The 72,089-nt window shown below is 38.7% G+C and overlaps 1 protein-coding gene and 2 non-coding genes across 3 annotated transcripts; all 3 read right to left on the bottom strand.

Annotated features, from left to right (window-relative positions):
- Window positions 1-44,383: 44,383 nt before the first annotated feature.
- On the bottom strand, window positions 44,384-44,489 carry LOC111897664 (small nucleolar RNA R71). Its single transcript, XR_002852350.1, has one exon. It is a non-coding gene; the product is annotated as a small nucleolar RNA R71 (small nucleolar RNA).
- Window positions 44,490-44,676: 187 nt separating this feature from the next.
- Window positions 44,677-44,782, bottom strand: LOC111897662 (small nucleolar RNA R71). The gene has a single exon (XR_002852348.1). It is a non-coding gene; the product is annotated as a small nucleolar RNA R71 (small nucleolar RNA).
- A 6,175-nt stretch (window positions 44,783-50,957) lies between these two features.
- Window positions 50,958-69,651, bottom strand: LOC111897659 (probable sphingolipid transporter spinster homolog 2). The gene is made up of 10 exons (XM_052767886.1): window positions 69,610-69,651; window positions 67,543-67,645; window positions 67,385-67,448; window positions 67,213-67,304; window positions 67,056-67,132; window positions 66,842-66,955; window positions 54,670-54,789; window positions 51,547-51,675; window positions 51,384-51,462; window positions 50,958-51,303 (listed from the first exon to the last, which is right to left on the bottom strand). Exons 1-10 carry the CDS (start codon window positions 69,649-69,651, stop codon window positions 51,170-51,172), a joined length of 954 nt encoding a protein of 317 aa, XP_052623846.1. The 3' UTR covers window positions 50,958-51,169.
- Between the last annotated feature and the right edge of the window lie 2,438 nt (window positions 69,652-72,089).

Genomic DNA, 72,089 nt, shown 5'->3' with positions numbered 1-72,089 from the left:
CCAATGTGTGCCTAAGACCATCATTAGCCTTAGATAATTGTTTAGAACCTATCCTACTTGAGCTTGGGACTTGAAAGCATAAAAATATCCATTTCCATATGAGTTTACGATAGTAAACTCAAAAGGAAATGGCCTTGGGGCCTAAAACTCCTAAAAGGAGTGTCTTAATGCCCTAAACCGTTCCAAGAATTAATCCACCAAGTAGGAATGCTTTTAGGGATCATTTAGAACTTCAAAACACAAAAATGACACTAAGCTTAGGAGTTCACGGCCATAAAACCAAGGGTTTACGACCGTAAACCCCTTGTGTGAGGTTTATTAAAGAGTAAACTCATGCATAGGGTCCTTTGGAACCCTAAACCCCTTTAGCCTTGTCCCACAACAACTTAGATGCAACCCTTAGGACTTATAACACTTACACAAAGTGTTTTCATGTTCTAGAATGTCCTAACTTAATTTATTAGTTATAATTTGACTAATTAGTTATATATATGTTCATTATATGATAACTAGGCTCGTGCATGTGTACAAGTCTCCATTTGCCACCTAGCACCGTATCCGACACTTCAATCCAATCCACTCACCACAAGTGAGTTCATACCCCTTTAACTAACCTTTGAAATACTTTTAGATGTTTTAAATGCTTTAATAGGGGGGGAATACAAGTTGAATACTTTTACTTATTACATCAATCACATGTGATTAATAACTACAATACCAATGATTTTACTACTGTTCAAAACGGTTTTACTTCAAACTGTTTTTACGAACTCTTTTACTTATCAATTACTTTTACTTAAACTCTTTTATACTTATTATAAATTGCATGCCCGTATATGTATAGTTATATAAGAAATGTTTAAAAGACTTAGGAAGGTCGTCCGCCCTATTTCCTTTTTACGCCTGAGATGTGGTTTGGTGGGATATCGAGTAGCCGTCCGAAGGTCGTTTCAATATTAATTATATATCATGTGTACATATATAGTCATAAAAGTTCTTCCAGATTCATTCGTACTAGTTACTTCATTAGTGTGTTACCATATGGGTAACACGGGTTAACACTTATACAATTGCTAGATCAATGAGATATTCAATGAGTCAGTTCATTCATGAGTCAGTACTTATTACTATGAGAACATATACATTACACTACTATGAGAACATATACAACTATACTAGAAGAAGAACATATACAACTATACTAGAAAGAGAACATATACAACGATACTAGAACGAGTAACAATACATTACATATACATGAATACATTAACAAATTGTGATCCACTGTATTGGAGCATGCCTTCAATGTCATGGCCCGAGTTGTAGCCAGAGTCTCTTGGATGGAGAGCGTGAGTTTGCGTATAGAACTATACTGGATTGACTTGTTGGAATAGTGTCTAAGCCCGTAACTATATTTGGTATGTATTTGACCCGGTTGTGCATGGTCCTTTTGGGTTGCCTTCTCCAAAGCAACTTGACAAGGTAATTTAAGGAGAAAGAGAGAGTATTATTATTTATTAATGTATTATAAGAATAATATATTAAAGGGGAAATCATATTTATTTAATTAGTATTGGTCATAAATTAATTAGGAATTAATTTGGTGGTCAAAAGAGATTAATTGAATAAAGGGGCATAAACTGTCAAATGTATGATAGTTGAGTTTTAGGTTAAGGAAACCTAATGGGCTTAAGGGGGAACGAAATTATGATGGGTAACCATCATATTTTCGTCCAAGGGCCTTATTCCAGAAGGTTCCATGGGCTACTTGGTGGCTAAGCTGTGCATTAGGGTTTAGACTGAAACCCTAGTAACCTGTAAGTATAAATATGACCCCTAGGGCTTTGAATTCGGCTACCACTTGATTCTAAGAGTACCATAGGCTGATTTCTAGCATCTCTCTCTCTCTCTCTCTCTCATATTGTCTTCTTGCTTGTGGGGTTTCTGAACCATTAGAGGAGTTGCATTTGTGACTCTAGGCTCAAAAGAAGAAGAAGAGAAGATCTAAACCAACAATTGAAGAGGTAAACATCTAGATCTGATTCTATATGTTATTTTTGTTGTTTATATGCTAGATTAGGGTTTGTAAGTCTGGGAATCAAAGCATGTTCAATAGTGAAACCTAGATCCAAGCATTAGGGTTTGTATGAGCACATAGGAATGTTTCTTATGCATAAAACCCATTAGTGGTATCAGAGCCTTGATTGGTTTCAGTTGTATGTGATGCTTAACTACTTTATTTGCTGAAAATCGATTTTTTGGTCCCTGCCCGACTCAACTCGGCGAGTCAGTATCTGGACTCGGCGAGTTGACCCCTACTCGGCGAGTCCAGGTCTGACTCGGCGAGTCAGTTCGTCAGAAAGAGGGATTTTCGGGTTTTGGCTGCTGTTTTGACTTGGACTTGATGCTTAATTTGTTTTATGAAGTTAAAATCCGAATTTTATCTAAATTAAGTGTTTATCCTTGCCAAAAGAGTAGATAATTTCAAATCTTATAAATATTGGTTATTTATGTGATAAATATGGATTATTTAAAAATTATTTGGTAATTATCTAATGACTAAAATGAACATTAGGTCAAATATAGATACTTATGAAATTAATTGGTTAATTTGAATTATTTGTTATTTGATCCCTTATGTTTTGAAACGTTCAAAACTTGCCCTCAAGTTTTGAAATTTGAATTTATGATTAAAAGTTTAATTTTGAATAATTTAAATTTCAAAGCCTTAGAATTTTACAAATTTAAAATTCAACCCTATACTATTATATATTATTACAAGCTTAATTAATATATATATATATATATACATATATATATATATATATATATATATGTATAACTTAAAATGCTAGTCTTACCGTTAGTAGGCCTCATTCACGAAGCCGGTCTATAAGGTGGGTATAGGGTTGTTGCCTATAAAATGGCGCTTAATGGGTGTACACTCACACCTACCGCTTGCTTGACTGGTGGAGGGTCGTTAGCCGGACGGGTAGGATAGGGCAACCCTCTCCTCATTAAAAGTATAATGTTAATTATAAATTAACTACATGTTTTACAAATTCCCATTCCTAGTTACTTTAGGGTAAAATGTGAAAATGATGCTAATCCATGGAATTACACTTCGTACCCTTGTCAAACGTTGATGGAGCGCGTGTGGTTAACCGGCATATCAATTTGGGGATGACATTAGTAGCGAAGGGTGACTCGATGTTTGTCATAGATCAATAGAGCGTGTGTGGTTTACCGACACATTGATTAGGTGATAAAGACATTGAGTGCACCACATTGATTCGCATGGTTATTCACAAATTTGTTTGCGATCCTCGGCATCCCAGTCGCAAATTTGAAATGCATATCGAGATTTAAACATGCCATTGAAAATTTCAATGAATCTCAAAGATCTAGGAGTTTTCAATACATTTAAAACCTAAATAGCTTTTTCGTTTTTCATGGTGAGAATTAGTGAATCGTCATTCACTTACCTTCAAATTATCTACTTTTAGAGTACGGCATCCCTTTCTAAGTTGTAAATAATGTTGTTGGATCCTAGCCCTAATTTCTCATTTGGGTGTTTAATTAGGGATTCATTTCTAATCAACCTTTGTTCCTTTCCTTTTCAGATGTCTGCAAACAACAACAACAACAACGCTTCTGGGTCATTCTCGTTGATGAACTTGTGTCAGAAAGTGACATTTGATGGTTCAAACTTCAACGAGTGGATGAGGTATATTTGCATGATCACACGCTACAAGGACAAGGAATATGTCCTCGATGAAAAGCTTGAGAAGATCATCCCAGATGTTGCTATTCCTGAGGAATTGACCGCCTTTGAGGCCCACAAGCGTGATGCCACGAAAGTTCACTGCATCATGCTGGCCACCATGAACCTCGAACTCCAAAAGTCCTATGAGGACATGTATCCATATGAAATGCATCAGGATTTGATGGACAGGTATCACCAGAGCGCGAGGCAAGAGCGCTATGAGATCATTACTAACATGATCACCGCTAAGATGGGGAGTGGAGAATCCCTAACCTCTCATTTGTAGAAAATGCAAAGGTATGTTGATCGTCTTCTCAAACTTAATGTTAAGTTTGATGAGGATTTGGCTATCGACATAATCCTTCACTCCTTGCCCTCCTGCTACAATCAGTTTAGGATGACCTACCATATGAACAAAGAGGAGGTCTCCTTGAGCAAGCTCCAAGGACTCTTGAGGACTGCTGAGAGCAACCTTAAAGACAAATCCGTTGCACCGTCCCTTGCTGTGGCCGCTCCTGTGATGGCGATAGGTCAAGGAAAGCGCAAAAAGAGGAAGGCTCCATGTAAGAGCCACCATAAGGGGAAACCCCGTGATGGTTTGTCCTCAAGTGGGACCAAAGCTGGCCCTGCTAAACCCTCTTCCAATCCAAAAGAAGTAGAGTGCTTCTATTGCCACCAAAAGGGCCACCGGAAGCGAAGCTACCCTCAATATCTGCAGGACATAAGAGATGGGAAGATCAAGCCCACATTTGCAGGTATGTATTCTATTAAATCTAATAACTCATCATTTGCTACTTCATGGGGTCTTGATACAGGGTGTGGTTACCACATTTGTTCTGATATGGAGGGCCTAAAAAGAAGTAGGGAGATGGAACATGGGAAGATGAACCTGATTATGGGAAACAGAAGATCGTCGCCTATGACCAAAGTCGGTGTTTATTCTTTAGTGTTGAGTAATGGGTTAGGAATAGATTTAGAGAATTGCTGTTATTCGCCAGATATGGCAAGAAACATTATTTCTTTTCATGGGTTGTTTAGACAAGGTTTCAGATATTCTTTTGATAATAGTAATGGTTCTATTAACGTTTATTTGAATGGTGTCTTTTATTTCAATGCATTACCTTGTAATGGGATTTATGAATCTGTGGTGATTGTTGATAATTTTGGAAATAATGTTTTGAATATTGATTCGTCTACTAGTCTAGACAAAGCATGCTTGTGGCATTGTCGCCTTGGCCATGTCAACAAGAAACGCATAGCCTAACTCCAAAAGGATGGAGTGTTGGAGTCATTCGACCTTATGGACTATGACACGTGTGAGTCTTGTTTACGTGGGATGATAACCAAGTCACCCTTCACTGGCACTTGTGAAAGGGGTGAGGGTTTATTGGATCTCATACACATCGATGTATGCGGGCCCTTTAGATCCACCACAAGGGATGTTTGCCGCTTCTACGTGACTTTACAGATGATTATAGCAGATATGGATATATCTACTTGATCAAGCAAAAGTCGGAAACCTTTGAAAAGTTCAAAGAGTTTAAGAATGAAGTGGAGAATCAGTTGGGCAGGAAAATCAAGATGCTTTGGTCAGACCGAGGAGGAGAGTACCTAAGTCTTGAGTTTCACGACTATCTAAAAGAATGCGGAATTGTTTCGCAATTGATGCCTCCGAGGACGCCACAATTGAATGGTGTGGCTGAGAGACGTAATCGGACGTTGTTGGACATGGTTCGTTCTATGATGAGTCGGACTTCATTACCAATAGCTTTCTGGGGGTATGCCTTAGAGACTGCCGCCCACATACTTAACTTAGTTCCCACCAAGAAGGTTTCCAAGACTCCTCACGAGATGTGGACAGGGAAGGCTCCCACGTTGGCACATATCAAGATTTGGGGTTGCGAGGCTTTCGTAAGACGAGAGACTCACAACAAACTAGAACCTCATAGTGAGAAGTGTTATTTCATCGGCTATCCACAGAAGTCTTTTGGTTACCTTTTCTATAGACCGAGTGACAATGTTGTCTTCGTTGCTAGAATAGGAGTTTTCCGAGAAAGGGAATTGATAGGCCAAGAAGACAGTGGGAGGCAAATTGAACTTGAAGAAATTCAAGATCAAAGCGATGAAGGAACCTCTGACACTAGCACTCAACTTGAGGAGGAAACTCCTGTTGAACCTGTTGACGAGTCCTTACCTCTTTGACGTTCCACTAGGTCTAGTGTTCCACCCCAGTTTTATGGTTTTCATATTACTACCGAAGGGGATACATTTATTAGTGATAGTACACTAGTAAATTTGGATGAACCTAGCAGCTATAACGAATCCATGGCAGGCCCAAAGTCTGCAAAATGGAAAGAGGCGATGGACAGCGAGATTCAGTCCATGTACGACAACCAAGTTTGGAATTTGGTTGATAATGTACCGGGTCGTAAGACAGTCGGGTGCAAGTGGATCTTCAAGAAGAAGACGGACATGGATGGGAAAGTGCATACTTATAAAGCGTGATTGGTTGCGAAGGGCTTTACTCAAACTCCCGGAGTTGACTATGATGAGACCTTCTCACCAGTTGCAAAGATAAAGTCTATTAGGGTGATGCTTGCCATAGCTGCATTTCATGATTATGAAAAATGGCAGATGGACGTGAAAACTGCTTTCCTTAATGGAAAGTTGGCTGAGGATGTCTACATGAATCAGCCAGAGGGTTTTGTCGATGCGAAGCATCCGAATAGAGTATGCAAGCTTGAGAAATCCATTTATGGATTGAAACAAGCATCTCGCAGATGGAATCTTTGTTTTGACAAGAAGGTTAAAGAGTTTGGCTTTCTTCGAAGCGAAGATGAATCTTGTGTGTATGTCAAAGCCAGTGGGAGTATAGTAACCTTCCTCGTATTGTATGTTGATGACAAACTACTCATAGGAAACGATGTCCCAACTTTGCAGGAGGTCAAGTCCTGGCTTGGGAAATGTTTCTCTATGAAGGACCTCGGAGAGGCTGCTTATATTCTAGGAATAAGAATAGTAAGAAACAGGGAAAAGAGATTGATAGGACTCAGTCAGGATACATACTTGGAAAAGGTACTAAAGCGTTTTAGTATGGAAAATTCCAAGAAAGGGGAGTTGCCAATCCAAAGCAATACCAAGCTGAGTAAGACTCAGAGCCCGAGTACAGAGACAGAGATAGCTGAGCCGAGTACCTTACAATTCCGCAGTAGGCTCTATCATGTACGCTATGACCTGCACTCGCCCTGATGTGGCCTTCGCTTTGAGCATGGTCAGCAGATATCAAGGGAACCTTGGTAGCGCACATTGGATTGCAGTTAAAAATATTCTTAAGTACCTTCGGAGGACCAAGGAATGGTTTCTAGTCCTCGGTGGGAGTGATGACTTAAGGGTACGAGGGTACAGTGACGCTAGTTTTCAGATGGATCGGGATAACTTCCGATCGCAGTCAGGCTGGGTCTTTACCCTAGATGGAGGAGCAGTGACTTGGAAAAGTTCCAAGCAAGAGACCGTAGCTGATTCAACGTGCGAATCAGAGTATATTGCGGCAAGCGAAGTGTCAAAGGAGGCTATATGGTTGAAGAACTTCATTGGAGACCTTGGAGTTGTGCCATCCATAAAAGAGCCAATGGAAATTTTCTGTGATAATGAAGGAGCGGTTGCCTTGACCAAGGAACCGATAGATCATGGCAGATCTCGACATATTGACAGAAAATACCATTTCATCAGACATTGGGTAGAAGAGGGACTCCTCGTTGTGAAGAGGGTATCATGAGAAGAGAACCCAGAAGATCCCCTTACGAACAGACTGAGTAGGGTCAAACACTTGCAGCACGCTAGGAGCATTGGGCTGAAGGATGATATAAGTTTGGATTAGATAGGAAATATGTAATAGATAGTTTGTACTTGACATTCGATGAATAAATAAAATTGTGTTATTTATGAGTAAAGTTACTATCTTATGTTGGTTATTTATCTATTGTTTCCATTTTGCATGTTTTGACTTCCTGAATGATATGATTATTCAAAAGGTCCACAGTCGGTCATATTTTGGAAGTAGGTATGAATCAAGACTGTCATGAATTTTTTGTAGATTGTCTAAAAGGTTTTGGACATAGAAAAGGTTTGCTGCAAAGTTCATGAGTGCTTATGAATATGAGTTGAGCATTGGAATAAACCTGAGTTTGTTGTATCACTTAGTGGTGTTTCATCTTAAGTGATCGAAAAGCGATAACATCATATAGTCTTAAAACTTAGAGATATGGTTGTTGTTTGCTGTTTGGTTGTACATTGATAATGTGTAAACGCATCAGTAACTTGATGTTATAAAACACATTATTGTGTGTGATTCGTTAGTAAATAATAGATGCATATGAGTCAAAGTTGATCTGTTCCTTTTATTCTATGAGAATAAAAGTGATATATTGGCCACTTGATGATTTTGTTTGACTTATGTGTCGGGCCCAGTCAGAATAAAGTTGATGTGTTCAACTAAATTCTATGTCGAACAAATTGGAAATCAAGGAACTACTGTTGGACAATAAGCATTGTCAGCATGATTTCCAGAACAGAGGATTATACGATCCCTTATCTAAAGGACAAGTTGATCAGAGTTGACAGCGAAGTATAAGAGCTACGATTGCTAATCGGATTCTGAAGTCATATGTGAGATATAGTTACTAGACTTATCCAAGTGGGAGACTGTTGGAATAGTGTCTAAGCCCGTAACTATATTTGGTATGTACTTGGCCCGGTTGTGCATGGTCCTTTTGGGTTGCCTTCTCCAAAGCAACTTGACAAGGTAATTTAAGGAGAAAGAGAGAGTATTATGATTTATTAATGTATTATAAGAATAATATATTAAAGGAGAAATCATATTTATTTAATTAGTATTGGTCATAAATTAATTAGGAATTAATTTGGTGGTCAAAAGAGATTAATTGAATAAAGGGGCATAAACTGTCAAATGTATGATAGTTGAGTTTGAGGTTAAGGAAACCTAATGGGCTTAAGGGGGAACGAAATTATGATGGGTAACCATCATATTTTCGTCCAAGGGCCTTATTCCAGAAGGTTCCATGGGCTGCTTGGTGGCTAAGCTGTCCATTAGGGTTTAGACTGAAACCCTAGTAACCTGTAAGTATAAATATGACTCCTAGGGCTTTGAATTCGGCTACCACTTGATTCTAAAAGTACCATAGGCCGATTTCTAGCCTCTCTCTCCCTCTCTCATATTGCCTTCTTGCTTGTGGGGTTTGTGAACCATTAGAGGAGTTGCATTTGTGACTCTAGGCTCAAAAGAAGAAGAAAGAGAAGATCTAAACCAACAATTGAAGAGGTAAAAATCTAGATCTAATTCTATATGTTATTTTTGTTGTTTATATGCTACATTAAGGTCTGTAATTCTTGGAATCAAAGCATGTTCAATAGTGAAACCTAGATCCAAGCATTAGGGTTTGTATGAGCACATAGGAATGTTTCTTATGCATAAAACCCATCATGACTAACCTACACCTTGCTGCTAGCTACAGCCGGACCTACAGGTCTGCGAGTGCCAAACGTCATATCTTTTTACGACCTACATTTGTCGTTGTTACCTAGTTGATAGTATGGTACAATTAATCACATGATACCTTAATATAAATCCAGTTTAAGGTAGTTAGTACATCAGTAGTTCCTATAAAACAACATTACAGTACTAAAATAATTTACCCTTTACATACATTTAGTGATCATTTCACTTAAACATTAATGTACAAACTATATTTTGTTAATGATAGTTACACTTGGGAAAATTACACACGTTTACGATAAACGAACATACAAAACAGTTACGCCTTGGTAGAAGGCTACTTTTAATAGAAAATATAGGTTTTTCTAAGAGATTCAAACTTTTACAAACGTTTACAAACATATACACACTTTTATCACTAATGTTTACAAACTCATGCTTAAAACCACGTTCAACATTTTGATACAAACACCGACACTAAAATACTTATGAACTCACCAGCTTAATGCTGATAAACTTTTTCAAAATAACTTGTATTCTCAGGTTATCAGTAGACAGGTACCGAGGCCAGCTTCTGAGAAGATGGAGCGCATTCAAGACTCATCTTATTATTTTGATTTAGTTTTTGGTGTCTATAACTGTACAGAACACGCTTGTATTAAAATTATATATTTAATGCAATGGATGATGTTGTTTGCTTATGTACTGTTATATTGTGTTGTAATACTTTACATGACGTCCTCCGCCCCAGAACGTTTCCGCCGATCTCAGTTTTGGGGTGTGACAGATGGCCGCAACCCGAGCTGAAGTACAAGAACTCCAAGAACACCGAGCTGCTCTATAAGGACATCTGACAGATGCAGAACGCCAGGCGGCTGAATCCAGAGCCGAAATGAGGAACTTCGTGTCTTCATATCGTGATCAGTAGAGCTTGAACCACCGCAAGTAGTACTTGCACTGCTCGTTTCAGCTTAATCTAGTTTTGCGGATAAATATTACTATTATTTTCTAGTATGTTATGTCCGATCCCGCAATTTAAGTGTTTACACTTCTGGGATCCGATAGGCGGTCAAATTTTTTCCATACATTGATGTAACATAGACCCATATAGGGTCAAATTTTCCTAATATTGTATACTAAGTTATATCAATGAAATTGACATGCTAATTACTCTATCACATCAAGTTCATGATAAGGATTGTTTTCATACTAAATTTACAGGTGCCCGATTTATGATTGTTTGATTTATAAGTCAAATTATATATAATTAAGACCATGTCGACCTAGAAATGGTGGTTCCGCCTTGGATCCTATTCCTTGTTTGGTTGTGGGCCCAGGGCAGACCCATTAGATTCGAAAGTTTATTAAATCTTAATCATATATAAGTATTATACATCAGACGATTAATGGATGGGCCCGGTATGGATTCTATCTCAAATATTTCACGTAAATCAAATCCATCAGCATTCATAAAGTCTATATTTTATTATCAGTAGACCTCTAGTATGAATGGATTCATACAATAACCTTACAAGTCGAAATCATTATGTACATAAAGAACTAATAATGTTTAGTTTCACTCTCGACTTTTGGAGCGATATTAAAGACTTATTATCTTTTCATTCTTGTTATGGTAGAAAATGCCACCTTGTAGAAATCCTAGACGTGGCGGCACCGCATGAGCTCCACCACCGCCACCACCACCTCCACCACCCCCTCAGTTCGACCCGGTAATGGTCCAAGCTGCCATAACAGCCGCAGTAGCAGCTGCAATGTCCCAAATCAGCACCAATAATGTGGCTGGTGCGAGTAATGGTCCCACAAATTCTAACAACGGGGACAGTCAGGGACGCTTGAGAGAGTGTACCTACAAAGCCTTTACTAATGCCGAACCCAAAACATCCAATGGGAGCGGAGGTGTCATAGCATTGTTGCATTGGTTCGAGAAAACTTAATCCATCTTTGAAATATGTGCATGCCCTAAAGTAAACAAGGTCATCTTTGCAGCATGCACACTCTCTGAAAGGGCACTCACCTGGTGCAATGGCCACGTTAAGACATTGACACTTCCGGTGGTTAATTCGATAACATGGGAAGACCTGAAAACCATGTTGATCAAGGAGTACTGTCCAAGGGGCAAGATACAAAAGTTGGAAGAGGAACTTTGGGGTCTCAAAATGACAGGCTCCTACATCTTGTCTTATACCTCAAGATTTAATGATCTAGCCATACTGTGTCCAGGAATGGTTCCGTCGGAAAGCAAGAAGGTCGAAAGATGCATTTGGGGACTATCTTCCCAACTGCAAGGAAGTGTATTGGCCTCAAGGCCAACTACCTATGATAGTGCCAAAGAACTGGCACAGCAACTCATCGACCATAAAGCCAGTCATGGCACTGTGACAACCACCTCCGAGCAAGCTAAAGGAGGAAACAATAAGTGGAAGTTCTGGAATAAGAAGAAGGGTCATCCTACTCAAGACCCTGTCAAGAAACAACAAGTGGTTGCTGAAAATGCCGCCACAACTACTGCCAACCCAACTCCGATAAGGCAATACGTCGGGAACCTGCCAAACTGCAACAAATGCAACTTTCACCATAATGGCGCTTGCCGTGAAATGCGTTGCACCAACTGTAACAAAAGGGGCACACCTCTCGATTTTGTAAAGCTCCAGTCCAAGAAAATGCACAAGCTGCCAATGCCGGAGCAAGTCAAACCTGCTATGGGTGTGGAGAGGTAGGACACTTCAAGCGGAATTGCCCAAAGTCAAGAAACCCCAACCCTGGTGGAGTGGGCACATTTCTGGTGATAGGCCATCAGGAAGTAGTTGTAGACCCAACTGTGGTCACCGGTACGTTTCTCCTCAACAATACATACGCTTGCATTCTTTTCTATAGTGGAGCGGAGAAAAGCTTCGAGAGCCATCAATTTAAACGCTTGCTTAAACAAAAACCACAAACGCTAAAAGACACGTTCACCATAAAAATGGCTAATGGAAAAACAGAGAACACGAACGACATTTACATTGGGTGTACCCTCACCCTAAACAATCACTCTTTCCAAATTGACCTTATGTCGGTCACCATAAAAAGTTTTGATGTCATTATTGGCATGGATTGGTTATGCCCTCACCATGCCAAAATCTTATGTCACGAAAAGGCCGTTCGCCTTAATCTACCAAATGGCAAAACCCTCGTCGTCTATGGCGACAAACCCAGTTCAAACTTTCAGATCATCTGGTGTGTTGAGGGCCAAAAGTACCTCCGCAAGGAGTACCACGCCTTCCTATGCAATGTCGTAGACAAGAATCAAGAGCTAAAAACATAAAGGACATTCCGGAGGTCTGTAATTTCCCTGACGTATTCCTGGAATACCTTCCAGGAGTGCCCCCTGCTAGACAAGTCAAATTCCGAATCGACCTAATTCCTGGAGCTACTCTTGTAGCCAAATCACCATACTGTCTAGCCCCAGGTGAGATGCAAGAACTGTCCAGTCAACTAAACGAACAAATGAGCAAAGGCTTCATTAGACCAAGCTTCTTGCCTTGGGAAGCACCGGTTTTGTTCATTAGGAAGAAGGACAGATCGTTCCGTATGTGCATTGACTACCGCGAATTAAACAAACTCACCATAAAAAACTGGTACCCTTTGCCTCGAATCGATGACCTGTTCGACCAGCTACAAGGAGCAAGTTTCTTCTCAAAGATTGACCTTAGATCCGGATACCATCAATTACGAGTTCAAGAGGAGGATATTCCCAAGACAACCTTCAGAACACGCTATGGTCACTACGAGTTTGTAGTGACGACCTTCGGCTTAACAAATGCACCCGCGGTGTTTATGGACCTGATGAAGAGGGTGTGTTGACCTTACTTAGACAAGCTTGTGATTGTTTTCATCGACGATATGCTACTCTACTCTCGAAGTGAGGAAGAACACAGCCGGCATCTACGTCAAGTCCTGGAAACACTGAGGGCAGAGAAATTGTACGCAAAATTCTCAAAGTGTGAGTTCTAGATTCGAGAAGTGGATTTCCTCGGATATGTAGTCAGCAAGGAAGGAATACATGTGGACCCTTCAAAGATCAAGGAAATCAAAAGTTGGGCATCACCAAGAACACCCACTAAAATCCGTCAATTTTTGAGGACTCGTCGGTTACTATCGAAGATTCATCCAAAACTTCTCCAAAATCTCAAAACCACTCACCACCTTGACTCAAAAAGGAGTGACCTTCGCCTAGGGAGATAAGCAAGAGGATGCGTTTCAAATGCTGAAACGAGCCCTGTGTAGTGCTCCGATCTTGTCCCTACCGAAAGGAACAAAGGACTTTGTGGTTTATTGCGATGCATCAAACTAAGGTCTTCGATGTGTGTTGATGCAACGAGGAAAGGTCATTGCTTACGCCTCAAGACAGTTGAAGACGCACGAGGTAAACTATACGATGCATGATCTCAAACTAGGAGCGGTAGTTTTCACCCTAAAAATTTGGAGGCATTACCTCTACGGCAACAAATGCACTATCTTCACTGATCACAAAAGCCTTCAGCATATCCTCAACCAAAAAGAACTCAACATGAGACAAAGACGATGGGTAGAATTGCTACACGATTACAAATGCGAGATTCGTTACCACCCAGGAAAAGCCAACATGGTGGCAGATGCTTTAAGCAGAAAGCAATACTCTGGCCACCGAGTAAAGGCGTTAATCATGACCATCCAATCACACTTGTCCACACAAATTAAGGAGGCACAAGAAGAAGCCTTGAAACCACAGAATGTGGCAGGCGAAGCGTTGAGAGGAATGGACAAAAATCTTGAAGCTAGGGATGATGGAGTTTGTTGTCTCATGAAGCGGATCTGGACACCAAAATTTGGTGGATTTAGAGAAGTTGTCATGAACGAAGCTCACAAAACTCGTTACTCGGTGCATCCCGGCACAGACAAGATGTATTTAGACCTTAAGAAGTTGTATTGGTGGCCGAACATGAAAGCCAAAATAGCTACCTTAGTGGGCAAGTGTCTGACTTGCGCAAAGGTCAAGGTAGAGTATCAGAAGCCCTCGGGACTACTTCAACAGCCAGTAATACCCGAGTGGAAGTGGGAGCGAATTACAATGGACTTCATTACCAAGTTACTTAAGACAACGGGTGGACTTGACACCATCTGGGTAATCGTCGACAGATAAACCAAATCCGCTCACTTCTTGCCAATAAAGGAAACCGACAAAATGGAGAAACTGACAAGGATCTACATTAGAGAAGTTCTGCAACTTCACGGAGTACCGATATCCATTATCTTTGATATATATAGTCGGTTCACGTCATGATACTGGCAGTCACAGCAGAAAGCTATGGGAACTAGGCTAGACATGAGTATAGCCTACCACCCACAGACTGACAGGCAGAGTGAAAGGACCATTCAAACATTAGAGGACATGCTAAGATCTTGTGTGATGGACTTTGTTAAAGTGTGGGATGCTCACCTACCCCTTATCGAATTCGCATACAATAATAGTTATCACACTAGCATCAAAGTTGCTCCGTTCGAAGCCCTATATGGCCGTAAGTGCAGATCACCCTTGTGGTGGGCTGAGGTGGGCGATACGCAACTAGCAAAAGGGCAAGTTCCTAACAGCACACTCACTAGCCCAGAGATCATAAGGGAAAATACAGAAAAGATCGTCCAAATTCGAGAACGGATGAAGGCTTCACAAGACCGACAAAAGAGCTATGTCGATAAAAGGCGGAAGCCTTTGGAGTTCCAAGTTGGAGATTGAGTACTACTGAAAGTATCACCTTGGAAGAGATTAATACGTTTTGGAAAACGTGGGAAGGTAAATCCAAGGTATATCGGGCCATTCAAAATCCTCGCCAGGATTGGCCCGGTGGCATACATGCTTCGATTACCACGAGAACTGAGCAACGTGCACCCTACCTTTCATGTGTCAAACTTAAAGAAATGTTCTTCTACTGACACCCTTGTCATTCCTTTGGAAGAAATTGATATCAATGAGAACCTCCACTTCATAGAGGAACCTGTTGAAATCATGGATCCAGAGGTCAAATCGACGAAACAAAGTCGCATCCCCATCGTAAAGGTCCGCTGGAACGCCAAGCAAGAACCCGAATTTACATGGGAACATGAGGATCAGATGAAGCAAAAGTATCCACATCTATTCCCCAACCCTTAAAGTCCCTCTCAAAATGCAAATTTAGGGACGAAATTCCTTCTAACGGGGGGATAATGTGACAACCGTCAAATTTAAGTCAAAGTCAAAGTCAATAGGTCAAAGTCAAAGTCAAGTCAAAAAGTCAAACCGGTCAATCTTGTATAATACTTGTATGATTAAAAGTTATTCTATGAAAAGATACATTTGCGTGTCAAGAATTCGAGTGTCTCGGTAAATCTATGTGTTTATCAATGTGAAACCCTAAGAAGGGAGTTAAACACATCAAAACACATCTATGAACCCTTTTGGGGACTTAAAATAATCATAAACGAAGTATAACGGGGTCCACGGACCTTGCATTGCAAGATTTTTCAATGAAAATGGCTAAAAGTGAATCTCTCTCAAATCTCTCCCAATCTCTCCCAAATCTCTCTCAAAATCTCTCTCAACTTTTTATAGTCATCCGGGTCATCGCGACCCTTAACTTGGCCAAAAATCACTTAAAACGGGAAGTTATATTGAAAAACAACCATTTAGGGCCGAAACCCTCTTAGGAACCGAACCCTCTTAGAGGGAACCTCTCATAAGAAGCGAAGCTATCAGAAGCGAAGCCCCCTGCAAACCAAACCTGACCTTCAGGCCCGAGCCTCCACCTTCGGTCCCTTCACCTGCCTTCGGTCCCTACTCCACCCTTCTCTCGGTTCTCACCTCCTAAGGGCCAAACCTCGCAGGTTCGCTTCCTTCTTCCAGTTTTCAACTACTTTCGCCTGCTAAGCCCGTTTTTGACATTTTTTACGGGATTTTTCACCAAATTCATATTTTTACTATTTTAAACCACCATAACTCATATTTTAATTATTCCTCAAGGATTTAGTAATTTAAAATCATTATTTTATATTAAGAGGATAATTACCCCACAAGTAGGTCAAGTGTGCCCACTTGTCTTCCATGTGTCACCCTCTCACTTGCCACCTTATCCACATCACACAAACCCATGCACACATCACTTCAAACTCAAAACTTGTTTAAGAAACTCCTGTATATAAAGAAATCCCTAGAGGATTTCTAGATTCACTTGATCATTCCCACACTTTTCCACCTTTCTTACCACACAAAGAAGCTTATTTGCTCTCAACTTCCAGCTACTTTTGTAAGTGTTCTTGAGTTATTACTTCACATTTTGGTAGGTATTTCCTCTAAAATCAAGTGTTATTCCATGTTTTCATAACATCCTTGAATCATCTACACACATTCTAACGCCAAACAATCGTTCTTAGGATAATCCAAGCTTTTACGTGTTCATCAAGTGTTCTTGACTTGATACTCCTCGTCTTTGACCCTCCACTCTTCCAAGAATCACTAAAGGTGAGTTCATACCCCTACAGTTTCTAGTTTTCTTTAGTTTTCAGGGGGGGAATACAAGTTAAAACGCTAAAGCATATTTGAAATTTAACTTGACAACTTACAACAGAAAAGTTGTGACCTGTTCACGAACTGTTTTACCCAACTTAAACATAATATTTTTCAAAAATGTTTAATATGAAAATAGTTCAGTTTTATAACTTTAAATTAACTACTTGCACATCTCCATACAATTTTCCTACAATTGGTGGTGATTTTTTACAAAACTGCCTATCACTGTAGCAACGAAATCGGACCAGGTTGTGAAAATGAACATTTTCACACTAGTTTGAGACCACCAAATTATAAGAAAATTTGTGAGCATAGTAGACTCTTTTTCCAAATTCTATGAGTTAACGGATTTAGTTTTCGACTTACGATGATTTTTCTATAAATAATCTAAAACAATGGCAGTTAAGAGCTAAACTCTTAAAACAAGTTTAAGAGTATTTTTCACACCTTGTAACATGCTGAGCAAGGTGTGTAAGATTTTATATTTAGCATTTTCAATGTCATTTTATTGAAATACAAGGTCATGGATAACAAGGCATCGTTTATCACATAAAACATTTTGATAAAACTATAATAGGTATAGTTTAGACACCTCAAATGATAACACTGTCGATTTACAAAGCGAGTATTTTATTACAAACTACGTGAACATGTTAATGAATAAATTTGTGAGACATTCATCTTCGAAGTACTCTTTAGTACTACAGAAAAGTCTTGTAGTTAAAGCCAGAATCTCTTGTAGGGAGAGCGTGATAGTTGTATATAGATCTATATTGGGATTGACAACCCGCACCTGAGCTGCTTGCAACAGCTAGACCGGCAAGTCTGGGATGACAAGTGTCATAACATTCCAACGCTTGAAGTACGTCGAGTACGAGGTCTTCGATTCATAGTATGGTTATACAACTCACATGGGAAATTAACAAACACGTCGTTCATGGGAATTTAAGGATTTCACAAATGGGAGTTTTATTTACTTATAAAACCACATATAAGTATGATGATTTACTTACATATACTAAGTCTTGGTTCAGTTAAGACTACAATAAACCTTTTCGAAAATATTGGATTTTCTAGAAACAAACTCATAACAAACTTTAAGGAACAACATTCATTTTTCATTCATAAATTGCTTATGAACTCACCAGCTTTAATGCTGATACTCTTTCAAAAACAACTTGTATTTCTCAAGTAATCAGTAATACAGGTAACCACAAGTTTTTTTGAATACAAGACGCTAAGGCATAGATTTCTTTTGAACTATTTTGACATCATATGTAATTTATTTGGAAACATGTATTTTGCAGCGATGTAACTTTTAAATTATATTTATGATGGTTCTGTTTACTTTCTTCACTATGATTATGATACTGAGCATGACGTCCTCCGCCCCCGAATGTTTCCGACATTCTGGTTTGGGGGTGTGACATAAAGGTAGTCAGACGGCCTTTTCATAACAAAAAATTTCCGCTCGAAGAAGTGACATCCAATCCATTTTGATGATTACATTGAAACTTCCATTGTTCATAGACATTAGGTTGATGTTAAAGACATGGTTATTTAGGGTGAGAAGGAAATTGGTGAATATTTCTACAGTTCTTTCTAACTGGCTTTTGCTACTTCTACCGTATAAGCGTCGTTAAGTTTGCATGATTTACGGTTTATCATGCTTCTAAACTTATTGGAAATAAAGCTTATATCGACACCAGTATCAAATAATACAGAAGCATAAATATTGTGGATAGCAAACGTATGAGTAAGGATTTAATAGGATGGGAATGTTTTTGAATTCAACATAAATAACCATTGGTTCTGGCTTAGGTTTGTGATGCTTGGATTTCCCCTTAAATTTTCCATGGAACTTCCTTTTCGTACCCCCTATCTGGTTCTTTTCTATTTGTGAGGGCATGGTATCCCGACGGCTATACTGCTCAGTCAATTTATAGGCTAATTTCTTAGCACTGTCAAAGGCAGTTTGTCTAGATACAGTAACCAGACCTTAAACGGGCAAAGCTAATCCCCAGACGTACCTTTCAGTATTTTTGTATTTCGGGTTCGCCATCCTCGGATAAAGGTTTGTAATTTCATTAAATCGGGAGGTGTAGGCAGTCATATCCGATGCTTTTATAGTGAGATTCTAAAGTTCCTGCTCCAGAGCTTCGACTTCTTGTCAAGGACAATACTTCTCAATCGTCATTTTTTTTATGTTTCCCAGCCCATGACATAAGTTGTATCGATTCCTATGGATTTGGCATCATTATTCCACCAAGTCAGGGTGGAATCCATTAGCGTACAAGTAGCATATTTTACTTGGCAGTTGTCAGTACAACAACTAATGCTAAACACTACCTCCATTTTCTCTTGTCACAACTAGAAATTTTGTGCCCTGTAACTACAACACATAAGTAAAATTTTGAATCAAAAACTTAAGAGCATGTATGATGCTTACTTTATGACAACAAATTTGCAATCAAATACACCATACAAGCAATTGGAAACCCTAGAAGTTCTTGTTTAGGTCCATTTTGGTCTAGGACTTCCTTATTGGGCCCAATGGACCAATAAGCTTCCAATTTGACCATCTTGGGCTTAGAACTCTTAAATAGGCTCTAATTGGACCCACTTCCATTTATTTCAACACTTTGGGCCATATTGGGCCTAGAATGAAATAAATCAATTATATGAACCATTTTGGGCCATATTTAACCTAATGTAGCCCTAATAGGTCATAAGAATCATATTTATGGTTATTTGGACCAAACACCACTTAACATAAACATGAAAAAGGCTTAAGCATGCAAGGCCCAAATTCTTTTCTCTCCCTCTCCAATTCTCGCCCCAAGCCCATGTAAAAAGGGAGAGTTGACTTTCATAGCCACCTCATTTTTACATGTTGGTTTTCCATGCATCTTATCTCATATTTCCTTGCACATATCACTTCAAGATCTATTTCTTTCTCTCTATCTCCTCTCGGCCGATTTCAAGCACACACACACACATTTCACACATCTTTTCTCTCAAGAAACTCTCTCATTTCTCCTCATAAATTTTGAGATTCTAAGGAGCTTTCAAGAAGATATCTCCACAAATTCTCCACTTAAGGTAAGATCAAGTTAGGATCTATGATTTTGGTACTTTGTTTTATCAAAATCTTCTTCTAATCCATGTAAAAATCTTTATCACTCTCCTAGAAACTCTCTAAGTTCGAGATCTTCCAAGGAGAGGTACTAAGGCCAAACTTTCTTCTCACTTCTTCTAAAAGCCGAAACCACACCCAAAGGTGAGCTTCATACCCCCTATTTTTCTGTTTTTATAAGTTTTGTGGGGGGGGGGGAATACAAGCAAATGAGTAGATCTATGAGTATATGTATGCTTTGTGTGATTTCTAAGTTTATATATATGTTCTTATGTGATTGTGGTATTGGATCTAGTCAAAAAGACCTTAAAACTGAGATTTACATTAGGTTGTATGAAACAAGTATAAATTATATTATTACACACAAATCATTTCTATAAAAAAATAACCAAGTTGGTTAATATGAACATCTTTGGGCTAAAAAACCCATTTTTGGGCTCAAAATGTTAAAAATATAAAATTAAAGGGCCCAAAATGACAAAATACAAATTATGATGGTTGAGATGAGTCAAAACAGTTTCAAAAATGTATTTTCTGGAAATTTACTCTTTTGGAGGATTAAAATGTGAATTTTTAAGCATAATGGGCCAAAAATGAACTTTTCGGCCCAATAAAGCCCAAATTGCGAGATTTTCAAATTAGAGGGGCTGAAACTGTACTTTTCTATAAAACAGGGGACTACTAGTGCTCCAAGTCCATTTCAAGGGTTAAAAATACTTTTCATATTTCAAAGGGACCAAAGATGCAAAAAATTTCCATTTTGGGCCAAAAGTGTAAAAGTTGCAAAAATAGAGGTTTCAGCCGAGAAAACTTCATTTTGAGGGACTAAAACTGTTTTTCAAATAAATTTGAGCTGAAAAATACCTTTTCAACAAGTTTTGATACTAAAGTGTCAAGAAAAATGGTTTAAGGATTAAAATGGAAATTCTTTTATACAAAGGGTCAAAAGTGTAAATTTATGCAAGAAAAGGGCTTCAAAAAGAAAAACTCTAAGGTTTTAAACAATAGATCCTTTATGACAAAATACTAGCACCACGACTACCGACAAAATATAATACACCTTCAACACCAAAAATCGTTACCAAACGGATTGATTCGGTCTCGAATCAATAACGAATCAAAAATCTATACACGACGATACTACAATACACACGCTGAAATTACAGGAAGTCAATACACACGTGGGAATCACCAGATGTCGATACACCATCTTTGGGCCTGAAAGTTTCAAATCGTGCTTGTTGGGCCTAGCTAGCCCAATGACATGATCTTTAGGCCCGAAGGAAACGCGCTTACATGACATCGGTTCTTATACGACCTGATACTGTGTATAAGGACTTTCAATAGCTTTTGCACTGTTGGGCCCAAGGGTCCCTTGGCAATGCTAGTAAAGTTGAGAAGTCAAATGTGGGTCGGGCCAAGGGCCTTTCGCATTCACGATAGCCTTTAACAACTTGTGGAATTAACGGGGGCTTCACAACCGCTTTTCTTCCTAGGTTGTGGGGCTATGGAAAGTCAGGGTGGTTGGATTAGGTGAGTATTACAGACAACGCCTAAAGGATTCGTTAGTATAGTCGTAAGCTAGCCATTTTCATTAATGCGGGATTACAACAACTCACCACCCTTAATTAATCCAATGTCACCTGGAATTATCAAATACACATGTCGCAACGGTATATCCAAATATAAAACACGTAATTTAAAGTATTAGGAAAACATCGGGATTTCCTAGGGGTTTCAACACTTACACCTATGTGATGCATACCAAGTATAACAATTTTTCACACTTATAGAAATAAACAAGCATACTTACGGATCTTCACACTTTTCTTACTTACAATAATCTTTTCAGAAAATATCGGATTTTCTGGTGGTTTCTTTTTTAAATAATAAAAAACATCATGTTTCAAACACTACTTATGAACTCACCAACATTTCATATGTTGACGTTTTTCAAAATACTTGTATTCTCAGGTAACAGGTAAATCGCAGGAAAAATGTACCCCGTGATGTCTTGTTGTTTGTCTAACTAGTATCGAACAATCTACTTTTTGGGAATGTAATGTTATGAAACAATGTACTAAATGTAAATGCTACCAGTTGTACTATTTCAACGCATGGTGAAGAATGATGTTATGTTTCATCTATATTCATTGTGATGGTATTCAATTGAGTCACAACAGGCCTCGGACGTTTCCGCCGTCTGGTTCGGGGGTGTGACATCTCTATCCAGTGGGGTAGACCAGCAGCTCCTTCCATTCCTAAGAAGGATTGGGTTTTGACTTCCATGAAATCCTTGTATGAATAGTATTTGGAGTTACTTTTGTTAACAACAAGAATACACCACCACTTCTATTGTTCCCCGTAATTTTGTTCCGGGTAGCCTCATATGTTGTTAAGTTTGTAGCAATCCCTTGTGCAAGCAGGGTCTGCATTAGCATGGGATCTATTTGAAATGGTGGGTTTGAGGCATTAATAGCTGGTGGGGTTTCGATTGGAGTTCCACCAGAACTTGGAGTTCCTCCCGAAGTTGGGGCTATCGGTGGTATAATTCCCAGAGTGACCTGAGGAGTTGGTGGTGGACGGACTTGTGGAATTTTTCATGGAGGCATTTTCCTAATATGTTTAGATGGATACATGAGGTTATTTTACACTATATAATCATAAACAAGTATGTATGATTTGTATTTTCATGATAGTGTACTAGTGTAATTTCTTCCAGAAATCTATAGGATTTTCAAATTATAAAGTGAGAGTCTTAATCGATATTTTTAAATGAGTAATGATAGTGTTTTACAAGCAATACAGGTAATGAGTAACAACATTTAACAAATACTGGAAAATATTTTCATAGATTAGAAGTACTTGCTTTCGGTTATAATGATGACAAAAATACCAGTCGTGTAAGGTTAGAAATGGAAAAGATTTTACAAAAGAACATTTTCTAAACATGCAGTGATAGACACTTGCACTAAAACACTTATTTCCCAAAAGTTCTAACCCTAACCTAGGGAACAAGCCACCCTAGATGAAATTTCTACCTCCCAAAATGTGAAATCAAATAGTGGGCCATCTCATTGAACTACTCCTGAAGCTGGCATTGCCTTTGCTCAACAGCAACCGCTTGTTGCTTGGCTACATCCAGCCGACTCTTTGCAGTCTGTGTCTGGTATGCTAGGGTTCGGAAATGAACACAAAAAGTGTTCCCCTCGATGCGACTTGCACCCATGCAATGGTATAGGGCCTAGATGGTTGTTGTGTCATCCTTTCCCTTCTCTTCAAGTCTTCCGAATCTCTACTCAAGTACCCTGGAAGTAGTTCCTGAAGCTCTAAAGTGCTCCTCCAAGGACTGGATTCTGTCAGATAATTGGTCACCTTGAGTCATCAGGCGAGGAATCGGGTCATGCTTAGGATCATCCATGAGTGGTACATGCAGTGGAGCTTGAGAAGACTCGCCTATCTCGAACCGTAGAGGATTGTTAGTAGTCCTCCTCCTTTTGAGCAAGTCAATGAGCCAAGCTAGCTCATGGGGAAAAGTCAGTTTCTTCTTCTAACCAATAATGGGTCGGGAAACATGAATGGATGTGTCCAAGTGATATAGTAACACTTGGAATCCTGGTATGTTCACTATTTCCCCTTGTGTAACACCGTAAATTTTCAAAAAAAAAATCATTTATAAATCGCATAATTCTCATAACATATTTCTTAAAATTCCCATTTGTTTAATTTACAAAACACATCTCCGTAATTATTTAATAATAATCCAGGATCCTTGAACATAACTCCTTCTCTGGTGTGTACAATCAAGTCGGTGCCTTCCTGTGACAACCCTACATTTTTCCAAAAGCAGTGTAACGCTCAAAAGTCAGATACAACGAAATTAACCTCAAAAATAAAAGCGTTTAAATATTCTAAGTTGGGATGCATCAAATAATAGATATTGTGCCAAGGTTTCCAAAAACATAAGGAACGTTCAAAATCGGATTATATTGAAGAAATTATAACCACTCATATATTTACGACACACCGTTAAAACGTTATTTAACGTAAAAAGTGAAATCTCAATAAAAATGCATTTTTGCCTTAAGTATCTAAACAAAAGTCGTAGATTTCGTTAATTGGTAAGTGTGCATAAAAAGATCGCCCAAATTGGACCTCGTATGAAGAAGTTACGAATTTCCTAAGTTTCGTAACAGTAGTAGAGGGCTAAAAACTCGAATTGAAGATTGAGTGTTATTTAGCTATCGCCACCTAAACGTAGGTTGAAGATCCCCACAATAGTAATAAAATGATAAAAAGACAAACGAAAACCGACGTCGAATAAAGAAACTATGAATTTTTAACGGACTTTAGTAGTCCCGGCCTATTAACAATATATCATTAAAAATAAAGTCAAAACTAAACCACGGAGCCTAAATGAAAGTTGTAGAGCATAATCTCATCTATGCGTAGATATAAAGAACGCGAAAAACGGAGCCCGTACACGAAAGTTACGGAATTTAGAAGATGGAAGACTGGATTATGCCCCACGTAATCCAAGAGTACGCCCCGCGTACTAGACCCAGTGTCAAGTCCCATCGGCTCGAGTGCTCTACGCTAGCTAGACCGGAGTCTTAAGCCGTGACGCAATTTTACGCCCCGCGTAACCGAAGTACGCCCCGCGTACCGAGTACGCCCAGCGTACTCCGATAGTACGCCCCGCGTACGAGGATCCTCCAGCCTATAAATTGAGAGCTTGAGCTTCGAGTTTTTGCACACAACTCTCATATCCTCTCTCACTTTTACACACCCTAGAGCTCCAGAGACCATCCCGACACCTCGATTCCCGTACCCGAGCCCCCGACGAAAGATCTATGCTACCGAGATCCCCGAAGAGCCCGAAGACGCAACTTTCCGCGGTCGAAGCTCTGCTCAACTCTAGCCTCTCTCTTCAAACCAAACGAGTGAGTTCATACCCCTACTTTTCAATTTTTTTCATGTTTTAGGGGGAAACACAAGTACATTACAAGTCGAAGTATCATTTTATAAACATAAATGTAATATCTATCTTATAGAGCATCGATACAAATACATTTATGAATAAAGGGCTAGTACAACACCAAATTATTTTCATCAGATAGAACATACTTTTCTGCAAACTATAATGGGTATAGTTTGTAGGTCAATCGTACATTTTACATATACATCTTGAAATATGAAACACTTTCAAAAGAAGTAAAGTCATTCTTATTGTAAATCTATTTATACTAAGAAATGTGAGATATTCAAACTTCAACGTACACTTATGTATGAATTTCAAGTCCTGTATTATATACTATAATCTCTTGGAGGGAGAGCATTATACTTGTGTATAGATCTATACGGGATTGACAACCCCACACCTAAACTATTAGCTATAGTTAGACCGGCAGGTCTGGGGTGACAAATGTCATAACACTACAACACCTGAAGAATGTTGTTACTGGCAGTCAGTGTCAATAGCATGGTTATAAAACTCACATAAAAAGTATAAAAACAAGTTTGATTTACGAGATTCATATATGCATTACAGTTTTCTACATTATTTTTCATACAAAGTTATCTTTATCATTCAAGTACAAAAAATACTAACGCATTCCAACTCTGGAAACTTTTCGAATCATAAATAGAAAATATTGGATTTTCTGAAAACCTCATTTACCGATTTGCTGCCAAAAAGGATATACTTTTCAACTCAAAACACTCATGAACTCACCAACTTAATAGTTGACACTTTTTCAAAACCACTTGTATTTCTCAGGGAACCAGTAATACAGGTAACCATCAGCTTTTGAAGAAGGAACGCTAAGGACGTTTATTATTACATTCATATCATCATATTGTAATAATCTTTTGAAATTTGTATAACGCAACAATACACGTTTTTATTATATATATGATGGATGTGTACTTTCTTTAAAAATATTCAATTGTTATGATACTACGTGAAGTCATCCACCCTCGAATGTTTCCGCCATTCTGGTTTGGGGGTGTGACACTTCCCACGGTCCCAGTAAGAACCTAAAACACATAACACATAACACGGTAAGGACAAAGCTTAGTGAGTTCCCCAAAATACCACGCACATATAATCAACCACTCAAGGCTATGGATCTGTAAGACCCTTTGGTCAAAGTGTCTCAATGGAACCCTCCAGTCCCACAATTCTGATGGACCCTCTGGTCCTCACCCTATGGACCCTCCCGTCCTAACTTTGTAAACTCTGAATAATACACAACATAATTCACAAATAAATAATGATGGATATCACGATACACATATAAGCACATAAGGCATCTCTATCACACAAAATACCACTCATGGTAAAGTATAGTGAGAAGACTCACCTCGGATGATAAACAACCTCTATAAATGCAGCTGCTACACACCAGCCTCTAGCTCTGTGCCAAACCCACAATTATCTCAATTAGGAACTAAGCCCAAACTCTCACTCATTATGTCTAAAGGTAGCCCACTAACCAACCCATCAATGACCTAAACCCATTGGGCCCACCAAGGCCCAATAATAAATGGGCTCTCCCGAGGCCCAACTCACAGCTAATGGCAACCCCAACACAAGGGCCCAAAGTACATATATATAATCCTCTGGTCCAAGACTCCATTGCAACAAGCCCAAACTCCAGGCCCAACACTCAAGGCCCAAAATGATACTTTGTCCAAAGTCCCACAATGAGGTTACGTGGGGCGTACCTCTCTTGGTACGCTCGGCGTACTCGCGCATGTACGAACTAATCGGGGACACCAACCTAGTACGTGGGGGATACTGGATCTTATGCTAGGCGTACGCTCAATTTTGCTTAAGTCCACTCCCTTGGTCTTAACCCATTAATACCTTAGCTCATTTCTCAGATCTGGACTCCCTAATATCTCTTACTCCATAAAGTCAACAACTTTAAGCCTTTGCATGGCTGATTTAGTCACAAACACATAAAAACCTTACTATCTTAACTCAAAATGCTCATATCTCATGCATGGGTTGATTCTCACATTCAAGACCTCATTTTTATGGATTCTCTCCACAAGAAGCACTTAAAAGGACAGATATTAAACTCTGGAGTGCAACAACTCATAAAGTTTCAAGCTTTGGTACCAAAAAACTGTAAAATGGAGCTTATCAGGCACAAAACAAAAAGGATGGAAAAGCTTTGAGCTTTATACTTTCAAGTGATGCTCCAGCTATAGAAAAGCTCAGATCCAAAGCCTGGACTCTAACTCCATTCTCTTCCATGCTCCTTCTTCACTTCAAAAATCCCACAAGAACACTTATAAGCTCACAATGGCCACACACAAGCTTAAGAACGAGGATTAGGGTTTGAGAGGGTTTATTGACTGAGGATGGTGGCAAGGAATGAGGCCATCTCATTCTTTATATATATAAGGACACTCCTCTCAAATAGGGTTTTCCTTGTGTGCCTAGTATGCCCAGCGTACCCTCTGGTACGCCCAGCGTACTAGGTGGCTCCACTTGAAGATCACACACATGAGTACGCTAAGCATACATACACATATGCCCAGCATACTCCGCTGCCACCTTTTCCAAATAAAGGACTTGTCCTACCATAACATCAAACTTCCATTGTTTCCTCGCTATAACTCTGCTTCCAATGAATCTCATATCCTCGGAGAGGTGTCAAGATGCTCTACGCTTCTAGCAACTCGTCGCAACCCAGAGATTTCCTCATGTCCGGGTTGCAGCCCACAAACCCTAACTCTCGGACGTTCTGATACAGGATGTTACACCTTGTATATTGATAATTGCATTTTGGTCTTTGTGTTGTACGCAGGGCATACCACATGGTACACTTGGCGTACAAGCTGTGACGCGAGTATGTGGGGCGTACCACGTGGTATGCTTAGCATACTCATGTGAGGCTTGGACGGGGTGTCGTACATGTACGCGGGGTGTACAGCCATGTACACGGGTGTACGTGTGCTTTTATGAAAACCCTAATTTCGGGGTTGGACACTATATATTCACCCTTATGGCTCATGAAACCCTTATTTCTCAGCCTCCTCTGACTTCAGAGCCTCATATTCAAAACCCTAAGCCTCTCCTTTGTGTTTTGAGCTAATTGTGTCCATTTTGGTGTGTTTTGGTCCATATTCAAGAAGTAGAAGCTTAGTGCAAGGTGGTGGAACAAGGAAGAGCTTGTGGATCTTGATTATTTGCTTCATTTCCAGCTTGTTTGAGTTAAAAATCTATGAACTTGTTCATTTATGGCTTACATCTATTATATATGAGTTTTGGTCCCTTTGGCCCCATGAATGAGATCTAGTGCTTGATACCACTGTGTTGGGTTAAAAATATGGTTTATACTTTGCTTTTCTAGGAAATTGATTTGTTATGTAATATTGTATATGAGTTTATGGTCAAGGGGGTGTTTATGACCGTAAACCCATTTACAGCCCATGTTATACGGCCCATGTTCTCCAAGTATAAATATAGGTGTTAGGGTGAGGAGTAGAGATTGATGAACATAATGAGTTTACGGCCTAGATAGAGAAAAACAAGTGTGTGAGAATCTATTGTAAGGAATTTCCTTCATATCATCAATACAATCAAGATTCTTATTATTCTTCTTCTCGTTCTCTTCTATTTGATCTGACATCATCCGTTTGATTGGGATTCCGCACCATCAAACGGATCTGATTGATACAAAGGCAAATTAGGGACTTACAATTGGTATCAGAGCCTGGTTGTATCAGTCAATTTTGTTAGATTTGGAGCATAATTTGATCTTATTTTCGAAATATTCTTGCGTTTTTGGATAGATCTCTGAAAAATAAGGGGGGTTTGTTCTTCGTGTTTTTCATAAAAAAGGGTTTTTGATCGAGTTTTGGAGCAAAAAAGGGCAAAAATCGGTGTTTTTGGTCGTAATCAGCGAGGGGGTGGCGGCCAGCAGCTAGGGTTTCCGAAGTGTTTGCGGTCTGAGGATTTCGCGGTCAGAGGTTACGGTCCGAGGCCTCGAACGTTTATAGCCCGAGCTTGCGGCTCGGAGTTTACTGCTCAGCATCGTTTCCGGTTCGCACCTCGCACTCAGCAGCCTCGCATTAAGAAGCCTCGCACTCCGCAGCCTCGCATATAAAAAATAGGAAGCAGAAGCGGAGGTGCTGGGGATTGAACCCACGACCTCGACATCAAGAACAAAAGCGCCTTACCAACTCGGCTAGAAAGTCTCTTGTTTGCTCCCTTCGAAATTTAAAACATAACCTTCTTCTTTCGTTCCTAATTTCACATTTTTTACACTTTCAGCCCAAAATTGAATTCCTTTTAATTTTAAATTCCTTTTTCATCCAAAATAATAATAATAATAATAATAATAATAATAATAATAATAATAATAATAATAATAATAATAATAATAATAATAATAATAATAATAATAATAAAATTAATAATAAATAAATTAAATTAAATTAAATTAAAATTAATAAATAAAATTATATTTTAATTTTTGACTTTTATTTTTTAATTTTTGACCTTAAATTTTGACTTTGACTTCCAAGTTTGATCTTTGACTTTAGACTTTGACTTTTTCGTTTAAGTTTTATATTTTCAAATTTAGTTTTTCGGTTTGACTTTTAAGTTTGACTTTTGAGTTTAACTTTTTAAATTTGATTTTTAAGTTTGACTTTTGAGTTTAACTTTTTAAATTTGACTTTTAAGTTTGACTTTTCAAGTTTGACTTTTGAGTTTAACTTTTTAAATTTGACTTTTAAGGTTGAATTTTGAGGTTTATAATCAAAGGGTTTGACTTTTAAGTTTGATTTTGGTTTTTAGTTGTGCTTTTTAATTGATTTTAAGGTCTAAGAGGGAGTTGAAAACATGAAAAAGAGTCGTCAGGATATTTTAAGACAAAATTTCAACATGTTCGATTACATCCCTGGAGAAACCCTGGAAGCTCAATTGCAGCGATTTACCACACTCACTACTGAGATGAATATTGTTGGGATCTTTTTGACCAAATCTGAGATAAACAAAAAGATATTGAATTCACTTCCGAAATCGTGGGATATGAACGTGGCTATCATCAAGAAGACAAAAGATCTAAATCATCTTAATCTTTCTGATGTAATTCAAGAACTTGATACTTTGAAGTGTAGAGAAACAATGAGTTCTGAAAACATTCCGGTCACTGAAGTTACATTTACTCCAGCTTGTGAAGCCACGATTAAATTTCTTCGGGAACAAATTGATTTATTTAAAAGAGAAGTTGAGGACCTAAGATATGAAGGATATCAACTCATGAAAGGACAGAAACCCCTGAAGGCTGAATTAGAAGTAAAAACCAAGGACTTTAGGAAGCTTCAGGAAGAGTATAGCGACAAGTGTGAAAATTACGATTATATTAAGAGACAACTTGCTGCTGTAATTGAAGAACTTGACGCTTTAAAAATTAAGTGTGGAAAAACAGATGTCAGTTTCAAAAATTATACTGCGTCAAGTCAGACAGTTGAGTCCTTATATGAAACCCAATTAAAATTCAAAGAAAATCAAAACAAGGGTCTAGGGTATGATAGTGTACCTCCTCCTTATAATCATAACTACACATCCATCCCTATAACACAGGATGGAACTGACAGGGAGCCACATCTTCAATATGGAAAACGAGCTGGATTTGTGTCAGGAGGAGTTATTAATATTGAAGATACTAATGTTGCTACTTCTTGTGCAGGCAAAGTAACAGAGGATAAGAACAAGGAGAGTTCTTCTAAACAAACAAACGACCCCTTGAACTCTGAATCTGTTGCTTCTAATCAACCTGCCGTTGGTAAATACAGGCCACCGTTTCAAGCTAAACAGAGTGCTTGTTGCAACTGTGCATATGGGAACAATAAGAGACAAGGCAAGGATACGCCACCATGGACAGGAAGAAACAATTTCCCATTGAAGAAAAAGACTTGTTTTCACTGTGGAACACCTGGTCACATTGCCTGAAATTGTCCAAATCGTGCATACGTTCCTTACTATGAACAAGGCTGGCAGAACGCGCCAAAAAGGAGACACTTCAAAAGAAACTCCCCAAACTGTAGCCCAAGCCCGAAATGACACAACAAGGCCCAAAATATCCAATGGTCAACACAAATCAACTTCTAGTCAAGTTCAATGTTAGAAGTCAAGGTCAACTGCCCGAGTTGACCTAACACGCTGAGTTGTCGTTCAACACACCGTGTTTCTCCTTTAACTGCAAAGTCAGCAAAAATGGAGCCTACTCGCCGAGTTTATCAATAAACTCGTCGAGTTCTCCAGAAACCCAACATCTTACCACATTAAGCTAACATTATCAAATCTAAGAGCTTCAAAACTCAAATCTTAACTACAAAGGCATCTAGAAGGTTAAAGTTTCAAACTTTACCCCTAGGATCCACCGAAATAGGTCCAAACCCAAACCCTAGAATTAAAAAGAGTGAGGGCTTAACCATTAAGCATTTAATCTTCAAAGACAAAACCCCAAAATGAAGATATGGCAACCTAGAGTTAGGAAACCACGTAAAGTTTCCAACTTTACATTCATGCAAGCCTAGGAGAAGCTCAAATGCTCAAGAAAGGCTTAATAAGGGACTTAATGAATGCATGAAGCCCTTAAATCCATAAAGTTGTCACCTTTTTGCCAAAAGAGTCCATGAAAACCCTAGATCTGAAAGAATAATTCTTTGGGACATCCTAATCCCAACATCCATCCAAACCATGGCTAAAACATGACAATTTAACCCAAAAAAGAGATCTAAGAATCTAGCAATCAAGATAAGAACTTGATACCTCAAACTCCTTGCAAAGTGGATAATGATTCTAGATCCAAGACTTCCTTCTCCAAGCTTAGAACTTAAAGATCTTACAACTCCTTCACAATGAACAAAATGACAACCAAATTTTCTTCCAAGGCTCAAATTCTTGACAATAAATTAAGGCCTTTAAATAGGGTTAAAACTCGTTTTATGGTTTTGATAACAATGGAGGCTAAAAAAAGGCCAACCAAAAGAACTTAAGGACTTTAAATAGGGTGCAATACCCTAAAAATTTGGGTTTCCAACCCAGCTGCCAATTCGCCGAGTTGAGGCACAACTCGTTGTGTTGCTTCATTAAAACTCGCGGCCAAAAACATCTCGACACGCCGAGTTGGAGCTCCAACTCGCTGAGTCCCAAGGAGAAAACCAACAGCTTCAAATCAACTTCATACTGGATATCAAGCGTTACAACCGAAATACCCTTTCATTCCAAAACACAAATCAAATACCCGAAATAACTAAATTACATTATCCAACTCCAACTAGGTCCAAAACTCAATTCCTCAGGGATCCGAAGCATGTTAATACTGTAACAACCCGTTATTTCCAGGCATTATAAACCGAGTCTTGTAACCCCTTTTGAATGTAATGGGAATATCATCGATAAATGAATTATTCAAAAGCTCTGATTTGGAGTACGCTATGTAGTAGATACTGTCTTAAAGGTTCCAAATATATAAAGAACGTCCAAATCTGACTTCGCATGGGGAAGTTATGATTTTTCAAAGAAATTCCTTAAAAACGATTAGTTATAAAATAAATAATAAAAAAATAATTTTGGAATTTGCCAACGGAGTCTAAACGAAAGTTGTAGATCGTAGTCTCACCTACGCGTGGATATAAAGACCATCGAAAACGGAGTTCGTATGAAGAAGATATGGATTTTTGAAGTTTATTAAATAAATTAATTATTTATTTAATTCAAAATTCGGATATTATCCGAAGAGGAGTCAGCGTCCTTCTCCGAAGTACGCGCTGCGTACTCCTGTACGCCCCGCGTAACCGAGAGGATTGGCCTCGGATCGTCCACGTCGCCTTATCCGAGGAAGCCGACCCGTCCGACCCGTCCGACCCGACGTCCCATCCGACCCGGCGTCCCATCCGACCCACCTCCCCAGCAACCCGTCCCATCCGACCCGAGAACCCAAGAACCCGTCCCATCCGAACCGAGGCAGTCGAGGCTTCGGTCATGCATGACGTACGCGTACGCAGCGCGTACGAGCGTACGCCCCGCGTACCGAGGCAGGCCAGCCTTCCTATAAATAGAATGCGAGGGTTTCCAAAGAAAGGGTTCATTTCTCTTCTCTCTCTCTCAGCATTTCCTCGTTTTCCGTGTCCGTTCAAACCCGAAGCTCTGGTCTTTTTGGCTCAAGTCCCGAAGGTCGATCCTACTCCCGAGATTCCTGAGAATCCCAAGAAAAATCAGTTTCCCGAGACGAAACTCTGCTCGGTTTTCCACCTCGCAATCTTCAAACTATCAAGTGAGTTCATATCCCCTTCGAACACTCTTTAAATACATTTTAAATGTTTTATACTCTTTTTGGGGAGGAATACAAGTAAACACATGGCTAAAATCGTGTGAAACATTAACATTTTGATATACTTTTCATACTGTTGTTTTAACTATCTTGTGAAGTTATTATGATACAAAACCCCTCACAACACAGCTTTACCCTCTTGGGATATAATATGTTTATAAATAGAAATATGTTTTATTTATACGTTTACATACAAAAACATCATATCAAGGGTAACATTCTTTACTAAGTCATTTTATGCATTTAAAAGAACTTATGATTATGCTTTGTCAAACATTGTGAAAGAGGTTAAACTTTGCATACAAACTACTACCTTATTACGGACTTAGTTGAGAATCCATGAGTCGTGTATATCTTCAAACGTTACTTTCTTTATTAGAAAATAATGCTACAAGTCCTGTCTATAACCAGAGTCTCCCGTTCGGAGAACGTGTCAAATGTGTATAGATCTATACGGGAAGTCATGATCCCGCGCCCTGACTGTTAGCTACAGTCCGTCTTTTGGGGTGACAGTTGTCATAACGCTACGACGCCTGAAGAACGTCGCTACAGGCATATTATGTTTAGTATGGTTATAAAACTCATCGGATATACAATTATTATGGTATTATGCTTTTATGAACAAGTAGTCATTAAAACTATTCTTCATTTAATAAGGGCGATTTTCGTATAGCTTTACTATGTAAAACTATGACACGACTTACAAGCACGTCGCTTGCTTGCGATTTACGGTCTTCAAGACTGCCAGTTATGTCAGGAAAATAAGGGTTTTTCCTGTATACAAAACAAACAACTAATAGGAAAATAAGGGATTTTCTCGGTAAAATTAGTTGCAATTTACATCACGAACATTCATATGCATTTCATACGTTTATAGGAAAATAAGGGTTTTTCTGGAAAACATGCAAACACTTTCGAATGGCATACATCTTCTCAAAACACCACTTATGAACTCACCAACTTAAATGTTGACACTTTTTCTTGAAATAACTTGTATTCACTGGAAATCGCTAGCCAGGTAGCAACTACTTCTGAAGACTAACGCGCTGGCGTTAGTAACATATTTTGGACCACCATTTTATATTTGATTTCTTTTGCAAACATGTAACATCTACAATCATGTAAACTTTTCAAACATATTTATATTATGGTGGTGTGTACTTTCCTTTCTATGAACTGTTATGATACTGAATATGACGTCCTCCGCCCCCGAACGATTCCGCCGTTCTGGTTTGGGGGTGTGACAGATTGGTATCAGAGCTTCGTTTATAGTGAATTAAGTATATCAAAACCATTTTTTTTATACAACTATAAACTCAACTGGGCAAAAACACTCTGAGAAGAGTCATACTTTTGAAATTAAATCTATTTAGTTTTTGTAAAGTAAGCATGCATTCATTTAGTAATAAATAACAGTTCCACATCATACCATATTAGAAGTATTATTAAGGAGTTGTGCAGTACAGGTACGCCTTGGGACACGTAATCGGAACTGGGAAGGATATAGCCTGATCAACTATATTTGTCCGAGAGCCGACTAACGTGTGCCGAGGGGTGTCTGCAATGGACAACAAATTTTAAAAACTTACCAAACCGTTATTAGAATCAAAAACAATAATTTAAAAGCTATAGGAGTAATTGCTATTTAAACTAACTTACATGTTTTGCATGTTCCGACTTTATTCAATTCTTATGACCCTATTTCTCGTACAGTCAAATGGCTGGATTTCACCACCCCAATGACCCCTACTTTCCCAACCAAGGCAACGGAGGATGGATCGAAGATGATCCAGAAGAGGATGAGGAACCCATAGAATTGGGTGATGACTCCGGTACTGACTCAGAGCCTGAAGTGATCGATCCACCACCCATTCAACCTCCTGTCCATGTGAGGAACTTCCAAGGACCCACTCCCGTCTGGGGAAGTCACCTACATCATTGGAGCCAACAACAAGGCATACGCCCTCCCTACGGCATGTGTCGGGACTTCTACGATGTCCGCGGTGGCAGTTCGGCTGATCGAGCACTCCCGGTAATGGTGGGTAAGTTAGCCAATCAGTCCTATCAGTCCGGAGTACAAGCAAGCCGACTCCGGGATATCAACGTGGAAGTGCAGGTTCACACTTCTGATATCCGTAGGCTGGACAAGATACAAGATAATGTTCAACTCCAGTCTGAGGCATTTCAGGCACAGATAATTGCAGCCCTAGCCGAGTTAAGGGAGCAACAAGCCGCTCTTGATCGACGCCTAATGGAATCGAAGCAATCAGATGCGGAGTCAAGCTCCAAGCGCAACCTACGTCGCAAGTAGTGCCTGCCAGGATTTCAAATTTTGTTATAAATTAGGACTTCGGATAAGAATTTTCTTTTCGTTAAAACTTTCTGTAATCGGAGACCTTTAGAAAGGTCAAAAAGTTTTGTCTAAACTCGGATGTAACACAACTATATGTTATATATATATAGGGCATACCCCCCTTTTCCGGTTTTAAATATGTGTATTCCGTTCAACTCATAAGTGCATCCATTCAAACGTTATTAATAAATCAAGCTCAAAACCCATTGTTGATCAAACCAAATTCTTAATCTATTTAAGGCAGTTAACTCAATATCATTCAACTCACAACCACCAAAACTCATAATATCTCATTTTTCCTTTTGACAGAGCAATGCCTCCTCGTAGATCAGCACATACCAACGCAACCCCACCACCACCTCCACCACTAACTTATGATCCGGCAATGGTCCAGGCTGCTATCACCGCAGCAGTAGCAGCAGCCCTCTCTCAAATAAACTCCAATGCCAATGGAGGTACAGGAAGCAGCACGAATCATCCCAATAGTGGCACCGGCCAGGGCCATGTTAGAGAGTGTACTTACAAGGAGTTCTCCAACTCGAAGCCAAAGACTTTTAATGGCAGTGGCGGAGTCATTGCACTAATGCAATGGTTCGAAAAGACCGAAACGGTCTTCGAGATCTGCTCGTGCCAAGAAACAAGCAAGGTTAAGTTCGCTGCTTGCACCTTCATAGATCGAGCCCTCACTTGGTGGAAAAGCCATGTGAACTCAGTGACGCTCACTGTCGCTAACGCCATGAGTTGGGAAGAACTGAAGGTACTACTACTGGAAGAATACTGCCCAAGGGGTGAAGTGCAAAAGCTTGAGCAGGAACTCTGGAATTTGAAAATGGTCGGGTCTAACCTAGTCGCTTACACAGTTAGGTTCAACGATCTCGCTGCTTTGTGCCCTACCATGGTCAACCCAGAATCAAAGAAGGTCGAAAGATACATTTGGGGATTGTCACCCCAGATTCAAGGGCATGTCCTAGCCTCCAACCCTATCACCTACAACAGCGCTAAACGCCTGGCGCAACGACTCATCGATCACGAAGCGAAACAGAGTACCATCACAACAGCCGCAAATCCACCTAGGGAGGCTCAGGGACAGATTAGGCCTTGGAACAAGAGGAGGGGACAAATCCTCCAGGAGAACCCCAAGAAACAACAAGTGATAGCGACCCACGCTATTACTGTACCTACCAACTCTGCCCCCACAAATTCATACAATGGAAAGCTACCGAAATGTAACCAGTGCAACTTCCACCATCACGGTCCCTGTCATGGCCTTCAATGCACCAGGTGCAATAAGAAGGGTCATACAGCCCGCTATTGCAAGGAGCCAACCCAACAATCCGCCCCCACTGCTAATACCGGAGTAAGCCGCGCTTGCTTTGAGTGCGGGAGCACAGGGCACTACCGCAAGGACTGCCCGAAGGCAAACAACAGGAATACCGGCGGAAGAGGCCGAGTTTTCGCAATGGGACAAGATGAAGCCATTGCGGACCCTACTGTTGTTACGGGTACGTTTCTTCTCGATAACTCGTATGCATGCATTTTGTTTGATAGTGGAGCGGAAAGGAGTTTTGTGAGTCACGACTTTAAAGGCATGCTAAAACCAATACCACAATCATTAAGTGAACCGTTCATAGTAGAAATGGCCAACGGGAAAACTGAAGGCACTAAAGAGATATACTTAAACTGCACCCTAACTCTAAACGATAATCCCTTTCAAATCAACCTCATGCCAGTCTCGATTAAGAGTTTCGATGTCATCATTGGCATGGATTGGCTGAGTTCACATCGTGCGGACATTCTATGTTACGATAAGGCCGTTCGCCTTAATCTGCCAACCGGCGAAACCTTCCTTGTCTTGGGCGACAAACCTAGTACCACTCTTAGAATCATCTCAAGTATCCAAGCTCAGAAGCACTTACGAAAGGAGTGTCACGCATTTCTTGCACATGTTGTAGACGTGAAACGCGAAGTCCGGGACATCAAGGATGTGCCCGACGTATGCGATTTTCCCGATGTGTTTCCCGAGGACCTTCCAGGGATACCACCCGTAAGACAAGTCGAATTCAGAATCGATCTGATTCCCGGAGCTACCCCAGTAGCCAAAGCACCCTATCGATTAGCCCCGGCAGAGATGCAGGAGCTATCCAGTCAACTGAATGAACTACTGGGAAAAGGATTCATCAGACCGAGCTTCTCACCTTGGGGAGCACCCGTGTTGTTTGTGAAAAAGAAAGATGGATCGTTCAGGATGTGCATCGACTACAGAGAACTCAACAAACTGACGGTCAAGAATCGTTATCCTCTACCACGCATAGATGATCTATTCGACCAACTGCAAGGGGCGAACTATTTTTCTAAGATTGATCTGAGATCCGGGTATCACCAGTTACGAGTGCTAGAGGAGGATGTGCCGAAGACCGCCTTCCGAACTCGTTACGGACATTACGAGTTCGTGGTGATGCCATTCGGATTGACCAATGCGCCCGCAGTCTTCATGGATCTGATGAATAGAGTATGCCGACCTTACTTGGATCAGTTCGTCATCGTTTTCATTGACGACATCCTGATCTACTCCCGAAGTAAGAAAGAACATGGCGATCATCTGCGACAAGTCCTAGGGACATTACGAAAAGAGAAACTTTATGCGAAGTTCTCGAAATGTGAATTTTGGATCCGAAGAGTCGAATTCTTAGGACACGTGGTAAGCGAAGAGGGAATCCACGTGGACCCATCCAAAATTAAGGCCATTGAGAACTGGTCAGCACCGAAGACTCCTACATAAATTCGTCAATTTCTAGGTCTCGCTGGCTACTACCGCAGGTTCATTCAGAACTTCTCACGAATAGCGAAGCCTCTTACAACCCTAACCCAGAAAGGTGTGGCCTTTGACTGGGAAGAGAAACAAGAAAGAGCGTTCCAAACGCTCAAACGAGCCTTGTGCACCGCACCAATACTATCCCTTCCCGAAGGAATAGAAGACTTCGTAGTTTATTGCGATGCATCAAACCAAGGACTCGGATGTGTTCTGATGCAGCGAGGTAAGGTCATCGCCTACGCCTCGAGACAGTTGAAAACACATGAGGTTAACTACACGACCCACGATCTTGAGCTAGGAGCAGTAGTGTTTGCTCTGAAGATCTGGAGACATTACTTGTATGGAACGAAGAGCACTATCTTTACCGACCACAAGAGCTTACAACACATTTTCGATCAGAAGGAGCTCAACATGAGACAACGGCGATGGGTCGAGCTACTCAATGATTACGAATGCGATATTCGTTATCATCCGGGTAAAGCCAACGTAGTAGCAGACGCCCTAAGTCGGAAGGAATATTCTGGTCGCAAAGTCAAGTCATTAGCTATGTCGATCCATTCGCACCTATCAACGCAAGTCAAGGAAGCTCAATTAGAGGCCTTGAAACCCGAAAACGTGGCAGGTGAGGCCCTTAGGGGAATGGACAAGAATTTAGAAATCAAGAGTGACGGAGCACGCTACCTCATGAACCGGATCTGGACACCAAAGTTTGGGGGATTCAGAGAGGTAGTTATGAGCGAGGCACACAGGACCCCATACTCCGTACACCCAGGGTCAGACAAGATGTATCTAGATCTCAAGCAACTCTACTGGTGGCCAAACATGAAAGCGGAGATCGCTACGTATGTGGGCAAGTGTTTAACTTGCGCCAAAATAAAAATAGAACACCAAAAACCCTCAAGCCTACTCCAACAACCTGAAATACCTGAGTGGAAATGGGAGCAGATTTCCATGGACTTCATAACCAAACTGCCCAAAACTCAGAGTGGCCAAGATACTATTTGGGTAATCGTCGACAGATTAACCAAGTCAGCCCATTTCTTACCTATCAAGGAAACCGATAGGATGGAAAAACTATCAAGAACCTACATCCGGGAGATCGTACGACTTCATGGAGTACCAATGTCCATCATCTCAGATAGAGACAGCAGGTTCACTTCCAGATTTTGGCAATCACTGCAAAAATCCATGGGAACAAGGTTGGACATGAGTACAGCATACCACCCTCAGACTGACGGACAGAGTGAGAGGACGATCCAAACCTTGGAAGACATGTTGCGAGCATGTGTAATCGACTTTGGCAAGGCATGGGATATTCACTTGCCTTTGGTCGAGTTCTCTTATAACAATAGTTATCATACTAGTATCAAGACCGCTCCGTTCGAAGCCCTTTACGGCCGTAAGTGCAGATCACCCCTGTGCTGGACGGAAGTGGGCGACACCCAAATGGCAAAAGGTCTAGTCACTAAAAGCACCCTTACTGGTCCAGAGATCATCAGAGAAACTACCGAAAAGATCGTGCAAATACGAGAACGACTGAAGTCCTCAAGGGATAGGCAAAAGAGCTATGCCGACAGGAGACGTAAACCCTTGGAATTCCAGATTGGCGACCGTGTGCTACTGAAGGTCTCACCCTGGAAAGGCGTGATACGCTTTGGGAAGCGTGGAAAGCTAAACCCCAGGTACATTGGACCCTTCGAAATCATTTCGAGAGTTGGTCCAGTGGCTTACAAACTCCAACTTCCAATCGAGCTTAACAAAGTGCATCCAGTATTCCACGTGTCGAACCTGAAAAAGTGTTTATCCGACGAAACACTTGTAATTCCACTCGATGAAATCGCGTTAAACGAAAATCTTAACTTTGTGGAAGAACCCGTCGAGATCATGGATAGGGAAGTTAAAAGGACCAAGCAGAGTCGCATTCCAATAGTAAAAGTCCGATGGAATGCTAAGAGAGGACCCGAATTCACATGGGAACGGGAAGACCAAATGCTACAGAAGTATCCGCATCTCTTCCTCAGCCCCTAAAACTCTTACCTTGTATTAAATTTCGGGACGAAATTCCCTCTAACGGGGGGATGATGTAACAACCCGTTATTTCCAGGCATTATAAACCGAGTCTTGTAACCCCTTTTGAATGTAATGGGAATATCATCGATAAATGAATTATTCAAAAGCTCTGATTTGGAGTACGCTATGTAGTAGATACTGTCTTAAAGGTTCCAAATATATAAAGAACGTCCAAATCTGACTTCGCATGGGGAAGTTATGATTTTTCAAAGAAATTCCTTAAAAACGATTAGTTATAAAATAAATAATAAAAAAATAATTTTGGAATTTGCCAACGGAGTCTAAACGAAAGTTGTAGATCGTAGTCTCACCTACGCGTGGATATAAAGACCATCGAAAACGGAGTTCGTATGAAGAAGATATGGATTTTTGAAGTTTATTAAATAAATTAATTATTTATTTAATTCAAAATTCGGATATTATCCGAAGAGGAGTCAGCGTCCTTCTCCGAAGTACGCGCTGCGTACTCCTGTACGCCCCGCGTAACCGAGAGGATTGGCCTCGGATCGTCCACGTCGCCTTATCCGAGGAAGCCGACCCGTCCGACCCGTCCGACCCGACGTCCCATCCGACCCGGCGTCCCATCCGACCCACCTCCCCAGCAACCCGTCCCATCCGACCCGAGAACCCAAGAACCCGTCCCATCCGAACCGAGGCAGTCGAGGCTTCGGTCATGCATGACGTACGCGTACGCAGCGCGTACGAGCGTACGCCCCGCGTACCGAGGCAGGCCAGCCTTCCTATAAATAGAATGCGAGGGTTTCCAAAGAAAGGGTTCATTTCTCTTCTCTCTCTCTCAGCATTTCCTCGTTTTCCGTGTCCGTTCAAACCCGAAGCTCTGGTCTTTTTGGCTCAAGTCCCGAAGGTCGATCCTACTCCCGAGATTCCCGAGAATCCCAAGAAAAATCAGTTTCCCGAGACGAAACTCTGCTCGGTTTTCCACCTCGCAATCTTCAAACTATCAAGTGAGTTCATATCCCCTTCAAACACTCTTTAAATACATTTTAAATGTTTTATACTCTTTTTGGGGAGGAATACAAGTAAACACATGGCTAAAATCGTGTGAAACATTAACATTTTGATATACTTTTCATACTGTTGTTTTAACTATCTTGTGAAGTTATTATGATACAAAACCCCTCACAACACAGCTTTACCCTCTTGGGATATAATATGTTTATAAATAGAAATATGTTTTATTTATACGTTTACATACAAAAACATCATATCAAGGGTAACATTCTTTACTAAGTCATTTTATGCATTTAAAAGAACTTATGATTATGCTTTGTCAAACATTGTGAAAGAGGTTAAACTTTGCATACAAACTACTACCTTATTACGGACTTAGTTGAGAATCCATGAGTCGTGTATATCTTCAAACGTTACTTTCTTTATTAGAAAATAATGCTACAAGTCCTGTCTATAACCAGAGTCTCCCGTTCGGAGAACGTGTCAAATGTGTATAGATCTATACGGGAAGTCATGATCCCGCGCCCTGACTGTTAGCTACAGTCCGTCTTTTGGGGTGACAGTTGTCATAACGCTACGACGCCTGAAGAACGTCGCTACAGGCATATTATGTTTAGTATGGTTATAAAACTCATCGGATATACAATTATTATGGTATTATGCTTTTATGAACAAGTAGTCATTAAAACTATTCTTCATTTAATAAGGGCGATTTTCGTATAGCTTTACTATGTAAAACTATGACACGACTTACAAGCACGTCGCTTGCTTGCGATTTACGGTCTTCAAGACTGCCAGTTATGTCAGGAAAATAAGGGTTTTTCCTGTATACAAAACAAACAACTAATAGGAAAATAAGGGATTTTCTCGGTAAAATTAGTTGCAATTTACATCACGAACATTCATATGCATTTCATACGTTTATAGGAAAATAAGGGTTTTTCTGGAAAACATGCAAACACTTTCGAATGGCATACATCTTCTCAAAACACCACTTATGAACTCATCAACTTAAATGTTGACACTTTTTCTTGAAATAACTTGTATTCACAGGAAATCGCTAGCCAGGTAGCAACTACTTCTGAAGACTAACGCGCTGGCGTTAGTAACATATTTTGGACCACCATTTTATATTTGATTTCTTTTGCAAACATGTAACATCTACAATCATGTAAACTTTTCAAACATATTTATATTATGGTGGTGTGTACTTTCCTTTCTATGAACTGTTATGATACTGAATATGACGTCCTCCGCCCCCGAACGATTCCGCCGTTCTGGTTTGGGGGTGTGACAAATACCCAATCCTTGATCACCATCCCCAACATGGGAATAATTGGAAACAAGGCGTTACATTGAAAGATTTTGAGGCTGATTTTGTGATGAATTGGAGATGCCAAGGCCTCCTTTTATAGTGTCTACCAAGCTCCTAGCTCCATGCTAAGCAACATACTCTAAGAGTTAGTTAAACACACAAGTGAACCATGCCTTGTACTAGAAGGTGAGGAGTGTACTCCAAATAGGTAAAGGCGAAGGTAATTCGCGTGGACAAGGGAGGAGGGGTTGGCTGATTTTCCATGCATGGAAGCAAGGGTGGTAGGCCATGGTGATGTCATTTTCTTAAAAACACCCTAAAAACATCCTAGTTTTGTGTGCCAAATTCCCGACACCTAATATTTTTTTTCAAAAGTGACATACAATATACTCGAGTTCAAGGATTCCAAAACCTAGACAGATTAATTTTTCGAGTTGTAGAACTGTGGGAAATCGTGTTTAAAGATTCGCATCTAATTGACCCGATACGTCCGATTATTTTGACTTTTGAAAAAAAAAATCTAAAAATATTTTGAGTATGAAATTAAATAATAGACCATAACCTAAGTTCAAAAACGTTCTCGGAATTTCCATTTGAGGTGTGTAAGTGTGTCAACGAATCGAAACGGTTTATGTAGTTTTAAGAAAATTAGTATTATACTGGTTTTGGTTTCTTATAATGGGCGTATCTCTTTCATACGCACTCTGTTTTGGATGTTCTTTATATTTTTGGAAACATGTGAATATGTACTATGAGACTAGAGTGCCTACTTCGCTCACAGATGCTTAATATGAAATTTCAGTTTTTTAGACGTATTAACTAGGGCTACAGTTTTTGCTTTGCGATTCATTTGAGATTTTACACAATTGGAAGTAAGATACCATTAGAAATCTTATATTAGTTGTAATGACACTATATATTTTCCAAAATATGCATTAGAGCTCAATAGGTCAGATTACAAAGAGGTTCGTAGTGAATTGACTATCTAAAGTTTTAGACCTAAATTATGGGATGTTAAATTATCTCCCCATTAAAGGAATTTTTTCCCAAAATTATTTTGTTCTCATCTATTTTGTTCCACAAGTGGTGGGAGAACTGTTGAACAATTGTAGGTACTGTTGTTTCATCTAATCCTCATGTTCCGAAGTAAACATCGACCCTCTACGATAGTTCCATTGGACTTTTACTATAGGTATGTGGCTTTGTTTGAGGCTTTTGATTTCTCGATCGATGATCTCCACCATTTCCTCACAAATTGATGTTTAGTGTTGACTTAAATCTCATCGAGAGGAATAACAAGGTTCTCATTAGATAGACAATTCTACTTTTACCAGTGATGCACCAAACGTGAGTGAAGATGCAGTGATGCTTCAGCTCTTACCAGTCACATTGAAGGGTGAAGCAAAAGAATGGTTAAAATCACATCCCTTTGAAGCAATCACGACATGGACTGATTTTAAGACCGAGTTCATCAACCAGTTTACCCCTCCTTCAAAAGTGGCAAAGGTTAAGAGAAGTATCCAGAATTTTCAACAATTAGAAGGGGAGTCATTATATGAAGCTTGGGAACGTTACAAGAGATTGTTACGACATTGCCCTCAACATGACTGCGATGTGCAACAAGAAATCTCGATATTTTATGATGGAGTCAATGTCGGCACTCGTCAACTTTTAGACTCGCAAGGGCCCATGAAGCAAAAGAATGGTTAAAATCACATCCCTTTGAAGAAATCACGACACAGACTGATTTTAAGACCGAGTTCATCAACCAGTTTACCCCTCCTTCAAAAGTGGCAAAGGTTAAGAGAAATATTCAGAATTTTCAACAATTAGAAGGGGAGTAATTATATGAAGCTTGGGAACGTTACAAGAGATTGTTACGACATTGCCCTCAACATGACTTCAATGTGCAACAAGAAATCTCGATATTTTATGATGGAGTCAATGTGGGCACTCGTCAACTTTTAGACTCGCAAGGGCCCATGACAAAGAAGAATCCGGCAACAAATAAAGTTTTGATTGAAGAATTCGCTAAGCATTCAAGAGAGTATTATAGCTCAAAGGAGGATTTCACTAGAGGGAATTCAAGTAAATATGGAGGTCAAGATACTATCAGTGCAGTAACTGCAAAGCTCGACGCAATGGAAGAAAAGATCACAAAAATTGGTGGATCAATTCATGATAGATGTGGAGCTTGTGAGGGACCCCATTATACTAAGGATTGTGAGGTCGAGTACAAGAGGGAACGAGATGTGAAAGAAATTCAAGAACTTAAGCATGATCTCTACCAAATTGAGCAAGTCCATTTAGAGAAAATATATGCTCTTGAGTCGATGCTATTCAAATTCATGGAACCTAGTGAAAAAAGACATGATGCAACACTTAGAGTTCAACAAGAATCTATTTTGAGCATCCAAACACAAGTTGGGCAATTAACAAAACTTTCACAAGAAAAGCTATCAGATTTACTTTCAAGAAAAGTCAAGTCAATCCGTACGGATCAAGTCATAGTTGTTGATACAGAAGAAGAAGATGAATTGGTGCATATGAAGGAACTTGAAGAGGATTCTAATCAGTCACTTGAAGTAAAAAAGAAAGAAGAAGAAGAGTATCGTGAAGCTGCCCATTCGCCACGATGTGGAGACAATAGTGCCATGTCGTGGGCAATAAAAAAAGATTATGATTTTTCTGTTGTTGAGCCATATTGACCACCTCTTCCTTTCCCATCCCGTGCCAATGAAAATTTTGTGAAACAAGAAAACACAAAGTTCCTTAAGCATGATGAATTTGAACGCGTGAAAGAAGAAGAGTGGGAGGAATGGGAGGAGCCTTTACCCGAAGAGCAATTGGAAAAAGAAGTGAATTATTCAAAACCTCTAGTGTCAACGCCAATGATGTTTGAGGTGTTTGCTTTTACAAGACCACCAAATCCAGTAATAGAGGTGATTGAAGAAAAAGAAGTATAGAGTGATGAGTCTCATTTTGACAAGAAAAATCCGGAAAGACACAAGACAAAAGCTAAAGACACGAGAATGAGGAGAGAACCCAAGAGGAAACATAAAGAAGATGCCAACCCAACAATGCAAGAAAGTTCAATAAAGGCATTCAACAGACGGGTTGCCTACAAACGAACAAGGTTCAAGATGATGGAGAATGGGGAGGTTACACTTCCACCCGATGCAACGTAGAGTGGGAAGGAGTCCGACTCACGACTCCTCTAAAAGAAGCGTTTGTCGGGAAGCAACCCGATTTTTATGAGTTTGCATTTTCGTTTTCCTTTTAAATTGTTTTAGTTTTAAATTTTAAATTTTTAGTTTTTTTTAGTTTAACTGAATGGTGATGTGTTTCCGTAGTTCTTGATCTTATTTTGTAGCGTTAAACGAAAGTGAAGCAGTGAAGGAGCTTAATTTGAAGAAGCCATGCGATTTTTGAAGATCATAATTGAAGAACAAGTTTTTGAATAAGTGTGGGGTTGCCACATAATGAAGAGAAAAGCATTTTAAAGCATATTTACTGAAAAGAAGACAACACGACGTGGACATCATCAACACGTCGTGGCAGTGGTTCAACACATTTTTTTTCATGAATGGTTCTTTAATTTCATTTGATCTTACACATTTGCATTCACAAGAAGCTTTCCAAGTATTATATTTAGAGTCCGAGTGAGGGTATTATTGACAAAAGAAGGTTATCTATATAGAAAGATTAGAAAACGATGAGGGAAACAAGATTTGAGCAATTTTTTGGGTGTTTGTTTGCATCTATAAGTGAGGAGTCATGCCTAACAGCTTCGTACATTCGTTGGTGCCACGTATAATCCAGAAATCTGCTCATTCTGGCACCGATTATTGCAATTTCAAGACCAACATGTCGTGGTAATCCCCACCACGTTGTGTTGTCGCAGTCAGAATACCAGAAAAATAATCTGTTTGAGCCACCACGAGGTGGTGAATTCTGCCACGAGGTGGTGAATTCCACCACGAGGTGGTGCTTTTCGAGTCCGTTTTTCGAGTCTGGTCCCGTACTTTTAGTAGTCTAAGTGTTCAAGAGTGGCATTTCCAATTCTATATTGAATTCTATGGTATGCATGAGATCTTCACACACCATCGAATTTTATTTTTACACCATGCTGAAGTAATGTCCCGATTGTCACGACATGGTTGATACTTTCCTATGTTGTGGGGGAGTTTATCATCACATCAGGAGGCTGCCATTCTACTTTCCAATTTTGTTTCCACACTTTAGAGCAAGCTAGAGATCCTACACACGATTCGAGATGCATCTTCTATCCTAGGGGAGTTTGTTCCTTTTTCTCCCTCTTTTTAATTAGATGTTTTGCATAAGCATACAATGAGGGCATTGTATGTAATAAGTGTGGGGTAGTGGGTCGAAAAAGTAAATTGCTAGAAAAGTAGTAAATTTAAAATTTTTTAATAGGGTTGAAATAATAATCTAAAATTTTGATCTAGTAATAATTTGAACTTAGGTTGCTAGTGTTATATGGGATGATCCGATGAGAGCTCAAATGTTTAACCGAGCCAATACATGTTATAGTATATTTGTGGCTTCCCAAGTCTTACTGAAAAGCCATGAGTTATGAAAAGGTAGTCTGGTAGTTTTTATGGCATAATATGTTTTGCAGCCTAAACCTGAAATCTATCCAGGAAAGCTTATGTAGTCACTGTACATAGACTAATACCTTTAACCAATAAAGGTTGAAGTTGAGCACCTTTGCTTAAGCATGTAGGTTTTGAGCGAAAAAAGTGAGATAAATGTAAAAAAAAAGAGAGAAATTATCGAAAAGTTGAAGAATTTTGGAGCTATCAAGTATGAAGATCAAAATATCAAAATTCCAAAAGAAAAAAATTGAAAGATACCAAAAATTGAAAAAAAAGAAGGTGGTGAATTCAAAGAAATCAAAGATCAAATATCAAAGAAGTGAAGAATTCCAAAGAGCTCCATTATGGTATCAAAAGTTGTAATTCTTTCTAGATTATGTATGTTTGGTAGCTTAACAAAAATACCTTGAGGTTAAGAAAGATATCTGAGGATTGATTCAGAGGGTTGCAAAAATGAGTGTCGTATAAACTAAGAGGTGAAGGTTCATAAGGATTGTGAGTATTTAGGATTGGAAAGTTGTTAGGATTTTAGACATAAATATGCGCATTGAGATCTTGGTATAATGGCTGAGTTCAAAATGGATTGTTCTATATGATGGTGGCGATGAAGGTTTGAATTAAAATTAATTAGTTTTGCTTGAGGGCAAGCAAAAGATAAGTGTGGGGTATTTTGATATGTGCATATCTACACATATATTTTACATCATATCTTAATACTTTTAGCTATAATTATGCTTATTATAGAACAAAAAGTACTTATTATGTTTAATATATGTTATGTAGCATAAAACACATGCTCGGAAGCAACATGGAAGTTGGAAGCAGGAAAATGCAAGCTTAGGCAAGAAGAAGACAAAAGAAAGATGTTGTTGGACAGCTTGACCCCTTGTCAGTATTTTGACCATATCTCATAATTCGTAACTCCGATTAAGGTGATTCAAAATGATCTGAAAACTAGACACAATTTTAGAAGACTTTCATGTTTCGAGAAAAGTCGGATTTCCAACAACCACGACGTGGTGAATAGAATCTTCGCGATTCTTGACGCTGGCTTAGGGAATACAGGATAAACACGAGGACCACGACGTGGTGCCTTTACCACGTCGTGGTGGCCAGATTTTAGGCAAGTATATATATCCAAACATTATCACGAATCGAGGGACTTGGAGGTGACTTTCTGGAGAAGTTTTGCGACAAAAACCTTTCTAAGAACCCTTTGGGGCCGATTTTGGAAGCTAGGAAGTCGATTGGAGCAAGGATTCGCATCTACACATTCGGTTTGCTTAGTTTAATGATGTTTAGCCTAGTTTACCTTATGTTTATGTGTTCATCAGCTGTGATTATGGGCTAAAACCATTGCTTTTGTTTAGTTAGATGAAACCTAAAACTATGAGTTAGTTTCTTACTTTATGGATTATATGAATTTGGTTTATGCATGTGTTTGATTATCATTACCTAACATGTTAAAGTTTGTGGCTTTGTAGCTTAAATTCAAGTTTAGTGTAGCTTAGTGACCATTAAATTACATGAACTTGTTTATCTAGTTATTTAGTGACCATTAAATTGCTAGAGCTAGGATTGACCGCATCTTAGTTAAGTGACAAAAGTAACAATTTAACTGTGTTAGAGAACATAATTGTGCCTATAATTGTGTTTAACAAATCTTACATAGCCCAATTATAATTAATAACTAATTTTGTGTTTGCTTGTGTAGGACCTTACAAAGTAGTACATGAATTGGTGAAAATATTAGTAGATTTGACCAAATTTCTAATTACATATAAATTGCTAACTAACTTTATTAATCCATAAATAAGAAATAACCATAGGAAAAAGGTGGATTCGAAACTAAACGAAAATGTTTTAGTATATTGATTATAATCATTTTTAGTTGAGTGTTTAAGTTTTTCTAAACTTGTAAAATCCGATAAAACCCCCACTTTTAGTTGTTTTTCTTAGTTTAGCTTTTAGTATTTATTTTATTAATTAAATACCATTTCCTGTGATCGACACCCGACTTACCCAAGCTATAATATAATCTGACTAGGTACACCGCCTATAGGTGCATAGTTAGTATAAGTTTGTTAGGTTATAAATTTAAAACTAGATAGGTATAATTTGTGCACATCAACCACCTTATAATTTATATTAATTTTATTTTATTTGTTAATCTGATGGTATTAATTTAATAGAATTAAAGTGAAAAACTTTAAATTTTGAAATTAAAATTTAATGTAATTAAGGTGGAAAATTTAAATTTTGAAATGGATAATTAATATGTTGACAAGTGACATTATATGAGACATATAATATTAATGAGGATTTTTAATATAATGACAATTGTTAATAGCAGAATAAATCTATTCATTTATTAGAATAGGAATGGGAAAGTGTGGGTTTTGATTTTCCTAGTAAAAGGGTCGATGGTTCGATCGTTCATATCTCATATGGGTTTGTATTTGATGGAAATGTATTTGTTTACTTTGTTTTTAATCAATTTTGCTTTTGATTGCTTTTCATCCCTATTTGTTAGCAAATCGAACACCGGTGGTGTGCTTTGATGTTGTAAAGTGTTGCTGTTTTTTTTTTCTAGTGTTACCGTTTTTCCGGCGGAAAGCAGCCCCGAACTACTGTAACTTAGAGCTTCAGTTGGTTCTTTTTGGGTTGTTCGTTTTTTCGGCGACCAGATTTCTCATTGAGATGGCTTTCATTTTGCATCATATCTAAACCTAGAAACATGATACACATGCAATTCTAATTAAAACCTAGAAAATTGGTTATTTCCATGATTTCAGACAAACGATTGGGTTTGATTATGGATTTTAATGTTTTTGGGAGGATGAATAAAGAAGCTTAAGATGGTGATTCTATTCTTTGCATGAGAGAGAGAGAGAAAGAGAGAGAGATAGAGGAGGGAGGACAAACTACACCTTCAATCCACCTATGTCCACAACGAGATTTGAACCCTCAACCTCAAGGAGGGAGGACAACACGTCAACACCAGATACCACTGGGCTAGAAGCCCTTTAGTATTAAAATAAATAAATACGTATTAGATTTAAAATAAATGAAAGAAAAAATACTAGAAAATAAATATCCCAAGGATATTACAGTCATTTTAATATTCAGATGCACCAAATATGCAACGAAAATAGCTCAAAATGACCACCGATTCAAAAAAGTCGGGATTTGAACCAAAACCCGAAAAAAAAAAAGATACATACCTTTGGGACCATTTTTGTAGTTTTGTCATTTTATATTTATATTAAGATTTAGAAAAGCTCACAAATGATAATTAACATTTCTCTCTAACGGACGTTATAGATAACGACTATTGACATGCCAATTTTTATCGAAAAAAGATCATTAATACAAAAAGAGTTTCAAAAAACCCGTTTATAACCAAAAAAATCATTCATGAAATTTGCCTAAATATAATCACGTTTTAAGATTTGTTGATAAAAGTAGCCCACATTTTATTAGAGCTATAAATATTAATCAATCTTTTAAATATCTTAAATACATATTTACTTAGTCTATGACCAAGTAGCTTTTCATCTTTATTGGTATAAAAAACAGAGAAAAAACTATAGATATTTTACAATACACATAGTGATATCCGGTATTAGTATACCTCGTGTCAACTCCATTAATCTTTTCATCTTTCCTTTTTATAATAAAGCAGAAGTAATATCTCCATTAGCCACCTCAGATTCAAGCAAAGGTGTAATATCTGGCTGCTCAACACGTGTCCCCAAATGCTCGCTATCTTCTTCATATCTATCGACACTATGAAGAAAGATACCTGTAAAAAACAAACATACGACATCAAAAGAAAAAGTCGATCTTCATTTCATTTGTACAAAAAGGTGAAAATGCCCTTACCTATAAACCATATTCCGGCTGCCAAAAACAATATTGACGTTAAGATCAAAATAGATGTCCTCCAGTTATCAACTTTGTCCTGTGTCACAGATAAAAGAATCGTTGATAAATTCAAAAAGAAGAATATTAAATAAATAAATAAATAAATAGGTGATATTCAAACCTGTAGGATTCCAAAAAGTGGGGGGGAGGGCACGTCACCGAAGATGTGAATTGCCACAGTAGATATTGCCATTGATAATGGTCGTAAACTTGGTTTAACAGAATGGAGACACACAAGATTCACCGGACCCTGTTATTATTTTTTATTTGTGTTTTTATCAGAATCTAAATAATATAACTATGATACATGATACATGATAATTTTCAAATGGCTAAACGCAAGAATAGCAACCTATTTTTTTTTTTTTTTTTAAATTACAACATTGTACTTTTAACTTTTTCTACTTAAAGCATTGTATTTTGAAAAATCCACCGTGGATTGTGTTTTCAATATCTTTTTTCATAATAGAACATTATACTTTGATAAATATGTTGAATTATAGTGCCGTGATCTCATTAAATACATGAGTGGAGGTTATTGAACATAAGTTACTGTCTTCTCATTTTTTCCTTGATAAAGCTTCGGTTACCATATTTGTTGAATCCTTCTGATATTGAATTTCAAAATCATAGCCCATTGATATTGAATTTCAAAATCATAGCCCATTAATTTTCAAAATCATGTTCACTCCCTCTTGTTAGGGGTAATCCTTCCGGCATGTTAAGACGTCTTAATATATGCTTGTAATATTGATGAAATGTTGAGACCATTTTCAGCCACTGGACCCCCAAAATTACATCGGAGTTTCCCGATGTTACAGGAAGGAAATCCTCCTTAACTTCAAGACCTTGGAGGTGAAGTACGCCTCCTTTGTATTCACCTTTCCCTTGCACTGTGACTCTCTTTCCCAATGCAACTCAAAAACCTCATGTGTTTATAATTGGCAGCCTCAACTTCTCAACTATTTGGAGTGACACAAAATTATGCGTTGCGCCTGGTCCACATCACTACCACATCTTCTTGTTGAATTCGCCTTTTAACTTAAGAGTTTTTGGTTTAATGATCCCCAATATGGAATTTAAACAAACTTTCGTCTTCAATTCATCCTGTAATTCTATTTATGGTTCCTCATCATTCCTCAATCCCTTACTCGTCATCAATTGTTAGTATTATGCTTAACTCTTTTTTTTTTTTTTGCCATTGCTGCCCCATTTGCCACTTCTTATCGCATTTGAAACAAAATCCTTAATCTTCTTTTCTTGTAACCCTCTCTCCGATAAGCGTCGCATATCCTTGATTGGTTTAGAATACTAACTTAAAGCTTAAATGGTGAAAAGGGCTATATTTTCCATAGAATTAGGAGTTCCTATCGTAATGCATGACTACCTAACAAGGGATTCACTGCAAATACTAGCTTAGCTCTTTATTTCCAAGTTAACGGTCTACTTCTTCACATCCACCGCACAATGAATGCATTTATTTATAGACAGACGAATTATGGTATACACATTTGTGTACTAGCTAAACCGTTACGTATGTTTGGTGGAGATCATATTTATTCCGGTACCGTAATAGGTAAACTTAAAAGGGAAAAATAAATCACTTTGGGCTTTGTTAACTTATTGTGTGATGATTTTATTGAAAAAGATAGAAGTCGCGATATTTATTTCACCCAAGATTGAGTCTCTCGAGTGTGTTACCTATAGCTTCGGACGGTGTTCACGTTTGCATATATGCATGCTCTGACCGAGATCTTTGGGGATGATTATGTACTACAATACAGTGGAGGAACTTTAGGGCACCCTTGAGAAAATGCACCCGATACCGTAGCTTATCAACTAGCTCTTGCTTTCATAGTTTTTGGGGTGCGTTTGAGGTAAAAGCCATGGAAGAAGATAGATTTTGGAAATTTAAGGACGCTTGCATGTTTCTTGAATAAGCGTGTCTTCGGCAAAATCTGGTAGTGGTAGCAGATAACGTTTGATTTTCGAGTGTTTTATTTAGGCTAAAAGCTAAAGGCTCCTGTTGTCGTTGAACGAAGTTTTTTTTACTAGCGTTTTCTAAATTATTAGAAGTCAAAAGATCCCAAACGTTGTGTGCCGAACACTCCCTGAGTCGGCTTGAATGATGTTGGATTTACCTTGTCCTCAATTTTCACTGCTAGTTCCATTGCTTGATCCACGCTACAAGGCCCCAAAACTCTAACTTAGGCCTGAATCTCATTTTTGTCGACTTCTTCCTTTATCCCACTTAACATAGCAAATAAGTTGATGAACATTCATTGGTAATCCAAAACGAATCAATTTGCTTGATTACCCGCCACTGCTCGTAGAATGATCCCTCATTCAAAGATCGAAATTGTCGGATAATTACTTCCTTTAGCTCTTCCAAACAACAAATTTGTCTTCTCTGATGTTCCCATTGTCGCCTCCTAACGCTACAACCTCCGTTGTAATCGGTAAAAACTGAAATACCTCTCCGCCTTTTCCGTTCGACCTTGGTGGTGGTAGTACACCACTGTTCAAAATCAGTTCTTCTACCATCGATAGTCTTCCTCCGGTTCCAGCGAGTTTCTCAGTTTCTCGTTCTCCTCCACCACCTTCTCGGTTAGCAAAGTAAACTATTCTACCAGGTTTTGTTGCATTTCAGCTATTGTGTTATTGACTTCTTCCAAACAACCTTCCATCTCCTCGATTCTTTGAATGTTGGTTCTAGTATTAGGAGCCATGTTGATTGCTCTAATACCTCTTTGCTAAGATCTCCCTAACTCAACAAGTGTAATCACGAATTGCATTGGAGAAACAAGAACATATTGATATTCAAATGTTTGTTAATGATTGAAAGTATAAGTCTGGCAGTTCGAGAAGCCAAGGATCTCCTACAAGAGAATAACTCTCTACTAACTGAAAAGATAACCCACAACTATCGTGCTCCTACTTTGAAAACAAAAATTGTATTACTAAATTACTTAATAACCCTTTAACCCCAGGAGCTTATTCTTTAGGCATCTTTCGTGTTTTACCCCTTCATTTATAAGTGAACTGCAAGGGTGGCTTAAAATATAGCAATGAAATTTGATTTTTCCATGGATGATATTACTATAAATACTTGTTTTTCAAAATACAATGTAATAAAAGGAAGAAATAAAAATGGGATGCTATAAGAAACAAATCAATAAAAGTACAATACTATTACTAGCATTGAACACGAATTCAAATACGTAACAAGTTAATTTCAATTTACCTGAGTGGCATCAACTAGAATCTCCCCAATTAAAATGAGAACCAAGAAAACGTATATGCTGCTGAAACAAAAGGCACTAAAGCAAAATATTGCTCCAAAAAATGTTGCTATGGAAAGTAACTGCAAAAGGTATATATATATATATATATATATATATATATATATATATATATATATATATATATATATATATATATATATATATATATATATATATATATATATATATATATATATAAACCACAAATTTTCCTTCATACGTTTCTTGGGCGGGACAAAATTTTCTATGTCCATTGACTCCGATCCTAGTCTCAAAACATAATACAACATGTTTTGTCATGTCATGTCCTCGAAATATTATTAAGAGTAAATTACATGAATCATCCCTCATGCAAGTGCCAAATGACATGTTTAGCACCCATTTTTTAAAATTAATTCGGACTGTCCCTAATATTGTTTAAAAGTTGTGTGTTTCGTCCCTAATTTTGTTAGCCGTTAGTTTTTCCATTAAGTGACCCACATACCTAAGGTATTTCAGTCTTTTGACTTTAAAAGAAAGTAAATAAATAAAAAAAGAAAAAAACAAAAAACTAAATCCTAACTCTGTTGACTCTCTCATCTCCCACGTTAGACCACATGATATGTATGGGAAACACCTTTCACTTTTTAAGTGTCACGTCAACTTTCCTTCACTCTCATTTTTCTCACCAAAAGGGCAAAAAATGGTCACCTTTCACTACCTTTTACTTTTATTTTTATTATTAAATAAAAATAATTGATTATTAAGATTTATAATTAAAAAAAATAAATAATTTTATTTAAAATGATAAATAAACACAAAAATTAATTAAATTAAAAATACTTCATTACATAAAATGAAAATTACATAAAAACAAACTAAGAATAAAAAAACCTAAAAACCAACCAAGATTTAAGAAACATAACCTAGATTAAAAAAACGAAACAATATACGGGAAATATTTTTTCATGATCTTCTCATTCTTCTTTAAAAAAAGATCGACGGTCGGGTTCCGAAAGATGGTCGGTGTTTTCCATCAAGAACTTCATATCCTCAATTTCTTGTTTTTCTGCTTGTTCCTTCTTTTTTTTTAGCTTCTTTTTCTTTGTCGAATACCAAACATTCAGCGAAGTTTAGATTGTATTGATCAAATGTCGTTGTCATTTTCCGCATTTCGTCCGCGTCCATGTTAAAATACGATGCACCGGAAGAAGTCCTCTTCCCCTTTCGTCTTGCTTTTGTCACTACCCATCGGTCAGACAATTTCCTCTATCTTCAGTTTGTCCTCGTCATTTAAATCTAGTTCGACACAAGCGTCAGAAGAAATTGTGTATCCACTTGAACCCTTTTTGTTCTTTTTGATTGGCCTTCTTCTTGTATTCTCTTGCACCTATTGTTTCCTTTGCGGTGTGGTGGGGAGTCCATGATGTCGGTTGGGTATTTCCCTTCACTAAATCCTCTAAAATGTCAACCCAAGATTTTGTCAACACTAGCTCTTCATGCGGAGTCCATGATGTTGGCTTCGGCCTTGTAGTCTCTTGCACCGATTGATTTCCTCTCCTGCGTGGTGGGGGTGGTGTGAGTTGAGTTTCCCATATAATTTCATCCTCCGACTTATCGAGGCTTTGGTATTGTGGTTGAGAGTGAAAGATTGGTGTTTGGATTTGGATTTGAGATTGATGGAGTGGGGTTTGGCTTTGGGGTTGATTCGTGAAAGTTGATCAGGAAAAAATACAAAGTTTGTGAGCATATTTGGAGTAACATTTGGCACTTGCATGGAGTAGTATTGCCTAACATTTTGGTATTGGAATTGTGGATAAGATTGAATGGGGGCATCAAGTTAGGGAAGATAAACCCCTTGAGATGGATCAATGACGAAAATGTTTCGAGCTCGGGGTGCTTGAACTCAAAACTTTGTTTTTTTTTTCTTCTATCAAAGTTTCAAGTTGGATTGTTGGGATCTATTTTTTAGGAAAATACAAAAAAAAAATCATAAAAGAAGGTGTGAATTTGAAGTTGAAAATAGTGAGGTATTTATAGTTGTCTAAAATGGTATATGTTAGTCTATATTATTAGCCCGCTTGTTTATAGGCCCTTTTTGTCTTTAGCCCATTAGGGTTTCTGTCTAGCTAGTATTTATATCCGCTTTATTCCTTGTAGTCTTTATGCTTTTCTCTGAGAACCCTTGTAATTTCTCTTTGATATAATCATATGACAATGTTATCATGGTATCAGAGTTGAGGTTTGATACGTTGTTAGAAGTCTTTGTAGCAGTCAGCTGTAGCATGCAGTTTTCGTTCATTATCATTGGTATTTGTCTTTTTTGACATGTTGATTCGTTGCTACTGTTGATTTGTTGTTGTTGTTGATTCGCTGTTACTGTCGGTTCGTTGCTACTGTCCGTTCGTTGCTGTTGTTGGTTCATAATTGTTTCGATTGCTTCCGCTGGTTTGTTACTCCTTTCATTCTCAGATTATTATATTGTCATTGTGGTTATTCATTCACTATCAACATGACTGGAAAGGATGATTCCCTTCAGTCAATCAGTACTCGTTTGGATGGAAAGAATTATACGTATTGGAGTTACGTTATGAAGAACTTCCTTCGTGGGAAGAATATGTAGGGCTATGTCACTGGGACTAAAGCCAAACCCTCAGTGCCTCAAACTGAGAATTTTGATATGTTGCTTGATGCTTGGGAGACTGATAACTCCAAGGTTATTACATGGATCAATAATTCTATTACTCAGTCCATTGGTATGCAGTTGGCTAAGTATGATACAGCAAAGGAAGTTTGGAATCACTTGGAGAGACTATATACTCAGTCCAATTTTGCTAAACAATATCAATTGGAATATGATATTCGTGCCCTTCAACAGAATGACCAGAGCATTCAAGATTTCTATGCTGCTATGTCTGATCTCTGGGATCAATTGACTCTTAGTGAATCTAAAGAGTTAAAAGATTTTGAGCCTTACATTGCTAGGAGGGAAGAACAACGCTTGGTTCAGTTCTTCATGGCCTTGCGTTCTGATTTTGAAGGCCTTCGTGGAACAATTCTTCATCGCTCTCCTCTTCCTTCAATTGATTCAGTTGTCCATGAGTTAATTGTAGAAGAGACTCGTATCAAGTCCCATGCAGATAAAGGGTTTAAAGCAACCTCTACTCCTACTCCTGCTCCTGCTGTGCTTGTTGTCTCCTCCAGTCAATCTCGACAACCTTCAACAGTCGTTTATGATGAGTGTGCATTCTACAAACAGAAGAATCATTGGAAAGCTTAGTGTCCATTGTTAGTAAACAAGGGTGAATATGGTCAATCTCAGTCAGGGTAACAAAATAGGTCTGGTCAACAGAAGCATCAGTCTCGTTCCTCTGGTACTCCTCCATGGACCCCTCGTCCTCCACACTTTGTTGTTGTTGCTGTTTCACCAGTTGACACAGAATCTGTTGGACATATGTCACCATCTGCATTGGATCCCAAGGTGTTTGAGAGCTTTACACAGTATTTGGCTTCTAATCCCACTGCCATGTTTGCATCTATGTCTCACTCTGGTCCTTCTTCATCTGACACTTCAGGTATTCCCTCATCTTTGTGGATTTTAGATTCTGATGCAACCCATCATATGAATCCTCATTTTTCATCATTTACTTCTTTGTCGCAAGTGTCATCCATTTCTGTAAAGTCTGTTAGTGATACATCTATGCTAGTTGAGGGTGTTGGGTTTGTCTCCATTTCTCATATAACTCTTCATGATGTTTATTACATTCCCGAACTTACTTTGAACCTTGCCTCAATCAGTCAGTTATGCAAGTCTAGTAACTGGGTGTTCTTTTCTGATTATGTCTGTGTTATACAGGATCAACACACCCAGAAGGTGATTGGGATCGGCCGTAGGGTGGGGGAACTATATGTCTTGGAGGTCCTCAAAGTATCTGTTGTTGCTGCTTCCAGCATTGATTTATCTTCTTTTCGTTTGAGTCATTTGTTGTCTGATTTTTATCTTTGGCATTCTCGTTTGGGACATGTGTCTGTATCACGGTTGAATTTATTAGCATCTAGTGGTGTTTTGGGTCATTTAAACTCTTGTGATATTTCTGATTGTAGTGGTTGCAAACTAGCAAAATCTTCTGCTTTACCCTTCAATAAAAGTACGTCTTGTTCTACTGCTCCTTTTGATATTATTCATTCTGATGTGTGGGGTCCTGCACCAGTTTCCACAAAGGGTGGGTCAACCTATTATGTATCTTTTATAGATGATTATACTCGATATACATGGGTTTATCTTATGAAACGCAGATCTGATTTCTTTGGTATTTACTGCAATTTTAGAGCTCTTGTTAAAACTTAACATTCGGCTGTGATTAAGTACTTCAGGTGTGACTTAGGGGGAGAATATACCTCTAATGATTTCACTCAGTTACTTGCTTCTGATGGTACCATACACCAGTCTTCGTGTACTGACACACCTTAGCAAAACGGTGTGGTAGAACGAAAACATTGTCATATTGTTGAGACTGCCCGCTCTTTGCTCCTGTCTGCGCAGGTCCCTAGTGCCTTTTGGGGAGAAGCAGTCCTAACTGATGTGTATGTGATTAATCGTATCCCTACTTCATTGAATTCAGGAATATTTCCTTTTGAGAAGTTATATGGTCATCCACCAGACTCCTCTTCCTTACGAGTTTTTGGATGTACTTGTTTTGTTCTTCGTCCTTATGTTAAAAGGAACAAGCTGGGGCCGAAATCTGCTATTTGTGTAATTTTGGGGTATGGGATTGGTCAGAAAGGATATCGTTGCTATGATCCTGTGAGTCAGAAATTATATGTTTCTCGACACGTTACTTTTTTGGAACATATTCCTTTCTACTCGATTCCTGCTACAGCCCACAATGTAACAAAGTCTGATCTTTTGTGTATTGATCCTTTTAATGAAGATATACATGCTCAAGACTCATCTGTGCCAGATGATTCCTCGGCACATGACACACCCACTTCTTCAGAGGGTGCCTCAACTCCACCTGTTCCTGAGCCTGATCCTCCGATTATTGAAGTTGAGGATCCTCCTCCACCACCACCCCTCAGGAGATCTTCTCGTCATGTCAAGTCCACCAAGCTACCAGATTTTTCTTACTCTACATATTCAGGAACGTTTGCTTCATTTATAGCAAGCATCTATCATCTATCTGAACCTGAATCATATAGAGAAGTTGTTTCAGATCCTCTTTGGTAGAATGCTATGGCTAAAGAACTCACTGTTCTTCATCAGACTCATACATGGGATTTGGTTTATCTTCCTCCTGGGAAACATACGATAGGCTGTCGTTGGGTGTACAAGATAAAAACAAAAGCTAATGGCTTTGTTGAACGATATAAGGTTAGACTTGTAGCAAAAGGGTATTCCTAACAGTATGGTTTTGACTACGAGGAGACATTTGCCCCAGTTGCAAAGATGACGACAGTTCGTACTATGATTGCAGTTGCATCCGTTCGACAGTGACAGATCTTTCAAATGGATGTCAAGAATGCCTTTTTGAATGGTGACCTTCATGAAGAGGTTTATATGACCCCTCCTCCAGGAATTCAGCATCGATCAGGCGAGGTTTGTCGGCTTCGCAAAGCTTTGTATGGGCTTAAGCAAGTCCCTCGTGCTTGGTTTGAGAAATTCTCCACAATGATTACCTCTCTTGGATTTGTCTAGAGTAATCATGATTCTGTTCTGTTTGTTAGATGCTCGAGTGCAGTACGGATTCTTCTGTCCTTATATATGGATGGCATGATTATTACAGGTGATGACCATGGTGGTATTGAGTCTTTGAAGCATGATCTAAATCGTCGATTTGCTATGAAGGATTTGGGCTTACTGCGTTATTTCTTGGGTATTGAGGTCATTCAGTCTAAGAAAGGGTACCTTCTTTCCCAGACTAAATATATATCTGACTTGTTTACACGGGCGGGACTTTCTGACAATCAGACTGTTGATACCCCTCTTGAAACCAATGTTCGATACTCTCTTACTGATGGTGTTCCTTTGTCTGATCCAAATCTTTATCATATTGTGGTGGGAAGTTTGGTTTATCTCATAGTCACACATCCAGATATTGCTCATGATGTTCATATTGTCAGTCAGTTTGTTACTGTACCTACTTCTGTTCATTGGGGAGCTGTTCTTCGTATTCTGAGATATCTTCGTGGCACTCAGTTTCAGACTCTCTTGTTTTCCTCGACGTCTTCTCTTGAGTTACGTGCCTATAGTTATGCTGATTAGGATGGTGATTGTCATGATCGTAAGTCTACCATTGGATTTTGTGTATTTCTTTGAGAGTCTCTTATTTCATGGAAGAGCAAGAAACAGGATGTTGTCTTTAGATCTTCCACGGAGGCTGAATATCGTGTTATGGCTGTAACTACATGCGAGATTATCTGGTTACGATGGCTGCTTGCGGATATGGGAGTTTACATTTCTTCACCTACTCCCTTGAATTGTGATAATAAAAGTGCGATACAAATTGTGAAGAATTCTGTTTTTCAAGAGCAGACGAAGCACATTGAGTTTGATTGTCATTTTACTCGTCATCATCTTCAGCTTGGGACCATTTCGCTTCCATTTGTTTCATCAACTTTGCAACTTGCGGATATTTTTACAAAGGCTTTATCGGCTTCTCGGTTTCGGTTCTTATGTGACAAACTCTCAATGCTTATTGTTGCGGCATTGTGAGTTTGAGGGGGGATGTTAGTCTATATTATTAGCCCGCTTGTTTATGGGCCCTTTTTGTCTTTAGCCGATTAGGGTTTCTGTCTAGCTAGTATTTATATCCGCTTTATTCCTTGTAGTCTTTATGCTTTTCTCTGAGAAGCCTTGTAATTTCTCTTTGATATAATCATATGACAATGTTATCAGTAAACACACACACACACACACACACACACATATATATATATATATATATATATATATATATATATATTCAAATTGTATCCGTTGTTGAACAAAAAAAGTAATTTGTTTTTCTAAAAACTAACCATTGGAACACATGGTAAAAAAGAAAACGAAAATCAACAAATGAGAGAAGAAAGAGAATGCAGAGAGCATTCCCCTCACTTGAATCCCACAGTTCGTTTCCGTAGTCTATGTATTGTGTTACGACGTGCGGCAACGCTTCCCGCTTCACTCCGTTTGGCCTTATCTGCCTTGTTGACCAGTCTCTTCAAACACGATGCCCTCATTCTCCATACCTTTTTCTCACGCCAATAACCCTACAACATTCCTCCGTTAAACACATCATCATCAAAGAAGAGAAATAGGAAGTGTGTGGGGTTTTGTGTTCCTTGATTTTTTGTTTCATCAAGAACAAGATGTAACCTTTCAAACATATAGTTACGGAGATCGAAGCACACTCTAATGACCTCCATTCGGCACAGATTCAAAAATAATCTCTATTTTTAATTGATTGCAACCCACCTCCTACCTACTGCTAATCGCCTCCTCTTCCTCTTCCTCTTTCTCAACTACCGTTGCCTTGGCTATTTTCGCTAAACAAAACTCTAATTCATATTCATTCCTAAATTAGGATTGCATTTGTATTTTGAAGATGAAATTGCATTCAATTTGCATTTGCTTTGATATGAAGTAAGCTTGGGTGTACATATGTATGTATGTGTGTGTGCGTGTATGAATGTTATGCAATGGTGCTTCCATTGAAGTCGATGGTGAAAACATGACACTCGCACAAATTCTTTGGTTAAGGATATGAGGATTCTCTCAAAATCAAACCACCCCCTTATTCTCCTTGTATGATTTCACAAAACAACACCTACCTTCTTCCTTGTTCAGGGGTTTTTCGTTTTTTCACCCCACCCCTATGTTAATGGTGGACTCAGATTCGATGGGTTTCAATAATAGAAAATCAAGCCCACTTTTTCTTTGTGGTTTCATTCTAAGCTTTAATGGTGGAATCTAGGTTTTAGATTCAATTTGTGTGGACTTCAAAAATCAAAACCTAATCGTGTTTTTCTTTACGAACATGTGTTCTTTTATCTTTCTTCCGGTGATTTGTGGTTATTGGAATTTATTAGGACTTTAATATCACTTGATTTCTTCTACGTATTAACCAAATATGTGAAATTTCTTATTTTATTACAAGAGATAAATGAAATGGAGGGAATGTTAGAAATTAAATTTAAATAAAACCTTACTTTCTTCAAGAACAAGAACATTAAGAAATGGAAATTGAACAAGTTGGGGGTTTTTGTAACAAGATTTGTTGCCTTGGTTGTAGGGGTGGGGTATTAAGGTTTAAATTAGTTTGTATTTTTTTAAAGTAATTTTTTTTGTAACGCCCCGATTCTCGGGTATTGACTTAGTGTGTGAAATCTTGATTTCAAGGCTACTCGACGAGTTGATTGCCCTACTCGTCGAGTAGCAGTGGGTTGGCCACGTATTTCAATGAGCTACTCGCCGAGTTCAAGAAGGGACTCGAAGAGTAGGAGTTGGCTGATGAAACCCTAAATCTCGGGGTTTTGCACCCTATTTAAAGGATCATTGGCCTCCCCCAGCCTCCCCTTACTGCCCTTTGTCCCTATCAAGACCTAAATCGTGTGTGTGTGTGTGTGTTCTTTTGGTGTGTTCAAGCTTGGAAGAGGAACTTTGAAGAAGGAAACACTTGGGGAAGCAAGGAAATCAAGGCTAGGAACTCGTGGGGGAGCTAAGAGATTCATCAGTTGTCACTCCCTGGAAGGTATTAAGCTGTTCCTTTAGCTCATCTCTCTTTTGACCTCTTTTGGATGGGTTTTAAGAAAGGCTCCCCATGTTTAAGCTAAGATCTGAAGTTGTAACTTCAGATCTGGACTCCCTTTGACCTCTAGATCCATAAAGTCATCAGGCTTGCCTGGTAGGAGCCTTCCCTCAAGTGTGAGACTTTATTGTAAGCTTAGTTTTTCCATTTAAGGGTCTTAAAGCCTTGCATGCACGTAAGGTTTGCAACTTTACGTGATAAACATGCCCTAGAAGCTTGGATCTCTAATTTGGAACGTTGCCATGGCTTTAAAAGCGTCTGCATGGATGAAGGTCTGCAAGGACTCGACGAGTTGGATGAACAACTCGGCGAGCCCGTTGAAGATAGCCATGAACTCGACGAGTTGGATGAACAACTCGGCGAGTCCGTTGAAGATTGCCTTGGACTCGATGATTCGTTCTAAGACTCGGCGAGTCGGCCAGGGTTTCTCCCAATTCTTGGACATATGAACTCGGCGAGTTAAAAGGGAACTCGATGAGCTAACCAGGGATTTCACGACTTCTCGAGTTCAGGAAGGACTCGACGAGTCGGTGAACTGCACTCGACGAGTCGAGTCAGCATGGACTGTTGACTTTGACTGTGGACCTCGACTTGGACCAAGGGTTGACCAGTTGATTTCTGAGGGTATTCTGGTAATTTGGAGATTTGCGAAAAAGGGTTTTATGGTAACTATAGGTGGTGGAGTTCATGTTGGTGATCCAAGAGTCGAGCTTTCTAGTTTCAGACGGCAGTTGCAAGGTGAGTTATCCTCACTATACTAAGGGGTCTAAGGCACCAAGGCCGGCCCATTGGATATGTTATCCTAGTAGTGTTAGAGGTTGAATACGAGCTAGTGTTGCATGCTAGTGGTTATGCCAGTTAGGTAGATCTGTAGGTGTAACATCCCGGAATAGCAAGAGTAGAGTTGAAGGGCTAAAAGTGTTATTTGGGAAAGAGCGACTCGGCGAGTCCATGGATGGACTCGGCGAGTAGAGTCGCGGCTTGGTCGCGTGTTAAGCAGCCGACTCGGCGAGTCGATGAGATGGACTCGGCGAGTAGGCGCTGAGTGGAGAAAGCCCTAATTCTCGGGGTTGAGCCCTATTTAAAGAACATTATATCCTTCCCCCAGCCTCTTTATTCCCTCTTGAAGTCCAGAAACCCTAGAAAGTGTGATTGAAGAAGATTGGAGCGTATTTGGAGCATTGGAGGAGTTTGTTGAAGGAATCTTGTGAGATTGAAGGCTTGGGGCAAGGGGCTTTGCTTGGATTCGAATTTCATTGCAGTTGGGGCATCCATTGGAGGTAATATCTCGTTCTTGGACTGATTGTATGTTGTTTCTTCATTTTAGGGTTTGTGGGATCTTGTCTATGGATGAAATTGGAAGTCTAGAGGTTAGATCTGAGGTTGCTACCTCAGATCTGAAGTGGAGAAGAATCAAAGAGCATGAAAGTCCCTGTGGTGGACTGTTTAGTGAAGCTTGCATGTCCCAAACCCTAGTTATAAGTGAATAAGGCCTAGATCTCTTTGGATTCACGTAAAGTTTGCCACTTTACGTGATGGATGAGTTGTATGAGACTAGACCTATGTTTTGGATCATTTGCATGGCCTGGAATGCTTCTGAGTGGATTCAGACCGGTGGTACTCGGCGAGTCACATGAGCGGACTCGACGAGTTGCTTGAAGATGAGCTGGGACTCGGCGAGTTGGATGAAGATGGCCTGGAACTCGGCGAGTTGTATAAACAACTCGGCGAGTAGGTTGATGATAGTCTTAGACTCGGCGAGTTTGTTCTTGGACTCGGCGAGTCTTGTCGAAGAGTCCCGATATTCCCTGGTTGAGTCGAGAATCGGCGAGTCAAGGGATGACTCGGTGAGTTGTGTGCGAGTGGACTCAGAGTTGTTGGACTCGGCGAGTCTCGGAGTGACTCGGCGAGTTAGGTCGCGGAGTGACTTTGATTGAGGACTTTGATTTTGACCAAGGGTTGACCGTTGACTTTTAGGGTTTGGTCAGCGATGTGGCCTTTGGGCCAAGAGAGGGGTAAAATATTCTTTTACCCTTAAGAGGGTGCATTGAGAGGATTGATTCTAGTCTCGAGAGTTATAGTCATGAGAGTTTTGCCTTACGTGTTAGGCGGTGGCGAGTTCGAGATTCAAGTATGGAGATATCTGCTTTCTACTTGCCAGGTGAGTCTTCTCACTATACTTTACCTGTGTGTGTATGTTATGTGTATGCTATGTGTTGTACTGCATTATTTCTATGTGATTTATGCGGTGCATGTTTTCAGAGTTGGAACCGAAGGGATCCTAGAGTTAGAACCGGAAGGTTCACAGAGTTAGAACCTGAGGGTTCACAGAGTTTGGGTGCACGGACCTATAGAGTTATGGCCTCGAGTGGCTTATATGTGTTATGTGTGTGGTATTTTGGGGAACTCACTAAGCTTCGTGCTTACAGTGTTTTGTGTTATGTTGTTTTCAGGTTTCTTTCAGTATCACGGGACGGCACCGGCTTGATTGTACACACCAGAGAAAGAGTCATATTTTGGAGGATCCTGGTTTTCTATGCAAGTGAAAATGAAGCTATGTTTTGTAATTCAATTATGAATGAGATTTTAAACAAGTGTTCTAAGATTAAAATGATTATTTTAAATGAAAATTTTGTCTTGAAATTTACGGTGTTACAGTAGGACTACATATGATGTTATGTGATTATTACATGCTCAGTGGTTACGTTATGTGTTTGTTATATGGGATGGGTTCAGGTTGTACTGCTTCGTGCGGTAGGCAACAAACCCTAAGAGCATTCCAGTTACGGGCTAAGGGAGACTCGTACTGCGGGCTCGTGGGTATTACAGTCTGTAGGGCTGTAAACCCGTTATGTGTTGTTCCGTTCAGTTCGTTATGATATGTTATTGCTGACTTGGTTATGTGGACTGTATGTGTATCGGTATTTTGGGGGTAACTCACTAAGCTTTTGGGCTTACAGTTTCAGTTTATTGTTTCATGTACATCAGGGGATCGTGACAATACGAATGCATGATTATACAGCTCCTCATATTATGTTTACGTTTCTGGGAATACTCTGATAAATAATATTTGAAAACAAAGTTGTAATGTTTTTGATGAACTTGACATGTTTTAAAAGTTTAAATTGGTTCGAAATTTTTGGGTGTTACATTTTTCTATAAAAATAAGGGTAAATATGTCATTTTACCATGGTTTGACAATAAAAACTTAACACCATTAACGACAGAACCAAATGTGCAGCTTTTAAACATATTGGATGGTCCGAATTAATTTTTAAAAACAGTGATTGAACGTGCATTTTGACACTTGCACGAGGAACGATTCATGTAATTTACTCAATTATTAATAAATATAAATATGTACCTTAAAAGCATTGGAGATTGTCGAATTTATGCGATCCAAAATAACACTTCCTCCTATTGTCCCCACAATTCCACCAACAGTTACGATTCCTCCAAATAATAAATCAACATTGTCCTATAAAATATGAAAACTCCAAAATGAACAGGTGGGAAGCCTAAGTATATATTTTTATTTCTTTCATAATAATTTTGGTTTCTATATAAAATGTTGTTACCACTTGATATATGTTATAACCAACTTTTGGGCCCCAATATGAATATACGCCAAAGACGAAATTATACACTATGTAACCTAAAAATCAATTAAAAAGTAGAAAATCAACAAATAATAAATTAAGTGAACAATAGTTGAGATTTAAGAATATTAATTACCTAGAATATTTACAACATATACTTTCTCACTCAAAAGAGCCTTCATATCTTGCCCAAATCTTGATAATTGATTTGAAATATACGAAACATAGCTGAAAAAAAATGCATGTGTAAATAATATAAAAAAGGTTTTATATATGAAACTTTTATACGCTATTGCTTTGTGAAAGACCTGGAATCTTTCTTTGAGACCTCTTCATTTAAGAACCATGGGATGATTTTAGCATTAGACATGCCTACATGAACATGGAACTTGTTAAAGTATATTGAAAAAAAAGTGTTATCTTAATGTTAATAAAATACTAATTTAATAGAAATTGTTAAATGTACCTTTCATTAGCAAAGGCTTCATTACAAAACCCAAAATAGCAAATGGAAGCATTAGAATTGCTTCGCCAAAAATTGCATAATGCCAACCTAAACCAGTTCCAACCTATAAATCAAAAAACAAAATTGAATATGTTATACTGCATTTGGCATTCATTGGAATGAGACCGATGTGAATGGAAAAAAAATAGTTTTATGTCCCAACCAAAAAGATTTGACAAGATGAAACACATCTCGTGTTTGTACAAAAGACATGAATACCTTCATCATAAAATATGGCCCTAGAATTGAGCACTTGAATATATATATATATATATATATATATATATATATATATATATATATATATATATATATATATATATATATATATATATATATACATTTTCCAGATTCATGTCCCACTTCTTGTGGGGATAGATTTATAAGAATCCTATAAACAGGTTTGAAGTCTAATGTTAAAGTGAATAAAGACAAGTTTATACACTCTCTTCACATTTAAACGATTCCATTGGACACTATAGATATCGAAATATGTACTCTAATTTCTCTCTACCGAATAGCTACTAATCAGTTGTGAGAGTACTTTATTGCTACTTATGACAATTTTGGAGTCTCTAATCCATATGTAGCCCACCAATCAACTTTATCCATTGTGACGACACTGGCTTGCGATGTCGCTTTAGAGTAGACTCGTTTTAAATATGAAATGTCGCAAATTGTTTTCGTAACATCATTTCTTCTTCATCATTTTTTGCAATCCTATAAAACGCTTCCATAAAGAAGGACTACAATCTCTTTGTTTTGCTTAGAAGCTTTTCTTGCCTTGTCACCGGGTGCCAACTTCTCTAGATAGTATTTATCATAAAATTTAGAACTTAAAGCAAACCCCACACAATAAAGTGGGATTGTCATTTTTCCCATCTATCTAGAAAAATATTTTCAACTTGAGTTTAATAATTTGATTATTTATTTTCCAACATATCATCTTTGATTTCACGTAGCATGTTGTCCATTCTTTCATATATTTTTCCCATTTTGAGACCCTCACCATCATAAAACTTAATAAGAAAAAATATGGGTTTTGTAATAGCTAAAATATTCTGAACATCTTCCCAAAACTCATAATCCTTAATTGTATCAGTGACTTTTGTCCCAACTATGCAAATGTTTTCGTCTCCATTTTTTACCCATTCCCTCCACGAATTGAGGATGATAGTTGTGGAAAGTGCCTCCCTACAATCCAATAACCTTCTCAATAGTATATAATATATAATCTGAAGCAAATCGTGTCTTCACAACCTTCAATAACTGCAATTTTGAGTTTTCTCTAAAAAAAATGTAAGCGATGGGTGTGGTTAAGAAAAACTTGACAATTTCCTTACCTTTCTTATAGGTTGAGGTTAGCTAATAAAATTTTATAGCCAAGTCTTTAAACATCATATTTAAAGTGTGCACACAAAAAGGTAACCAGAAAATATATATGAATACATTCTCGATTTCCCACCCGGCCGCTTTACAGTTAGTTGTGTTGTTCGTTACGACTTGTAACGCATTGCTTGGTCCAATGCTATCAGTAGCTCCAAGAAGAAACTTAGAAATTGCAACCCCCGTTCTTTCCACCCCGTAAAAGTCTTCCGAGTACATAAACACTGCACCATGAAAATTAAGTACAAGAAATTGATAGTGGACTATGTTTAACATTAAACTAACTATATGATACGATTTAGAGTCCTTGTGCATATCACGTCTTTTTAACTGATGTGAGCTCTTTCTCAACATCTTTAACACATTCATCAGGTAATAAGGTTCTCGCTTTTACACACGATGGGGGTTTGTATCCATCCCGTGTATTCTTGATAGCGCTAACCATTTCTAGAAATTACGAGTTAGGTGGCACATTGAAAAGAAATTCCATTGGCACACAATCCTCGAATCATCATCAAGTCCACCGCGCTTCTCTCTAATATGCCAAAAGATTCTTCTATGCGTTTCCTAGAGGATGCATTTTTTGGAGAGTACTAAATTCTTCAAACACTTTGAGAGAGCAAAATTTCCTGCATCTTTTACCTTCTTCAAAAGTCTTTCATGCTTCTCTTGATCTCTAACCATGGTTCAACATCTTCTAATGTCAGCTTTTTCCCTATAGCAACTCTAAAAAATGCACAATTCTGGTGTAAGAGCTTGTAAACCTCCCTTTACAGTGATTGTAAACTATGCAGTTATCGCGTTCAAAATTTGAATAACAATCATCGGCCGCTATTTGAAATCACGGTGGTCAATGTTATCAAAACGCGATCTTGACCGTAGGAACATACGATCCTAGGTATGAAAAACGATTAGGATCGCATATAGGATAGGATCACAGGTAGGAACATAGAATCAGGATCCGATCTGATCCTACCTTCCCTTGATTTTTTATTATGCAAATAAAAAAATAGATTTACCACTTTATATTTTTTACCCTTTATAAATTCATCGTTTATCATTTTGTGTTGTGAGCTGTAACTAAAGTTTTAAAGTTTTTATAGTTTTTGAACAGAAAACTGAATATTTGAGATAATTTTCATGTTTTAAAATAATTAGTTAAAATTATGTTCTATTTTGTGGGAATTTAGGATCGGGATTTTGACAACATTGATAAAGGGTATATCGCTTTTGACAACATTTGTGGTGCAGTGGTATATCGCTTTTTTATGTATAATTTATGTTATATATATATATATATATATATATATATATATATATATATATATATATATATATATATATATATATTACCGCAAAGTGAGCTACTTTTGTTTCAATCATGTATGGGCATTGCAAAACTTTTCTTTGGTTTAAGGACATGCCAGCCGGTACACATAGAAGAGACAGGTTTGTTCTTTGACAAAGGATTGCGCAGGTCTATCGATGATATGGTGGTATGTGGAGGCCCATTTTTTGGAGACATTCAGTGGCGCCTCGCTTCCTTACCTATTCGTTTTGGTGGTTTGGGTTTGTACTCGGCATACGAGGTTTCCTCCTATGCATTTGTAGCCTCGAGGGCCCAATCTTGGGCATTACAAGACCACATCTTACGTGACAGTGGCGTATGTGGTATGGACTCCGATTACCTATGTGCTATGACTCGTCTTCATGATACGATTTCGGGATTTGACTGTAGCGGTTTCACTAATAAGGACACCGCCCCCCTAAATCCCAAAAAGTTTTGGCATGTTCCCTTTTTAGCAAAATCGTCCAAGATATGGATGTCGATTTCGACATGAATGTCAGACAGAAAGCAGTCTTCGAGTGTCTGTGGGCACCTCATGCTCAGGATTTTCTACTAACTATCCCTATTGATGGTCTTGGCCAGCATGTCTCCTGTGGAGTACCGAACTATGCTTCGTTACCGCCTCATGATTCCCATATTCCCAATTGACGAGATATGCCCAGTTTGCCGCAAGGCATGTTTGGATATCTTTGGGAAACACACGGTTCATTGTAAAGAGCTCCCTGGTTTCAAGTACAGACATGATGTGGTTCGGGATGTTCTCTTTGATGCTTGTCGGCGTGCTGGTATTTCTGTCAAGAAAAAAGCGCCGGTGAACTTTTTGACAGACCCGCAGGATGGAAGGTCCACACTTAGACAAGCTGACATTTTGGTCTTTGGATGGATAGAAGGGAAGCATGCGTGCGTGGATCTTACTAGGGTCTCTCCTCTCGTTAGTTTGGGGAGCGGGGGTTTCACAGTTGGGCATGCCGCTTTGAAAACCGTTGCGTACAAAGTGGTAAAGCACGAGAATGCATGTATAAAAATCAATATGTGTTTGTATCTTTTGCATTCAATACATTTGGTTTTCTCGCACCAGAGGCGGTGGAGCTCCTCAATAGAGTCCAACGGGTCATGCATTCTAATGTCATATCTCCTAGATCCACAAATGTAGTTTTCAAAAGAATTGGTTTTGCCATCCAAAAAGGGCTAGCGGCGCAGCTTGTTGCGCGTTTGCCTTCAATCGATATGTATTGAACCTTTTGGTATAAATTTATATTATATAATATTATTACATTTATTGGGATCCATTTATATTATATATTTATATAGAATTTATATATTAGAGTATTAATACTAATTATATTATATAGAATTAATATCATTAAAAGTCATATAAAAACAAAGCATAAAGCAAAATGCATGGTATTCTAATATAGTAATATGGAAATTAGGCGTGCATTCTAATTATAATTAAAAGAGAAGAATTCGTGTGCTTTCTAATTAGGTTTGCATTTTGATATTTGGGCAGTTGGGTTATTTCAACAAAATCAATGTATTGGGTTGAGCTAGTTAAAAAGAGAACAGGTTAATAATTAAAATAGCCCATAGACGCTTTTTTTCCTTGTCAAGTAGACCAAGATGGACTAAACCGTAATATCGCCTGTTGCACCACTATTGCGTTGACAGAAAGAACGGTGGATCACGGTAAATACCACCACCGCTATTTGGTAAATCACTGTCATACACCTCCGCGAAACATTAGACTAACCGGTATAAATAGCACAATTTGTCC

The sequence above is a fragment of the Lactuca sativa genome, chromosome 9, assembly GCF_002870075.4.
Source record: "Lactuca sativa cultivar Salinas chromosome 9, Lsat_Salinas_v11, whole genome shotgun sequence".
Lineage (NCBI taxonomy): Eukaryota > Viridiplantae > Streptophyta > Magnoliopsida > Asterales > Asteraceae > Lactuca > Lactuca sativa.
This window is presented reverse-complemented; position numbering and strand designations above follow the sequence as displayed.

Excerpts from the sequence above, each read along its gene's own strand:
- LOC111897659 (XM_052767886.1), bottom strand. The coding sequence starts at position 69,651 with ATGGTTAGAGATCAAGAGAAGCATGAAAGACTTTTGAAGAAG. Across the intron at positions 54,790-66,841 it reads CAATCTCCAATGCTTTTAAG|TTACTTTCCATAGCAACATT; the intron begins GTACATATTTAT and ends TACCTTTTGCAG. Across the intron at positions 51,304-51,383 it reads AGCCGGAATATGGTTTATAG|GTATCTTTCTTCATAGTGTC; the intron begins GTAAGGGCATTT and ends TGTTTTTTACAG.